The sequence below is a fragment of the Rosa chinensis genome, chromosome 4 (genome assembly GCF_002994745.2).
Source record: "Rosa chinensis cultivar Old Blush chromosome 4, RchiOBHm-V2, whole genome shotgun sequence".
NCBI lineage: Eukaryota > Viridiplantae > Streptophyta > Magnoliopsida > Rosales > Rosaceae > Rosa > Rosa chinensis.
Window position 1 is genome coordinate 12368860 of NC_037091.1, and position 72089 is coordinate 12440948.

Genomic DNA, 72089 nt, shown 5'->3' on the forward strand with positions numbered 1-72089 from the left:
GACATAGATGTTGAAAGCGACTCTGCCATCCTGATTTCTGCTCTCAATATTCGAGAGAAGAATTTCTCTGAGGTAAGTCGAGTTTTAGATGATTGTAGGGAGTATATTACTGCCTTTCAATCTGTTAGAATTCAACATATTTACCGTGAAGCAAATGGTGTAGCAGATAGGCTTGCTCACCTTGCTAGTAATGGTTTCATTGATGATGTATGGTTAGATGAGACACCTGCAATCATTCAGGATGTTCTCTATGAGGATTATTGCAACTGTTCTACTGTAGCTCGGGGTTCAGGTTTTATGTCCCCCCCCGATGCAAAATTCTACTATTAATTTAATAAATGGAACCGGGCGTGGGGCTGAGCCTCCCAGCTAGGCTGGGTTCCAAACCCCTTTAAAAAAAAAAAAATCTGTTGGTGGATGGTTCATTGCGAAGATTACATTTTCAAAATTCATTTGCACTTTATTAATAGTCATAAATTGGTAATTATATGTGATGAAACTTGTAGAGATAAGTCATTTCTCTTCACCACTTTATTGGTTTATATTTTGGATTAATTTCAGTTTACCTACCTAAACTTTTACCCATTCTTCATGTTAGTCCCTGAACTTCCAATTTGATCAAGACTACCCCCGAACTCTCAATTTCCATCACCCGTGTCCAACTCTCCTAACGCCATCCAAATATTCCATTTACTACTGACGTGGGACGAGTCAACAAGCAAATTTTAAAGCCGTTGGGCACACAGAGAGATCTAAAATAGACAATTTGCATTAAAAAAAAAAAAAACAAATCAGCTGGGTCTCTATTGATCACATTAACCCCAGATCCCTGAACCTAGATCATATTGGGGAACAACTTCAAACCTCTCACAGATAGGGAAATCGGGAAATCTTTTAACTCGAACATACAACATAGCACAATCAATTCATGAGCTTATGACTCGAAAGAGCAACTCATTCAACTCGGCCATGAGTCCAACCCAGACTCCTGACTCACTTGCAATGCACAAGAACCTACACATTGACGCCCTTCTCTTTCCCATGCCTGTTCATCCAATTTAAATTTGCCGATCGCAAAATATCTCTCTTACTTATCACTCGATCGGGGTGTCTGTGACGGCGATAGCGACACCAATCCTCCTCATCTCTGCTGTGACTATACCGAATCCATACCTCCCGGAATCCTAACCTTTAGTCAATTAAAATGGCTTTGATTGAAACAGTCAATGCAACACTGAGACAAGGCAAAGCAAACATCACAAAAAACTCTACCAAAACGGAGAAACAGATCCACATAGAGCACAGATCGAAACAGAAATGTAAAGAATCGAACTTATTTTAATCAGAGGAGAAGGAGCTCAGAGCACCAGACCTCAAAAGCTTCCGAAATCCTGTTCTTCCTGTTCATCTTTGTCGATGTCTTGTTTCTCCTCTTTGGACTCGAACACTAGACCTCGAGAGCTCAAAGAGGGCCAAGCTAAGTTTCTGGTTTGAACTTCAATCTTAGGTTAGAGGCTCCCCAAGTGGGTTGTTCTTTCTTGGGATGAGGAAAAAGTAGATCGAGGAGGTTGAAGGGTGCAAAACAGTGAAAGTAGATCGAGTCACTCGCAAAGGCATATGTGGGGCAGAAGCTGGTGAAATTCTCCTCCGGATGGCGGTCGTAGAAGGTAGAAGGATGGTAGCACTGCGGCGGGTTTGGTGGTGGTGGGGTTCATGTTGGGATTCATAACCAGCAGTGGCTCTTGTCCTCCTCAGCCAGCCACCTGAAGGCTCAAACTCTATGTCGTCGTCGCCATCGTGAAATCATAAGAATGAGCAGAGCCTAGATGAGATAGATATGAGGTAGAATTTGATAACCAAATCAAATTTGAGGCTTTTGTGAAGAAATTAGAAGAACCTAGATGAGGAATTAGGTAGATTTCACTACCTAAAAATTGGAGTTTGAGGTTCTTCTAAGGAAACCCAAATGAAATTTTGTGCTTGGAGCTTTTGTATTTTATTCTTATTGAAATTGCATTGTCTGAGAGAGAGAGAGAGAGAGAGAGAGAGAGAGAGAGAGAGAGAGAGAGAGAGAGAGAGAGAGAGAGAGAGACAGAGAGACAGAGAGACAGAGAGACAGAGAGAGGGAGAGAGGGCGATGCAAACAGAGGCCTTTTTCTTTTTTTTTTTCTTTGCGAGGATGTTGAAAATTTTGACGAGGGTATTATAGGAATTTAACCATTTGTTTCTTGCCACGTCATCAATTGACGGATAATTTGGATGGAGTGTGAAGGATTGGGCGCGGTTGATTAAAATTGAGAGTTCAGGGGTAGTCTTGATCAAATTGGAAGTTCAGGGACTAATATGAAGAATGGGTGAAAGTTCAGGTAGGTAAACTGAAATTAATCCTTATATTTTCAACATGCATATTATGGTTTTGAAGAGTTTCAAAAGTATTATTGAGTTTTGAAAGTCTTTTCACCGAAACCTAAAACAATTACTCTTTGTTTATTGTTGCATTATATTGAAAAATTATGTTCTTGTTCAAGTAAATCCAGAATATGTGTCTGGCCCAAACTCTAGGTTACTTGCTCTAATTGTAATAGAGTTTATATTAGAGATATTCTCAGAAAATCTCAGTAGATATCCAATCAATGTACGATTATGTTTCTATGTACAACTCTATCTCTATGCTTGTAATCCTCTATATAAAGAAGCCCATATTATCAATGAAAGCACAACTCAATTCTCTCCCAATTTCAATTTTCTTAAAACGCGTTACCAGCACGAAGCCCTAATCCTGAAACCCTAAAATCGCAACCTTTGAACACTAGCAACCACCGACGGCATCACCTTGAAACTCTTGATCCTAAGAGCCCAAAACTGCCAGTAGCATCACTGGAACTGGCAGAAAAGTAATGAATTGGCCCTCCAAAAAAAAAAGAGAAAAATACCCTTGCCTGGTTCAGAAGATTCCACATCGCCTTTCCCAGTCAAACTTGGCCACCATCTCCACCCTGACCCCAGCCTCCAAGAATCGGAGTCACCTCTTCAGAAACCTACCACAAAGTGACTAGACAAGCAGCAAATTCACCACCGAAAGAAAAAAAAAGCTAGGAAGAGAAAGGGAAAAAAAAAAAAAGGAACTCAGCCCTAGACGTGTCAGCCTAAGTCCAAAAAAAAAAAAAAAAAAGAGGGATTCGTAGGCCAGAAGAAGAAGTCAAGGCCCTGCCATCTAATCCTCAGCCGGCCTGGGCCAAAAAAAAAAAGGGAATCAGGCCTGGACCACAGAAAAAAAAAAAAAAGGAAGGGGAGAAAGCCAGCCGCCACCGGCCACTTCCCGGCTAGATTTTTCCTGCAAATTTTCGACGACTTTTCGATCACTATTTCGAGGTATTTTTTACTAAAAGTTCCCTTTTTTGAGTTTTTTCAATTTCTCTTCTTTTTATTTGGGACTTGCAAACTCCCTTTCTTCTTCATAGAAGATACCAAAAGCCGAACTGTGGGGTTTCGTGCTCACTCCAAGCTTGGAGCTTGTTGAGATCTCTAAACTTAGAGTTTATGGAGAATTTATGATCGACCACTTACATCATTGTTTCAATCTAATCCAATATCTCTTAGAATCTGATTTCTTGGAAGCAACTACGCTCAGAAATCCCTAATTTATTGGAAGTAATTACGCTCAGAAATTCATAATTTCTTGGGAGCGACTACGCTCAGAAATATTATATGTTTTCGTGGTAGCCTTTTTCACTTTGAAACCAACCCTTTTTCTTGTTCTCTTTTAGGATGAGTAACCTGAACAAACTGAACTTCGCTCCATTGGGAACAACTGGCTCTGGATATCACAAGTAGATTTGTGATGTCTGCTAGCATCTCAAGGCCGATGGAATCCTTGATACGATTCTCTAGCCTAGCCAGGACATGCTAACTGTTAAGTAAACTCAAACTTTGGAAGTAAATAGAGCAGCCTTGGTGGCAAATAAGGTGAAAGCCATCATCCTAATGACTCGTCATATGGATGATTTACTCCAGTACGAGTATATGAACGAAGAAGACCCCAGAAGGCTATGGGTCTCACTCGAAGAAAGATTTGGCAACGTTCGTGACTCCCTACTTCCTGAACTAGAAGTGAGATGGCATAGCATCCGCTTCTGTGATTTCAAGTTAGTTATTGACTACAACTTGGAAGCACTTCACATTAAATCCTTAATGGAATTCTGTGGAAAAGATATCACAGATGCGATGTTGATTGAGATGACTCTCTCTAAATTCTCTGTCTCTGCTTTGATGGTTGCATAGAACTATTGAATCGATGTTACTGCAGGACAGATCACAAGGTCTCATGAGCTCATTGGAGCTATGAATGTCGCTGAAAAGCATGACAACATCCGTGTGAAGAACTATAATTCAAGATCCGTGGGAACATAGCATATTCCGGAGTCCAATTATAGTCGCGGCTCTAAGGGAGGGCACCAAGAGTGAAACCCTAAATCTAACGACAATTCTGGACATTTTGGTCCATATTCGCGCTCTAATGAGGACGGTAACCGCCAAAATAGGCAGACACAGAATCGAAGAGGTCAATGTGGAAAGAAGAGAGAGGCAACACCTCTGGCCATGTTGGTGGCGACACTAACACTAAGAGCTATCCAATGATGCTTTCAAAGCGCCTTAATCAATGGAGACTGAGCACAGAGATGTATGTTCTTGATGTGGAGTGTCCGATCATTGGGCACACATTTGTAGAGCTCGCTGAAATATTGTCACCGTCTACAAAGCATATTGTGAAGCAAGAGAAGCTCACTATGGGGAACAAGAATATCAAGAAGATGATCTAGAGTGAAGGGTTGAAGACTTCAAATATGGCTGAGATCAATAGATCGCAAATTCTGTTTAAGTCTTTATTTTTCCAAGAGATGTAATAAGCAATTGCCATATATTTTGTACTAAATGCCATTGGTTTAGTTTCTCTTCAAAGTAGGCTCATCCAAATTGAGTATGATGTCCAGGAAGGTTTTGAGATAAGTGGTACTTAAGCGAGTTTTGCTCCACCGACATCTCTCTACTCACGTAATCATATTTATTTTGGAGTTACTGAAAGAAATGAAACGAATACCTTTCTTTTGCATTAGCTACATTTGGATTGGATTCTCTTATGGTTAAGAAACAATGGTGTACTTCATTGGCTTATGAATAAAATTTTGAGTTCTTATCATTATAATTCCATTTTGATTCTGAGCATATTACTTTGTGACTACTATGGCTGGGCCATCAGTATTAGTTTAAGGACATGGAATAGCCCAAGTTCCCTTTGCCAAATGGCACCTTGACTATTGTCACAGAAATTCTCCACGCTCTTAAGGAGAATCAAATCCTATTGAGCCATTCGAGCCAACATATTCCATGCGAAAATGCATGTAGAGAACGGAAATGAGTTTCTTTGCAATACCTCTTATGATTACGAACAAAGACGCATCTTAGAGAATTTTACATGTCTCTCTAGTGGACTCTATGCCACTATTCAAGCTATTAAATCCAATAAAGTCGTGAGATAAGTTCTCTTGGATTTAGACACATATTGGCTTTGTCACGACAGGATAGGTCATCCTAGTCATGATGATCGGTTTACTAAAGACTTCACACGGATATCCATTCTTTCGAGCAAAACGAAGCATTAATCAAAAGTTGATTCTTGGACTAAGTGTGACTGTCGCCGTCCACCACCAGCCTAGGGTTGACACAGTCCCTATCCATGACACCATGGATGGCTTCCATAATGGTGATGGCACCCCAGGTGATGCTGCGATCACCAACTTTGCTTCAAAATAGAGTTTTAGACGCTCAGGTTCAACCAAAATTCTCATTGGTTGCTTCTAAGGCCTCTTGCTCGTTTTACAAAGCCCGTTCCTTAGGTAAATTAGGACTGAGACTGTCACATGCAAAGGATATGAAAATACTCATTTTGTTCTTACATAGAATCCATGTGGAGAAAAACTCGCTTAAACTCCAACAATCGTCTGCCACTTAATGCCCTTACTAGGCAATCTCCTTACCGCTAGATTTGCGATTTGATGAGATAGTCTTCCTGTCGTTAGGGAGAGATAAGAGCACATATGTTCAACAGGAACGACGGTAATTGTCGTGGTCTATGCCCACTGTGTCTTATCTCGATCCACACCAAAGTGACAAGATCACACATATTTGCTGCAAATATGCTTGCAAGGATGGAATTCTCTACGAGAGGATGTAGCGCCACCCTACACGGAGGTAGGCATGGTGCCAACGCCACAGAGAGTGGCACTCTAGCGTTATAGGCCATGGCCCCAGCTAGGATGCGTGGGAGTCCCGTGGGTTCGAATGATACTTTGGCACAATTCAATCCTTTGATCATCGACACTCAAAATCCGTCTCATGAAAATCCTCTGTATTATGGTTATGGTTGGGGGACGCCTCAACTTCAGAACCTATTCCTAAGAATATAGAGCTCTATGAAAATTACATTAGTGTACATGAGACATGGGATAGAAACTCCATGATGATTGTTGATGTATTGGCGCATTTCATAGCGCATGAGTTTGTTGTGTCAGATGATATTGGCACAAATAGAGAAATGTAGAGAAATTTGGCCTAAATAGAAAGATGCGATTCAGGTTAAGTTGGAGTCTCTAACGAAGAGGAAGGTTTTCGAGCCAATGATGCCAAAACCTCCTAACATAAAACCTATTGGGTAATGGGTCTTCGTTAGAAAGGATGATGAGAAAAAGATATAGCAATCTCACCTTATGGCGCAAGGCTTCTCACAAAATACCCTGAATCGACTGCGATGACACATATTCTCTCGTAATGGATATCATTGCACTCCACTATCTTATCAGTTTGGTAGTTTCCGAATAACTGAACTTGTAACTTACAAATGTGGTCACTACATATCTCAATCGGGATCTAGATACAGAATATACATGAAAGTTCACTGTGAACTTCATTTACCCAAGTCAAGTGGCTCTAGACCACGGAGCGCGTTTACAATGAGGTTAAATGCTCACTGAAGTGACTACTTGATTGGGAAAGGATATATCTGCGCTTTTCTAAGACCAGTTTCTGATTCTATCGCTGTTCATGTTGGACATGATCTTCATTGGAAGCCCTTAGAGAGTTAAGGGAACCGTTGAACACTTGAAATCCGAGTTTGAGATTAAGGATCTTTGGGAGAACACGATTATGTCTCGGTTTGGAACTTAAGCATCATGTTGATAGATGCTCAGGTGTTTTGACAAGGTCAATCTTTCAAGCACGACTATGATCGTTCGTAGTCTTGATCCTAAAAATGATCCTCTTCGTTCGAAGGATGATGATGAAGATGTGCAAAAGGCAAATGTGCCCTACTTGAGTACAATAGGCGCATTATTGTACTTAGCTCAATGCACAAGACCAGACATCTCATTTTCTGTGAACTTGTTCGCTAGGTATAGCTCTCCGCCAATGCAACATCATTGGATTGGTTAAAAGATATCTTTCGATACTTGAGATGTACGTTTGATATGAGCTTGTTCTATCTCTACAGAGAGATGATGGATTCAGATCCATCATACACCAGGAACGTCGCCAACACTGGCTTGCATCCTTTATCCCATCCCAAAACAACAATAGTGTTTTGGAAGGTTTTGCTGAATTTGGGTACCTTTCTGACCCATAGAAAGGTCATTCCCAAACTGGTTATGTGTTTACCGTGGGTAAAACCACGATATCTTAGAGGTTTACAAGACAGACCCTAGCGACCTTGGAGGTTTACAAGACAGACCCTAGTCGCTACTTCTTTGAATCATGCAGAGATTATTGCTCTTCACGAAACAATTTGTGAATGTATATGGATTGGATCCATAATTATGCGCTTTATATTACCTCTAATGAATGTGGAAGGAAACACATTTTAGAGAAACTAATGAGTCAATCTAGTGGACTGTACCTCACTACTATTCGGATCATTGAATCCTATGCTGTCACCAATAATGAAATGTGGGACACTGACTCATACAGGCTTTGGCATGACCATCTAGGGCACCCTGGTCGTGATATGATGATCCGTATTTTAAAGAACTGATACGGACATCCCTTCTTTCGAGTGAAAAATAAAATGGGACAAAAATCTGCCACACTGCAAGCTGTCGGTCCTAGTACTGCTCAAATGCAGCCATTGCCTTCTGAAGTACCAGAAACACTACCTCCCTCCTATTATGCCTCATTGACTATTTCAAAGGCACATTACTCGTTTTGCAAAGTCTGCACTTTAGCAAAAACAGGATCGGGACCTTCCTATGCTAAAGATACAAAACAAAACATTCCATTCTTACAAAGGATACAAGGAGATATCTGTGGACCTATCCATCTAGAATGCGAACCATTCAAGTACTTTATGGTTCTGGTGGATGCTTCGACACGCTAATCACATGTCGCATTATTATCCACAAGAAATGCTGCATTTACAAAACTCCTAGCACAAATTATACATTAAAGGGCTCACCACCTTGATCACCCTATCAAGTCTATAAGGCTTGATAATGCTGGAGAGTTTACATCAAAAGTATTTGATGATTATTGCATGTCTATTGGTATTGATGTAGAGCATCCTATACCCCATGCGCATACACAAAATGGTCTCGCATAAGCCACCTTAAAAAGGCTACAGATGGTGGCTAGGGCACTGGTTATGCGCACCAACCTGCCTATATCTGCCTCGGGTTAGCAATATTGCACGCAGCTTCACTTATTCATTTCAGACCCACTGCTAGCCGACCATTTTCTGTGTACTAGTTGGTAACTGGATATGAGCCTGACATTTCACACTTACACATATTTGGTTGCGCAGTATATGTGCCTATTGCGCCCCCACAATGCACCAAAATGGGTTCTCAGAGACGATTATTTATTTATGTTGGATACGAATCTCCAACCATTATCCGCTATTTGGAACCCTTGACAGGCGATCTCTTTACCGCTAGATTTGCTGATTGTCACTTTGATGAGACAGTCTTCCCGTCGTTAGGGGGAGATAGGAAAAAAGATTTTCAAAGGGAACCACAGGAAGTGTCGTGGTTTGCATGTCCCCACTCTGTCTCATTTTGATCCCCACACTTCACAATGTGAAAGTGAAGTGAAAAGAATAATCGATATTCAGAACGTAGGAGATTCGATGCCTGATGTGTTTACTGATATCGTAAAAGTGATGAGATCACATATACCAGCTACAAATGTGCCTGCAAGGTTAGAAGTCCCCAACAAGGGGCATGGCGCCACAAATAGAGGCACTGCAACCACACTTAGTGAAGGTGTGGTTGAGGTCGTGGCTCCCCAAAGGAAGAGGGGGAGGCCACTTGATTCGACTGAGACTCACCCAAGGAAGAAGAGGGTGAGTAAGGCACAAACTGATCAATTAATCATCAATGTAGAGAATCCATCTCATGAGATTGTCTCTGATTGTAGTTATGTTCATGAATCAATACTGGAGGACGCTCTGATGTTTGAAATGATTCTAGAGAACAAAGAAAGCTCAATGGATTATGAGAGTGTGTATGAGTTGATGGAAAAACCTTTCATACACATTGATGATATATTTGCATACACTGTTGCTCAAGAAATCATAGAGCACGATGATATCGAACCACGCTCTGTTGCAATCCAGGCAGAACTAGATTCTCTGGCAAAGAGACAGGTATTTGGTCCGGTAGTGCTAACCTTACCAAGTGTAAAGCCTGTAGGACATAAATGGGTCTTTGTCAGAAAGCATAATGAGAAGAATGAAGTGTTGAGGTACAAGGCTCACCTTGTGGCGCAAGGTTTTCTCACAACGTCCTGGAATTGACTACAAGTAGACATACTGTCACGCCCTGATTTTCAAGCACAAATTATAAACAAATAACAATCACAATTACTCCGGCCGTGATGGTTCAAACATCAATACAAAACACTAGGAAAATTTTTCTTTAAAGAACAACAAGTAAAGAAGTCCAGAACCTACAATGTTAGTACTGACTCATTCTTTAGAGTTTTATATTACATTACACCAAGTTTACAAACTTAACTGAATAGCAATTCAAAAAGTAAACAGCCCCACCCCACTCAGTACATAGCGAAAGACTAACAAGTGCGCACAACAATTAAGTTCCTAAACTCATGACTGCAACTGCAAGGGACCACATCTCCATCACGTTCACCATAACCTGCAGGATAGACCCCTACACCATTGATTAGTGCACCGGGTTGAAATAACAAACCCGGTAAACTTATGAAAGTTTGTGTGAGTAAACTCAAAACAATAAAGAAGAACACATGCTTAAACCATCTCAACCTAACAAAATCATTATACAATAATCACAACAAAACATCAAGTTCATATCATATCATAACATGCTCACGTACGTTAACTCAAAATCTAAAACCCACATGCTCTGACTCTAAATTGACGCATTTAATTTTACAAAGGTTCAACTAAACAATCAAACTTGAGTAACGTTTTAAAACATTAAAAACTCCAATAATCCAAAATCATCCTCCATTTATCTCAACCAAATCATTGTCACCTCAGTGACCTTTCAAAAACATTAAAATCTCAATAACCACTTCTCGAAATAACAAAGCACTCAAAATTCAAAATAAAGTAAAAAGTAATCCCTACATATATGTGAATTTGTTTAGGAGATCACATCAAAAGCACATCAAGTAAATCATAGTAATCCTTGCATGTCATTTAGTTCAGGAGATTACATTAAAAACAATCAATAGAAGTCATGGTAATCCTTGCATATTGTTTAGATTACATAAAACCAATCAATTCAGAAAACATTAATCCCTACATATAGTGTTGTTCAGGAGATTACGAAAGAAAAACAAGCAATTCATTAATAAGAATAAACAAGAAAATCAATACACATTCAATCTACTAATAACGCCAAACACCACATCAACAATATCAAATATCAATCACTCAACAATAATCCATATCCTTTTCATAATAATCGTCACACAGATCGCCATACTGGTTCCGTCACACAGGTCTTATTACACCACACTATATATTTAATCACACTTTCAAACACAACTTTCACCATTCTCAACACAATATCGCAAACCTTTTTTTAAAATATTGTTTGCATACCACAACATTATCACTAATTGTACATAATCCTTTCAAAACATAAATCTAACAACACCAACATTTCCCTTTTCAAATTCATTTATTTTCTTCCAAATCACCTCTCAACCCAATAGTGATAAAATCACACAATACAATGTTTTTCACTTCTCCGAACAATTCCAACTATATTTCAAAATCTACTCAAACCGAAAATCATTTGTAACAAATCCTTGTTTTTATTTACCCATGAACTGTTGACTATCAAGTTCATATATTTCAAAACAAATATTTATTTTGCGACAGATATGATTTTACAACTAACAATTAATTCTACTAACTATCACTTAACTAATTTATCACTCAAAACAATGTGAGATTTACCCACCTCAAAATCCTGCTGCGTCTAATACGCTAAAATCAAGTGTTCAACTTAACCCTGCAAGATGTAGTCGTTACCAATAAAGAGTAAGCAAGAATCGTTTGATGCCAGAGATTGAGAGTAACTAATTATTCACATAAACGAAAACTAAGCTAATTAACACATATAAAAAAAAAACAAAATCTGAAACTACACAAAACAAAAACGTCAAACACTAGAAAAGAGAGAAAAAAAAAGGCAGGAAACAGAAGGGGATAGAACAGTGTGCTGCAATCCTAAACAAGAACAATATTTTGGGGTTTTTGGTTTTTAACAAAAATGAAAGAGAAAACAAAAGGAAAACAATTTTGATTTTTGGTTTTGAGAAAATAAGATGGAGAAAACATTAGAGACTCAGAAATCCACCACCAATTACTTACGAACAATGTTAAGTTAACCTAATCTCAATTACTAAGGTGTGAACAGAAACCAACCAAGAAACAAGTCGGAGCAGATCATGTCCCTTATTAGACATATGGCTAAGGTATGTAATTAGACATATTTGAGGAACTTGTGGTTTGAAGTCTACCACGGATGAACCTACATGCATTTATGAGGATAATGCAGCTTGTATTGAACAAATGAAGTTAGGTTTCATCAAGGCCCAACACCAAACATATATTGCCTAAGTTCTTTTATAATCAACAACAACAATCACTTCTAAAGATTGAAGTGATCAAATCCGAACAAAGGATAATGTAGCAGACTTATTCACTAAGTCGTTACCTAAATCCACATTCAAGAAATATGTGAAGAGCATCGGATTAAGAAAGTTATCAAAACCCCATGATTGTAGTAATCAGGGGGAGATGTTGACATCAGGGGGAGGTATGATGTCTACATGTTCGATCTCGAAGAGTGAAGGACGTGTTGTACTCTTTTTCTCCTCCTCGAGTTTGTTTTTTCCCACTGGGTTTTTATTACTCAAGCAAGGTTTTTAACGAGGCAATGATCAAAGCGTCATCACCAAGTTTGAGTGGCACAAGGGGGAGTGTTGAAAAATGTTGACATTTAGTGTGCCTTGTCAAATAAACTAGGATTAGTTCTATAGCTATAATAGGAAAGATTTCCTACTTCGAGTTAGAATAAGAATCCTTGTACTCTAAGATTATGTAATTTGTAGTCCCTATATATAGGGCTCCTATTATCATTATTCAAAAACAACTATTCTCCAAATTCTCTCTACAATTCTCTTTTCCTAAAACATAAATGTCTTTTTCTATTTTTTCTTCTTCTTTATATTAAGAGCACCTCCACCGAATTACCATTAGTTTTGACATACCTGCAACTCTAGTGAATGTGGAGAAAACGTTTAAACTTCATCTGCTATATATATATTTAACAATTCTCTCCAAGCTTTTTAACAAGGGTCTCATTGCTCATCCAATTATATTGCACTTCTAAGAGAAAGGGATAAAAAAATATTAATAATATCTTCTAATAATGAATTTGATAGTTTCGTTGGCATGAATGTAGACCCCCGTATTTTTTTTTTAATATATTTTATTTATTGTTTATTTTAATTTGTCAAAAAACGTATGAAGCTACGTATTCGTGAGGTACAAAAGTATTTGAGCTTAGGTTAAGACTTTGAGGCCATTTAAAGGATTAAGAAATTTAGAGAAAAATCCAATTTGGGACTAGGAGATTATTTTTAAAGTTTCGAGGCTTAGGACAAGCCCGGAAAATTTTCCCGAAAGGATTCGGTGAAGTATCGGAGAAATAAGGATGATTGAAGATGTAATTTTCGGATTGGACTTGAAGAAATTAAAAGGAAAATGAAATAGGAGCAGCCCAAACCCATTGGCCCAAAAGGAGGGGCAAATTCGACTTTTCACAATTAAATTAGGGAGAGGTATTTAAGCATCTCATTCTCCCCAAAACCCTAGCCTCTTCCTCATTTTCTCCTTTTCCTCTCTCTCTCTACCCGAGACTCTCTCTCTCTAGCCCTTCGCCAGAAATCGTCGCCGCCATACCGCTGCCGTCGCCGGAATCCGGATTTCAACCAAAATTTCCAGATTTTCTTCTCTTCATTCCCTCTTTCCATTTCTCCAACCAAAATCAAGAAATTTAGCCATCCAACCCTCCAAAAACCCTAGAACCCGAAGCTAAATTGGGGCGTTTTGTGATTTCTTCTTTCCAAGGTAATATCCCTCCTAATCTAGCCTCTATTCATCCGATCTACATCTATTTCTTCCTAAATCCGAGTTTTTGATTTGGGTTTGTGATTTTGTTTGCATGAACCCGATTTCTCCTTGAACCATGAAGCTAGGCTATGGGTTTGGCAAGGATTTTTGGTAAGGATCTATCCATGCAACCTTGTTTTCGAGTTTTTTGGTTGAGATGTTGATGTTGGACGGATTTGTAGGTGAAGAAGGCCAAGGAGAAGGAATAGGACGTGATTTTTGAAGAAGAAAGGGTAAGGAATGGGTTTTGGACAAACCCTAGAATTTTTGGAATTTATTTGGTTGATTTTGTTTATGTTGAGCTATTGTTGTTGTTGGAAAAAAAATTTTCACATTTGAGGATGGTTTAATTAGTAGGATTTTATTAGCATGATTTTCTTAGTGTTGGAATTTTGTTGTGGAAGATTTGGTGATTATTGTGGTGTAGTTTTGGCCAAAAGAAAAAGAAAAGGAAGAAGAAAAGAAATGGATTTGTTTTTGGAAGAAAAGGAAAATAAAGAAAATGGTAAAAAATTGGATTAAAGGAGGTTTTACAGTGGTAAAGTGGTAAAAAAGTGAAGAAGGTGAAAGTAAAGGTAAATTCGGTAAAAAGGAAATGGTAAATAAAGGATTACTTGGTCAAAAGTCAAAAGTCAAAGTCAAATAGTCAAAAGTCAACTCCGAGAGTTGACCATGGTTGACCGACCTCGTAAAACGTGAGGATCGACTCAACTTTGGTCGCTCGGATTGGCGAAAGTTTAGCGGAGCGATAAGGACGTTTTCCTTTTTAAAAAAGAAGTTAGTTTCCCAAATTGGTAAAGGTTGAAAAAAATAATTAATGGCCTCATTGAAATAAAAAGGGTTTAGTGTACACGGTTACTTAAGGTTGATCATGATGTTTACCTGGATAATTACTTACAAATTAAGTAATGGTTCAGGAAACACGATCGTTAAGGAAGCTTAAGCGGAAAGCATCAGAGTGTGGAGTACGCCAGCATTTTCCAGGTAGGGTGAGCTGTCCCTTCCTTGTTAGAGGCTTTTTGATATATGTGGAATGCTCTAGTATAATATTATGTTGCCTGCAAGTATGTTTTTGGTTGTTCATTAGTCGATGCCTCGTGATACATGTGTTTTCAGAACCGATAATTGTTGATTGCGAAAACCGAGGCTAGACTTGCATGTTGAGATACTGTACCCTTTTGTATGTTTGTGTTTGTGACCTGAAAGTGAATGGGACCTAGACGCGTAGATTCCTAGGGCTCCCATAGTGGCGATAACCGTGAACCTCCGGAGGGGGCTGTGCTCCTATGTTTGTCAAGGAAAGGTAAATACAGACAGTGAACCAGTCATAGGAGACTCAGAGCCAGGAAATGGATACTTTCGCTACTTGTAGTCACAAGGACTACAGAGTAGTTGGCTGGTTCTCGAATTCAGGACGAACCAGGTCGGTCACCGATTTATTTTGGTTTAGTCGGCAGGTAAGTATCTCGGAGCTCCAAATTGTGTGAAGCATGCTGCATATGATTTCCTGAAACGAAACAACTGTGATTGTTTTTGTTTGCATTTGTTTTACTTGATTTTACAAATGCGCGCAACCTATATTCTAGTAGCTATGTTTTACCTATTAGATTTAAACCTAACTAAGGTTGGGTCGGCCCCTATTGGGTTAGCGAGGACGAAATGCTCACCCCTACATTTCAGGTTACAACGAGGTCGTTCCGGATGATTTGGATTAGAAGTGGGTCGTTGGCCGAGTCCGTGTGTTGCTGTTCCTGTTGCTTGAAGTTCTTCCCTTGTGGTATTCCATCGTTTTACTCGTTTTTCATTCCATATTGAACTCTGTGAGGTCCGCCTACCTGGGAGCGCGCCTCATCCCTTTGTTTTATTATTGTTGTTGAATTTTCCTTTCATTTCGGTTATGATGTAAGACCTAAGGCGCCACAATGCACTTGCCCACTTTATTTTTAAGCATTTCCAGACTTGTTCTTTTGAGTGTTGGGTTGTTTATTTAAAATCCTTTCTAAATTTAGTTTTTCTTGGTCTCCTATTTTCTAAAATTTGTATTTTCAAACGGCCTTGTAGTATTAAGTTGGTAGGTCTATGGTATGTCTACGACGTATTGAGCTCCTATTGGCTTAATATTACGGTGTTGTGGTATACTCATTCGGGTCACCACAATGAAGGTCCAAATCTGTCGAACACATGCAATTGGCTAGATCAGCCTTCAAATTTGAGTAATTGTCGAACGCATTATCGAAACCATAACCAGACTTCAATATTATAACCAAACTACTATTTGTTTCCAAACTACATGAAACCCAACCCTTCTTTGTTACCTTCTCCTTCCCTATCATATTTGAGAACAGTTTGGGTTCCACTTCTTTACTAATTACAAGCTACTGGGGTTAATTTGGAAGTGACTGAAGAATTTCCGGCCTTCATAGCCAGTTTCCATGCGAGACCCATCCTTATTGACAGAGTACGAGAGGCACAGTGTCATGATGAACCCTTAGAACAATTGAAAAGGGCAGTCGAGAATGGTTCTAGGACAGACTTTACTATCAGAAGGGATGGAACTCTAATGTTTGGAAACAAAATTTGCGTCCCGGATCAAGATGATATTAAACAGGAAATATTAGAAGAGGCTCATAGTTTTGCTTAGCCCATAAAATCCTATAAATGTTGAAGTTTGGTGAAGTTTGGATGGTTATCGGAGAAGATTTAAGGAGTTGAAATTAAGGAAACAATTAGAAATTCGATTTCAATTATCAGAAAAATGAATTTTTTTTTTCCGTCCTGTGGTTATTCACGAACAACAAACTTCTTTGTTACCCTACCCTTCTTCAACATTTATAGGATTTTATGGGCTAAAAATCAGAGTCGGAAGGCAGCCCTACACGCCGTCGCCACCATAGCTACTAGCTCCAATGGCCACCAAATTTTGGCAGTAGCACCTGCTCATCAAGCCCACCATTTGTCTCAACTACAACAAATTCTAATTTTACCTTGAAGTACTTGAAATAGGCCAGTGAAAATTTTTCAGAAATTTCAAAACCCTAGAATCGGATTTTTGCTTGATTCTCCCTCTACACTGCAAATTGATGCATGAAACTTGAGGGGAATGATAAATGGATCGAGGCGCCTCCCATGGACTTGATTTGGTGGCCGGAGATGGCCGGAATTGGAAGAATCACCAAAAAACCTCCAACTGCTACAGTGAGGGTTTTTGCTTCGATTTGGGGTTTTCCGGCCAAATCGCCATAACCCACGATCACTAGTGTATAGAGGAGGAAGAGGCGCTCCAAGAAAGGCCGGTTGCACACCTGTTGGTGGCAGGACGGTGGCGAATAGAACGAAAGAAGAAGAAGTCGACGGAAACGAGGGAGAGAGAGATCGGGGAAGAGGAGAGAGAAAAGTTACTGTGGGTTTCCGAAAATGGAAACCTACAGTGGTAACTTTCCATATATATACCTAATTTACCATAAACAGTAACTTCCGTATTTCACTCATAACTTCAGCATACGAACTCCGCTTTTTACGTACCACATATGCACGCGCTCGGTTTAACATTCTCTACGATTTTCATGAAGAACATTTTCTCAAATATTGACCAGAACAAAAAGTCAACTACATTGAACAAGCACTTCAAGGTAAAATTAGAACAAGCCAATTGCATGCGTTCGACAATTTTGGAAACAAATAGTAGTTTGGGAATTAAATAAATCATAATCAGCTTCGGAAACAAATCATTATTGAAAGCAATTATATGAGATTAAGCGAAATCAATATCCGAAATTAAATCATATGCTCGAAATGTAATATAATAATTAAATAGAGCATACTTTAAGAAATAAATGTATGCATCATTATTTGAAAACAAAAGTCCACTCACAATAAATGGCTAATCTTGCCGTCGGTCGGAATCCTCCTCATATGGGGCCTCCTCTCGTTTGTACAGAATAATCGTTCGTGAATAATCACAGGACGGAAAAAAAAAAAATTCCTGATAATTGAAATTGAATTTCTAATTGTTTCCTTAATTTCAACTCCTTAAATCTTCTCCGATAACCTCCAAACTTCACCAAACTTCAAATATAAACTCTACAACATTTATAGGATTTTATGGGCTAAAAATCAGAGTCGGAAGGCAGGCCTATGCGTCGCCGCAGCCGCCCACAGTGGTGCCGCTACCGCCATACCCACCAGCTCCAATGGCCACCAAATTTTGGCAGCAGCACCTACTCATCAAACCCAACATTTATCTCAATTACAACAACTGCTAATTTTACCTTGAAATGCTTGAAATCGGCCGGTGAAAAAATTTGCACTTCAAATTTCGTGGAAAGAACAAGCTCTTTGTTTTTGGTAATTCGTATAATCGTTTTGTTACCACTTTACATGTTGAAATGGTAACTGAAACTATATATTATGATAATTGGTTGTCTTTTAGTGCTTTACTCAAAAGACAACCCTTGTGAGCTCCCATGCTGTTTGTTCCGAAATCAGAAGCCCCTATTTATTCAAAAGTTCCAGATAGAAAATTGGCAGAGGACAAAAACAAGAAAGTGAGTTGCAGAAACAAAAGCTTTAACTCGCATTACTACATCACGACAAACACAAATCATATATTATAACGAAAGAAAACGATTCACTCCTCCGTGATCATATATAGGTATATTGCTACTATTTGTGGCTCTTTTCTCAGCAAAATGAATTCGTCAATTTGATTTCCAAGATTCTCATCATCAGCAATTATCGACAGCAACCTCTTACTACAGAAGTCCCTGCCATCGAAACTGAAAACACATGGGGAGGCCACCACCCCAATCTATCCCTAGTTCATTCCACCTCAAAAGCCCATTCCTCCTTGTTTAATTCATCACTGTACATCTCATTCATTTTGGACCATAACCTCCTATTTGGTCACAACATAACCCCACACTTTATGTTTTCGAGTCAATTCATAAGCCAGACTTCTACGAAATTAAGTTTTGTGAATTTGTATAACTGATTAAATCATAGTTCCCTCGTACTGATCTTATTTTATTTAAAAAGAAAACAAATCTGTTATACACAACTTAAAAAGAAATCGAGTTCTGAATTGAAACCCTAGCCTCCTTCTTATTTCCCCTTCTTCTCGTCCGACAGCACCTATTTGTGTCATCGGACGGGCCACCATTTTGAGTTTGTTCTCCATGGGTTTCTTTCTTCTATCATCAAATATTTCTCTTACATAATTATTAATACATACGTCAAGGTGCTCTCTATTCTTTCTATGGCGTTGACGGTTATCTTTAACGAAATCGTTTAGAATTAGCTTTGGTACATATGATCCTGGGAACTAACTAACTTTTCTTTTTTCTATATACTGTACATAATTTTAGCCCTATATTTGGCCTCTTTTTGTCCAGTTGTCTCTTTTCATAAACAACTGTGTGATGAATTTTTATTTTTTATTTTCTTATTAACTCCTACGTACAATTGACTACAGTATGAACAACTACCACTTCAATTTACCTAAGACTCTTATTTATTAAGTCTTAAACCTTTTTGTTTCCAATCTATGTGGCTCCTCCACTCTTCTTTTAAGGATTTGGGACCAAATTGTTGGGCGACCACCAAGCCTGCTGGTTGTCCCATGTATATGACTACAAAAATTGAAGGCTTTGAAATTATGCCTTAAGCAATGGAACAACACTGTATTTGGGAATGTTCATAGAAATCTGGAGTTGGCCTATGCTATGTTGACTGCTATTCTATGGGTAAAGCTATGGTATGTTAACATTTCTCATACATCAACTATTTTTACCACTTCAGGGACTCATGTTACCATTTTGAAGACTAATATTACTATTTTGAGGACTCATACGGTAAACTAAGAAAATTTATCACTTTAAGGACTCATGTTACCACTTTGAGGACTAATATTACTATTTTGAGAACTCATATGGTAACTAAGAAAATTTACCACTTTAAGGACTCATGTTACCACTTTGAGGACTCATTTTACCACTTTTAAGGCAATTGTATGCATGTCATACGTTAACACATTGTAGAATTTTCCGCTATCCAACAAGATATTGCTTCTAATGGTTCTACTAATATTAATTTTGAGGCTGAAGTTATTGCAAAGGCTGATGTTCTTGAGGCTGTTAAGCGTCAATAGGCTATTTGGAGGGAAAGAGCTCGTGTTAAATGGTTCACTGAGGGAGACAAGAGCTCTAATTTTTTCCATGCTTATGCCCACAATAAGGCAGTGCGATCTTCGATAAATTGCTTATAGGATGGGGAAAATCTTCTTACTGATCCGCAAGATTGCTAGTCATGCTATTAATAAAGTTCTATAAATCTTTATATGCTTCAGATGTTACTGTTGTTATTCCCACCTTGGTTTCTGAGGATAATAATTCAGTGTTGGTGTCTATTCCCACTTCATAAGAGATCCAGCATACTGTCATTTCTATGGACCCTTCTAGTGCTCCTGGTCTAGATGGTTTTCTTGGCTCTTTTTACCGAAGCTGTTGGGATATTGTTCGTAGTGATGTCATTGGATTTGTGCAATACTTTTTCCAACAAAATTGGTTATGCCCAAATGCGAATTCAAACTTCATTGTGCTCATTCCAAAGATGGAAGGGGCAAATGTGATATCTCATTTTAGGCCAATTAATTGCTTTGGCCAATTTTTCATTTAAGATGATTCCGAAGATTATGGCAGATCGGTTGGGTCCTATAGCTTCATGTATTATTTCAGCTCATCAGAGTGCTTTTCTTGAAGGTCGGAAAATTTCAGATTGCGTTGGTTTTGTTTCTAAGGGCTTCAATCTATTGGATAGGAAAATATTTGGAGGTAATGTGGGTATTAAAGTTGATATTGAATTGCCAAAGCATTTGATACTCTAAACTGGCAGTTTCTTTTTCAAGTATTAGAGAATTGGATTAATTTCAGTTTACCCCTTTGAGGTTTGGGGATGTCATCATGTCACCCCCTCTACTCTCAACTTTGAATTTTTACCCCCCAAGCTTTCCAATTTCAATCAGCAGTGTCCAATCTCTCAGATTCCGTCTAAGTTGGACGTTAACTCTGTCGATCTAACCCACTTTGAGGCTAAAATGGACATTTCAAGACAAAAAAAAAAACCTCTCTCTTTCACTTTCGAGAGTTCTCTCTCTCTCTCTCTCTCTCTCTCAGATCTGCAGCTCCAAAAATGGAAATCGAAACCCAAACGAAGCCAAAGGCACCACCCATGGCAGCACTAGCATACAGCTACAAATCATCTCTTATTCTATTCATTCACACATTTAGTGTTTTCTCAATAACCACAATCGAATTGAAACACTAACATTGTTGTGAAAGATAGGCCATTGTTGTGTTTCTCGAGGACTACCGGCACGTCCTCGCTAAGGAGGTCTTTGGGGCCGAATCGGTGGGGGATGAGGTGGCGGAAGGGGTTGAATTGGCCACACGATGTGTTGTTTTTGTCGCCGTCATCTTCTCCGACCTCGGTAGAGATGATGAGGATCTTGATCTCTTGGGTGCGGCGGATTTCTTGGAAGAATTGGCGGCAATGGCCGCAGGGGGCGGCGGAGAAAGCGACATATTTGAGGCGGGGCTCCGACTAGATCGAGAGATTAGTGATGAGGAACTACTCGGCGTGGACGAAGTAGTGGAGATGGAGGCTCGGGAACTCCAGGTTGACTTCGAAGAAGACCCAACCTGAGGACAAATACCCGAGGGCTCCACTGGGGAATTTGGAGATGGGGACCCGGGCGAGGGCCATGGAGGGCTCGACGAAGGACGGGAGGAGCTGGACGACAGTGAGGCCCTTCTGCTTGGCCATTGACTTGGCCTCTGAGGCTTCAATTACGAATCTGGGTCAATCCATTTTAGGGGAGAGGTGGTGTTTCCAGTCAACCTGGGTTTCGGGAGTGGGGGATTGGTTTTTGGGATCAGAGTGAGGATCCGAGAGATGAGGAGGAAGAGCAAAGTGAGGGAATGTGTGCAAGTTCGATTTTTGGAGTTGCAGATAGAGAGAGAGAGAGAGAGAGGGATTTGGAGAAGAGAGAGAAACCCTCGAAAGTGAAAGAGAGTTTTTGGTCTTAAAATGACCATTTTAGCCTTCAGAGTGGGTCAGATCGTCAGAGTTAACATCCAATTTGGACGGAATTTGAGAAATTAGACACTACTAACTGAAATTGGAAAGTATGGGGGGGTAAAAATTCAAAATTGAGAGTAGAGGGGGTGACATGATGGCACCCCCACACCTCAAGGGGATAAACTAAAATTAATCCTAGAGAATTTTGGGTTCTCCTCAAGGTTCAGAAGTTTAATTCAAACTATCTTAAATTCTGCTAAGCTGTCAGTCTTGATTAATGGGACGCCACAAGGCTTTTTGTCTTGTGATTTGGGGTATGATAAGGTGATCCTATCTCTTCTTTATGGTTTTGCATTGCAGAAGAAGCTCTAAGTTGAGGTATGTCTTTCCTTTTTGATGCTCGAAAGATTAAACCTATTTCTATGCCGAGGGGATGTTTGATTACTCATGTGCTCTACGCTGATTACCTTTTTATTTTCTGTCGAGGGGATATATCTTCTCTCAATCACTTGCAACTCTTTTTAGATGAGTATGGTGCTGCTTCAGGTCAACTAGTAAACAAAGATAAGAGTACTTTTTATACTAGCGATAACTATTCTCATCGGCGTAGTGTTATTGGGTTTCAAGTTAGGTACTACCCCACTTACTTATCTGGGTGTTCCTATATTCAAGGGCAAACTTCGACATACCCACCTTCAAGCAATAGTTGATAAGGCTAAAGCTCGTCTTGTCCGGTGGCAAGGCAAGTTGTTGTCCATGGCAAGTCGTGTTCAGTTGGTTCATGATGTATTTCAGAGTTTGCTTCTTCATAGTTTTTCAGTATACTTGTGGCCTTCATCTCTTTTGAAAAACTTGTCTAAATGTGCTCGAAACTTTATTTGGTATGGGAATTTTTTTTTTTTTTTAAAAAGAGAACGTCACAAATAGTACCCAACTTTAGACCATTAGACACATTGGTACCTCAAGTTCTAAATAAATCATTTTGGTACCCGAACTTATCACTTATGTTTAATATTCATACACACCCTGTCATAACGGTGTTAAACTCAAGACTTCTTGTGTGGGTAATTTTCATCCTTTCACCTTTTCCCCCCAAAAATCTCATAGCCTTCACCCCACTCCCTCCTAAAAGCACAACCATACATATATAATTCCCTCCAAAATATTGCCAAGTAGAGGAAAATAAACAAGCTTGTTTACAATCATATGTGTTTCATTGCGTTAAATGACAACCAAGTTCAAATAGATTAATAACCTAAATGGCTCTATAAGACATTTTCATTGTTTCAAAAGTACAACCATTTGTTACACAAAATATCCAACTAAGCAATATAACTTGCACATTCATTGTTTTCAAAGATAATAAAATGCCACAAAAAAAATGGTCATGAATCTCTGCTTGATCATCCCCAGATTTGTTTGTTTTGCTTCCAAGAGATATATGTTGCTTCTTTCCCAAATTCTAATTCGATATCAGATCATCACAATAACAAAGAGCTGCAACAAGAGACAATTTAATGAACATTATTGTCAAAGAACATATGGCAGTTAAAAGGAAATGTCCGGGTTCATGTCACTAACAAAGCTTTACCTAAAACTTCACAAAAAGTATAATTTTGCTTCAAGCATCATTACTTCCATGTCTTTTGGGTTCCTGGTTTTGCTCCATCTTCATTCTTTTTGCTTGTGCCAATGTTAGTTGCTCCTAGTTTGTTAAAGGGTTTAATGATTTTAATCCTATTTGCAAGTGTCTTCAACCTTCTTGCTTCACCAATTTTAGTGGTAGACTTGGCTGTAGATATTGAGACTAGCTTTACATGTACCTTCAACAACTTCGTAAAATAGCACCATGAACAATTAATAAACCAGCTAAAACAAAATTAATCAATTCACACTTTAAAAACTAAACAACCAAGTATAACAATTGTACCTAATTTGATTCAACCCAATTCCCATTTTGCATTTGCAGATTCTGCAAATTATCATCTCCAGCATTAAGCCACATGGAGGGAACTTAGACAATCAAAGATGGCAAAGGATCATTTGTAACATTTATCAAATTCCCATTTTGCATTTGCAGATTCTACAAATTATCATCTGCAGCATTAATAGTGGGGACTTGGACAGTCAAAGATGGCAAAGGATCAATTGGAACATTTATCACATTATCACTTCCCCTATTCACATTCAAATTTAAGTTCACATTGACATTCATCCCCAAGTTCTCAAGTGGGGCTCCAGTACGCTGACTAGGGATTTCAGATCTCACATTTGAGGTTTCCATATTGTCAGATGGAATTTCATCTCTCACATTTGGGTTTTGGGGCTGCATATAATTAAGTAGTGCTCAAAGTAATTAGCAATAACCTGCTGATGAGAAAGAAAAAAAAAGGTAATCTAATATAATTAAATAATTAGCAATAGCAAGCTGATATAATTAAGTAGTGCTCAAAGTAATCACATGATTACGTCTAGCACATGTCCTTTTGATTGACCTTTCAAACCACACCTTTCACATTTAATCTGTGAATAATAAGATTTAGGCAGCTTTGTGGTTTCAGGTTGCCGTGGCTCCTCACCTATACACAAGGTTTATACACATATAACTAAACATATTTAATTCATATAGACATAGAGTTTATACAACATATAAGTTAGTATGCTTTACCTAGTTGTTTGTTTCTCAACATTTTCGGCCTTCCGGTTAGTCTTCTAAACCTTGGAGGTGCAATTGGCCTGTTAATCAGCTCCCACTCATCGACCCCAGCTATAGGGTTGATCATTGGTTCATAAACCATCAAATACTTCTTTTATGTATAATGGTCAACAACAAAGTCATTAGCGGACCATCCCTTGGAGTAAATTGCTGTAATAGCATGTCCACAGGGAAGTCCACTCAAATCCCATCTTTTACATGTACATGCCATGTTGTCCAATTGCACAACATGTTGAGAAATAACACCTGAACTACAAGTAACACCTCTACCATGTATCTCAAACCTCATGTTATTAGACTCCAATGCTCTATATTCTTGGCTCCAATCTGCATTTTTTTTCAACAACTTCTCAACCCTTGGACCTACCTTCCAGCTCTATTTTGCCCCAAAATTACTTCTATTTGATAACCTCACTATTAAGGCAACTCTAATCTCCTCCAACAATCCCAAAATATCTTTCTTCCTTGCTGGAAGAATGCTTGTATTGAAGGACTTGCACAAATTATTAAGCAAAATTTCACATTTGAATTTTGTATTGAAATGAGAACGTGACCAATGTATTGCTGGCCTCTCACACAACCACTTCCAAGCTTGTTGTGAAGCTTTACTCAATTCTTCCATGCTTTTAACAAATTGTCTCATGGTAGTTGCTCTTGCTGCTGCCCAGAGAAGTTGTTTTAACTCTAAACCACCATGTCCATCTCCTTTGAAATTGTTATGCAAGTGTCATACGCAGTGCCTATGTTCCGCTTCTGGAAATTGTTCTTTGATAGCAAGCTCCAATCCTTTTTGCTTATCAAATATAAACACATATGAGTGACTATGATAAATTTCCAGATCAGCTTGAAGAAATTCCAAAAACCACTGCTAGCTATCCTTGCATTCCTTCTTGACAACTGCATAGGCAATAAGGTACCATCCGTTATTACCTTCAATGCCTACAATGACCAATAATTGACCCTTGTGAACCCCTTTTAGATGACAACCATCCAACCCTATCACCTTTCTACACCATACTTTCCATCCCACCTTAAGTGCTTCTATGCAAATGTAAATTCACTTGAATCTCTTAAAATCACCTTCCATCTCAATTTGTATCCAAATTGATGTTCCAAGGTTCTTCTTCTTTAGCTCATGAGCGTAGCTTTCTAATAGATTGTATTGATCTTTAAAACTACCTTGAGCTTGCGTGATTGCTCTTTTCTTGGCTCTATAACACATTTGGTAACCAACATTCATGCCAAAGTCTCTGCCAACAGTAGTTTGAATACCCTCTCTTGACCATTTCTCATCATTTGTGAAGCACTGTACTCAGAAGCAATGAAAGGGGCATGACAGTGATATACCTTACCTTTGAGTTCACTACACTTGTGCTCCATCCTCAAAGTCCTAATGTACATAGTTGGAGTGTTTTTATCAGGACTTGCTGCATATATCCAAAATGGACACCCAGGAGAAGTCTTGCAAATAACGTTGACCTTTTTCCTTGTGTTTTTACCAAAACGAAGCTCTTTTTTAGTCAATACAGCATGCTTCCGTATTGCATCCTTGAACACTACAGAATTGGGAAATGCCATTCCGAGTTCAAAACTTGGCCTCTTCATGTCAAACATCTTGTTGAACTCCTTCCATTTAGACCACCTCCTCTTTTCCTTAACTTTAAACCTCCCAACATCTTCACCATTCTCATCTAAATCACCATTTAAACTATGAAGGCCATCTGAGTTGTCTCCATCACCATCAAAAATATGACCAGAAAACTCCATCTCTTCCCATTCTTCAGGCTTGCTTAGATCACCATCCACGTTTGTTTGAAAAAGTACCTCATCATCTTCATCAAAAATTTCATAATCATTGTTGACTATAGCGTCATAGTCCAGATCTTTTGAGCTTGATGTACTATCATATTCATCATCATCATCATATAAGTTTTCTTGAGTTTAGGAGCACTCCCATTTGAATCATGTGTCATACCTCCTTTTCAGCTCTTTCTCAGGTCTGCCTTTCTTCTTCTTTGGAACTTCATTGTCTTCAACAACCATATTTTGCTTCCCTTTATCTTTAGGCCTTTGTTTGGCTGTTGGCCCATTTAGCTCCACTTGTTGCATACCAACAATTACATAATCCACATTTTCAGGCCCCAACCTTCTTTGTTGCAGCTCATCAACTTGAATTGGTCCATCCTGAACTACTGATTGCTGTATCATTACTTCTGGCCCATCTTCTAATTCATCAATGACATGGCCTATGTATAGTTGGTGGTCTATTTCGTCATCATAGCTATCTAACTCCCAAGGTGCAAACATCCTTCTTTCACCCAGACAGACAATAAATACTTCCAAAATCATGTTGCTCTTGGGAATGAATTGAAGCATGTCAATAGCATCCGCATTATTAGTAATTGGTAAATACCCAGTCCTTGGTTCACTATCGGGTATTTGATACCAATTTGTAATTGGACCCTGCATATAACTTAAATCATTGGCGCAGAAGTTAAAGCCATTGAATCCCAATTTGGATGGGTCAACCCTATCCACAAAAACAACATCACCACCTCTATACTGTCTATTTACACCACCTTGACTATAAAACCTCCCTTCATGATTTACTGCAAGACTAAATAGATCACCTGCAATTGTCAGCAAAATGAATGTTAAAATCCAAAAAATCACAATGTTCACCTAAGTTGCAATTTCATTCAAGGAAAAAACAAAGTTCAAAATATGTGTTAGATCCATCTTTTTGCAATGAATGTTTATATCCCCATTTTAATTCAATGCAAGCACTTCAACTACTTTTTCTTGCACATAAGAACCCAATTTTTAACTACTTTTTCTTGCACATAAGAACCTACTTTTTCTACCCCACCCGACACTTTAACTACTGTGATAATCTTGTTGGGTGAATTTAGCGCATAGCTCTAATTTGAACAGATTGAATTGTGAATGCCGTACCCAATATATATCTAAGCATTATTTATCAATTTCATAATGCCCACAAGGAATTAAAGTATGTATATCCGGACAAAAATTCTAGACAAAAACCTTGAAATAATTCAAACATTCTAGACCACCAACATTGAGAATAAACAATAAAATAGATAAAATCCTGAAATGAGACAAAACCCTAAAAGAGATGCTTTTGCATACCTCCATCCAATAATTCTCCATAGTTGGTCAATTTTACCTCTTATATTCACTTTCAACTCACTACAAAAAAAAAACATTTTGCAAGAAATTGTTTTCCTTGTAAAAGACTGAAAACTCGTTACAGAAACCCAAATACAAGGAATATTCCTTGCATTTGCAAAGAGGCCCTTGCAAAAGAGCAAATACAACAACCTAAAAATTCCTTGCATTTGAGTTCACAAATGCAAGGAATTGTTTATCTCAAATGTTGTTTATCTCAAATGCAAGGAATTTAACACATGAGGTTAAACTATGGTTAACTGAAATACAAGGACAATTCCTTGCATTTGCTCCTTTTTACCAATTAAAATGCTTTTCTGGAATACATTTAATATATTATTAATTTCTTATTCAATCTGACAAAAATCTTTTGAGGCTATGAGTAAATGAATCACTTTTATTATAAATCAGAGTAATAATTACATATGGAAAATTCCATAAAGATTTTAACTCAAAGTTTACATAATCTCACTCAAGATATCTTATTTACGTCAAAAACTTGGGAGATTATCACAAAACTTCTCATTAATTTACAACCATCATACAATTATTGCTGGAGTAGCTGCCCTCTTATTGATTACCTGCAAGGATGAGAAATTTGATCAATTTGAATGAACTAGTGAAACGATCTAACTACATGAGACTATCTGGTATTGACTAATATTAATCCAACAAGCACATACATAGCATCACCTGAGGTCAATTAACTTGTCCATCATGCAAATGATGAGCCCTAAAACTAACAAGCACAAAAAGAAGATTTTCAAAAGCTGATGATGAAGTCAACAACGTCAAAGCAAACTTAATATGTGATCCTTAAAGTGTTTAGTACAACTCATCGATGAAAGTACTCTTAATATGTCACTGACAGTAAAGAAAATCACAATCCAGCAAAGAAGCAAATATACCTCTGAGCCCTGAAACCAAATGGGAAAACAAGAAAACCTGCAAAAGAAAATCACAAACCAGTCAACCAAAGGTACTAATTAGATTCCATATCCTCCGCCTCAACCACAAATAAATAAAACAGGAATACAAAATAATGGACGTTAAGCAAGACACCAAACACCTAAGAAAGAAACAGCAAACATTAACTAAAAGCCCTAACTAAAAAGATTTAATTGTAGAAACCAGTTAAGCATAGAAAGATATATTCACTCACTAAGTTGATTGTTGCTGACTTGTCTGAGACAATAGTAATCGCTGTAATGCAAACATTTGAGCTGCAAGAGAAAACAAATGAATAGGAGGTTTGTGAGTGTGAGGCACAAGGCATTGGCAAACTCTATAACAACACCAAGAATGGCTATGGTCTACTTTGGGGCACCATCCCTACATGCATACAAGAAAGCTGCATACACCACATGTTTGGGGAAGTCTCGTCTTGATAATTTCTAGATTACAAATAATCCATCTACATGCTTGGACAATCTTGTAGATCGATCAATAGGATCAGTACGTTGATGACCATGTTCATATGAACATTAAGATTTTGATTGATTAATAGTTAGTCAATACTTAACAATCTTGTATACAGTTAAGTCTAGTAAGTGTAAAAGTTAACTGTATACAAGATTTTAAAGTATTGACTATCTATTAAGTGTAAAAGTTGTGTAAGCTTGACAATTACTACAAATGTCAATCACATACCAAATGCTAAAAGAAACTCTCCAGTTTAGCCAAATTTGCGGGAAACCAAAACCCCTACAACTAGCAATTATTTGCTAAACCTGCAACCATTGAATTCCATAACATAATCAAAATGAAGTATTGAACTTCAACCAAAATTAACCTCAAATTTATTCAAAATCCAAATTGCAGAAAACAACAAACTATCAATAAAAGAATTCGGATCCTAAGAAAAATAGTTATAATAAATACCTTTCCAAAATGAGGCAAAGCAGAGTAGCGAGGACGAACCAAAAATAAGAGTCATGCTCAGATTGCCTATTTGGAAACCAATATTTATTCCTGGGCATTTGGTAATCTATCATGGATCCAAAATTAACTCAAAACTCATAAAAATTGGTAATCTATAAGCCTTGACCCGAGTTCCTGCAATAACTAAAACAAAAAAAACCCAGCTCTCTAGCTAAAATCAACGTTACCAAACATTAAAAACATAGCGACACAACAAAGTAAAATCAACTCCTCAAAAGCATAGTAAAACCAAGCCACTATCAAAAGCTAACTAGTAAGCCCTAATAATCGCCGAATTAAGCTTCGCCCGTAGCTTGGCCTGCTCCATATCCTCCCCGTCGCCGCCTTCGTCGTCCTTAGGCTTGGTCTTCGGCCGGGACGGGCCTGCCGTCATCCAAAACGATGCGAATCTCCACAGCGCAACGCAAGTACTCGGTGAATTTCTGGGTAATAGCCTCCTTGATCTTAGGGTTCCCGTACTTGAGGTGTGTCTTGAAGTACTCAAGAGCATTCATGTACAAAGGAAAAGGCCTCTGCTAGTTTCCAGCATTGGAATTAGGAATCGCTGCGATCGAATTTGAAATTGAAATTAGAAAGGGGAAGATGAGGGTTCTAGAGTTTGAATAAGGGGAAATCGGGGATCGGAGGCTGATTGCTGGAGTGGAGAAACCCTAGATACTTGTTTGGTTGGGTATGAGAGCAATTGGAATCGAGACTGGAGAGAAGAGAGAGAATGGAGAGATGGAGAAAGACGGGGAGAGAAAGAGTGAGTGAGTGAAAAAAAAAAATTAGGATTAAAGAGCAAACCTTAGAGCGCCAAAAATCCCGCTCAACCAATGCAAGGAAATGAAAAACAAATACAAAGACTTAATGTTTTTATATTTTCACAAATAAAATGCAAGGAATTTATGAGTTCTTGGCATTATCTCCAAAATAAATGCAAGGACTTGTATAATTCTTGGTATTATCAAACCAAATGTGAGGAATTTTGACTCCTTGCGTATAAACCCGTTGCATATACCCAAATGTGTTGTAGTGACTCCAGACCTGGTATAGATTCTTCACTGCTACCTTTTTGTTTTGAGTCGTAGAGAAAGGACAAGAGCGACTGAGAGAGTGAGAGGTTTTCAACCTTTCAATCGCTAACATAACAGATAAGAAACTTGAGGAAAAGGTAAAAGGACAAAAATACCCACGCAAGAAGTCTTGAGTTTAACACCATTATGACAGGGTTTATGAATATTAGACATAAGTGATAAGTTCAGGTACCAAAATGATTTATTTAGAACTTGAGGTACCAATGTGTTGAATGATCTATAATTGGAGTACTCTTTGTGACTTAAAAAAAAAAAAAAAAAAAAACTTGTCACTGTTTCCTGGCGGTAGGTTTGTGTGCCGAAGAAGGAAGGTGGTTTGGCGCTACGTGATCTCAAGTCTCTTAACTGGACAGCTCTTATATCTCTTGGTTGGTCTACTCTCACATTGGTTCAATATGGAGCAAGTATGCATCTCAACGTTTTTCTATTTGCTGCAACATGAAATATCGATATTTTGGGTCCTCAGTATGGCATGGTTTAAAGGCAACTTTTCCTTTCATTTTTCACAACTCCAAGTGGCTTATTGGTGATGGAAATTCAGTGAATTTATGGATGGATAAGTGGTTGAATGCCCCTTTAATTGATAAGTTGCAGGCTACAAATTTTTCCAAACTTTTGAAAGTATGGTGGATGCTTTTACCACTAATCAGCAATGGACCTTGCCCAATGAGTTCTCAGTTTCTTTTCCTGTTTTGGTTGCGGAAATCCTTCACATTCCTCTTCCTATTGAACCTGAAAATGACTTATTAATTTGGGTGCCTTCAAGTTTAGTTTCTTTCTCTTTCTCTGATGGATACCATCTAGTTCGACAATTTTTTCCAGAGGATGGGTGAGTTTCTAAGGTTTAGAAATCTTTCATTTCACCATGATTATCTTTACTTACGTGGCGGCTTTTTAATGATAAATTACCTATTGATATGCAACTTCAAAAAACGGGGTGTACTAACATTTTCTGTTTGCCAGCTTTATACTTTTGGCTATGTTGAGGATTGTACTCACCTATTTGTCACTTGCTTGTTTGTACATGTTTGGCAATACTTGGCATGCTGTTTTGGGACTATCTTACCGACTAGTGGTACTATTGGTGAGTTATTTACCTCCATTGTCAGTAAGTATTTCTCTTCCAACTAAAAAACATATGGTTTGCTTGTAGTCTTTATGCTCTTATGTCTGTATGGTAAGCATGCAATAAGCTTCAATTTGAGGACAAGCACCCTTCACTCATGCAAATAGTTTGTTCTCTCAAGGCTTGGCTTCGTTTTGTTACTCCTAGGTCATTCAAATGGTTTGGTAGACTCTTAATTGTTGGTTGGGTTAGGAATTCAGTGACAGGACCATAAAATGTGACAAATATAATGTGCAATTCTTTACATTTTTCTTAGTTATTTCCTTTAAAAAGTCTGTTTTAACTTTGTTATCTTTTCTGGGTACTTCGTAAGCAATTCAAGAGAAATAAGAGCTTAAATGGAGCAATGAAGGCACCATAAAGTATAGAGGCTAAGGATGTAGTTTGATCAGTCCTTTGGCCGGAAACTACAAATGAAGTCCATGGAAATAGTTGTGCAAAACAGTTGCTGCAAAGCAGAAAAACTGCAGTTCAAAATCAACTTCTCGGGAATAGTTTTAGAGAGCTTTTCTTGCAACTTTCCAAGTGGACTCTTGTAGGGCAGAAAGGGCTGCCATTCCTTAGAGATATGATGTTTTACTATAATATGAGCCCAAAAGCTGCTCAGAAACGTCATCAAGGCTAAGATAGTATTATGTAACACAATGTGTCAATACATTAGATGCGCCATCTAATTAAATATTTTTATTGTTGATGAAATTACTCATATTTTTAGTACAGCTATTCTCTTAAATTATTGAGGACAATTCTTACGTTCACCCCTAGGATGAACTAGCATATTCACCCCATTGTCAGTTAACATACTTTTACTTAATAAATTTATAATCCAACCATTCATGTTGTATAACGTAATATAAAGATTAGCTCTATAAAAAATCAATCAAATTGAAGACCTTTTAGTTATTCATTTATATGAAATACATGGACGGTTCATCATAATAGTAGTAAGTATTGTTAGAACCATCCATTTGTTTGGTTCAATTAGATAATTAAACGATTTCTGATTTGATTGATTTTTTATAGAGATGATTTTTAAATGCTAATTTAAGATATAGACAGTTGGATTATAAATTTATTAAGTAAAAATATGTTAATCAACAATGGGGGTGAATATGTTCACCCCTAAGAATTGTTCAATTATTGATATATGAAAGCATGTGCCATCTCTACTTTATGAACTCCATAACACGAAGATAACTGGAAAGGCATTCATATTTAATGGCACTAAATCCAGCAGCATTTGCTAAGTCCATAAATTCGTGTTGGGTCCTTTCCTTCCCTCCTGGGGATAGTGTCATCATAAGCACATCAAAATCTGAGGTGATCTTCTCAGCTGGGCTAGTGTCTGGTTCAACCGAAACTAGTGCTTCCACAACTATTACTTTTCCATTATCTGGAATCGCTGTGTAACAATTTTTCAATAGCTTTATGCACTGCTCATCCATCCAGTCATGAAGTATGTTCTGCAAAATATCCAAAATATTAAGTGAGTAAGCCTACTAAGTAATAACCATTTGGGTATGCAGTTCTGCATGTTCTTGTTTGGCCAGGAGATAATAAAAAATAAATATATATATATATATATAGAAAAATGTTCTAAAGAGTATGTCCGCACTGTGGTTAAAGTGCGGACGTCGACGCTGCAGCTCTGCTTAGGCCTTTACGACGCGGCGCCGCTTGCCAGACGAACCAGTCTGCAGTCGGGTGGAGTCGCCGGCAACGAGGTTGCAGCGCTGCCGAGAACCTTGCAGTTGCAAGTGAGGTCGCTGCCCAGAATCCTTCAACTTCGATCTCCGACTTCGATCGCTGCCCAGAAGCGGTCTGGGATGCCTCCAGCCTCCGTCCGGCAAGCCCCGCGCTGCCGCCTGAAACGCTGCAGAAGCATTGACGTCCGCACTCCGCTCCAGAACCGGCCTGATATATATATATATATATATAACAGACAGAAATGTTCACTTGAGATTCAAAAATGCTAGCATACCTTCATAAAAATGGCATCCCCACTTGGAACATTTGAAAACATGTCTCCTCCTACATGTTGCACACCTGCATATAAGTTGCATTATGTCATTTATGTATGCATTCTGATCAACAAATTGTGTTTCTTAAATAAAATTAGGAAGGGTGGCAATTTATTTATATAATCCTAAAACTAAGTACCGATATCATACCAGGATAATGGGGAGCATGTTTTATAACATGGGGCAAGTCATAGTTGATTCCCTTAATATGAGGATATCTGGAAGTGATGAGGCCAAGAGCCACCCCTAGCCCTCCCCCAACATCAACAACCTGGGTAAGGTGCTCAAAACCCTGGTAGCTATCAAGAATCCTCCTCATAACCAAAGTGGTGAGGTTGACCATTCCCGAATTAAAAACTTGATTAAACCTAGGGTCCGAATCTGCATACTCAAAGAAGTGTTTGCCATGGACCCTATTAAACGGAATTCCTCCTTCAACAATTGCATCTTTCACTTGCGACCTATATATATTTGAACGTGTACAACAGATTTAGATCAGTTATGCATATATAAATAGGTATGCGTCTACTAGCTACTACTAAAAGCTTAAATTATGAATGGAGTAAACTGGGAAATGGAAACAAACCAACTGTTCATGACGACATTGGCTTGAATTGATGCCATGACGGGGCTTAAAGAAGCACCATCTTCACTAGTCACAAAATGCTTGGACACCGCGGTGAGGCTATAAAGCCTTTGGCCAGTGACCACAGAGCAACTGAGCACGGAGTGTGCGGTGAGTAGCCTGAGGATGCGGTCCAATGTAACCGGCGCGTGGGGGTTCTTGGTGCCAATCTTGGCTGCTATGTCTAATGCAGAGAGCTTGGCATCTGTACCCGCTTTGGCGATGACATCAAAAAGGCCCAAGTCAATTGCCAACTGCATTGACATGGGCAGCACAGAAGAGAGCATTAGCTGAACAGCATGATAAAAGCTGCTTTCTTCTTCTTTTCTTTTAGCATCAACATGAATGCTAGGGCACCCGAATATTTCTATTTCCAGTGGAGAGGCCATTACGGTTTTGTTTGTATTTTTAGTATGTGAGCCTATATTTGTATATATATTGACCAAGTGATCGATTAATATCATTGCAAGGACATTATTACGCATCAAATAATATAATTAACATGATTTCTGGTAATTATGTCGACAACCCCGTCACATATCCAGCGGAACTCTTGCACTGGTGCACCACTACAATTATGAGTATTGACCACCCCGGATTTGCCACGATCTAATTTTTGTTTGTTTTTTTTTTTTTTTTGGCAAAAGGGATATATTGTGCAAAACAGAAGCAACACAAAAAAGAAAAGCAACGAAGCAGAGCAACTCTCTGCGCCGCCAAACAAGAAATTGAGGAGGATGAGCAACGTAATCAGATAAGACACTTCCTCCGTAAGCCACGATCTAAAATTTGGTGGGGATGTTTACAGATTTCTTCAGATTGGGGTTGCATCGCATTTTGTTTTTAACGTAAGGTTCCACATTTTGTCTGTGACGTAAGGTCCCACTAGCACTTGCCACACGACATTTTCATCCACTTGGTATACCACCGTACCCAACTTCCCCAACGTGTCTGGTGAGAAAACGGTGATTTGTGGTGTTGGTGCTTCCAATTAGTTGTATTTTAGGCAAAGTTTTAAGTTTACCTGAAGCTACCAAAATTTTTGTCGAAGTTTCCGTAAATTTAAAGTACCGAAACTAAATTTATATGCTATATCATTTCCGCTAAGAGTTTTCCGAAATTTTCTGAAATTTTCCGTACATTTCCACGAAATTCTTAATTTCTAAAATATCTATATACAAAAAATATATTAAAAAATTCACACCGAAATTTTGTCCGAAATTTCTCTAAAATTTGTATGAAATTCGTTTGTCACTGACAAAATATGAAATTTTGATTTTGATTTTTTTTTTTTCCAATCAAGTTGAAATTGGATACAACAAATGAAGAAAACCCTCTTTGTTTTATCTGCTACCAAAGTACTCATGCTCCAAGTCTCCAACCACATCATGATTCTATTTGCAATCGTAAGGTAAATTATGAAAATAACAAGGAGAGTGGCAAATCAGGGCACTACAACCAATATAGTAGTGATGATCATACTACTTATCCTGGTGCAAATCATGAATACAATTCTAGAGCTAGGGATGCACAAGGAAGATGCGATAGCCATTTGTCTCTAAATGAGTTTGAATCACTTTCTTCAAGTCTTGACTCAATGGACATAGGAACTCAATATAGTGATAACTCTAACCTATTCCATTCTCATTATCCTCATCATGAAATGAGTTTTACCTCAGAAAGTATTTACGGAATTGGATCAAGCTCACAAGGTGGAAGCACATAAGGCCTTTTTTATCATTCTTCGTCTCAAATGTCGTATGCTTCATACAATGAAACACCATATTAGGTAATTCCACAATATCCAATATATGGATCGCATGTGGGAAGAGATCAACACACAAACATTACCCATGTGATGAAGTACCAAAATCATTTCCAAAATTCATGTACTTCGGAGCAGTATGCCAGTATTGTATGATACTAAATGGGAGCAGTTCAACCACATGAATCAAACCACATCGTAGTTGCTCTTATTACTAATAATTTATATTTCTTTTGTTGTACTTGTTCATTTTCATTCACAGGGTTTTGGTATTACGTTCCCCCCCCCCCCTTTCCCCTCGGTTGTATTTTTATAATTATTAGTGAAAAAGGCGTGATGGCCAAGCCTCCCACTAGGTTCCAGCCATAAAAAAAAATTAAAAAATAATAATAAAAAAAAAAGTAAATCACATTCACATTGTCAATATACAGAACATTTACCTTTTCAAAAAAAATATACATAACATTTATAATTACATATAGATAAAAACACTAGTTTAGCAACTTACTACAATTTTAGTTAATTACTCGACTATATTAAATATCACAATTCTATTATTTATGTATAATTTTAGAGAGGTTATATTGTAAATAGATTTATTATAGGTTAGTTTAGTCTATATAAAAGTTTCATTCAAAAATATCATTTTATAAAGGGTGGTGCTATTAACACACCATTTTTCTCTATTCACACACCCCCTCTATTTTTCTATTACTTTAATTCAATTTTCTTTTAAAAATTACCCTAACTACCCTTCCTCATAATTATGTTTCGTTTTCTTTTTTCTATTTGACAAGTCAATCATCCTCAAATCCTAAACCCTTATTTTCCCGCAGACACGGAGGACTTCAAAACTCTTTTCGATTCCCTCTTTTCTTTTTCATTAAAAATTTATCTACCATAGTCATTCTATCTCTTTAATATGATGCTTTGAAGTTTAATCATGATAGAACAAGAAACTTTACACCCATTTTTTGAGAAAAAATTTACATTTGATTTGCAATGGAGACATGGGGGAAAAAAATGAGTTCAATGATCATTCGAGCCCCCTTGAATCCATTATTCTTGGTAAGATTCTATCTGAAATTATTTAGAGTATTTGCATTCATTGAGCAACTATAGAACTTTACAATGGCCTAATAATGATGGCCTTATGATTATAAACAGCCTAAACTTATTATTTTTCCTTCATTTATAGGTAAAATTGATGGCCTTATGATTTATTGTAATGATGTTTGATTCATGATTAAATTGCCAAATAGAAAAAAAATAAAAAATAAAAAAAAACCGATTTACAAGGGATGGTAGTTAGAGTAATTTATAAAAAAAATATTGAATTAAAGTAATAGAAAATTAAAAGGGGTGTGTGAATAGAGAAAAAAGATATGTGAATAGCACCACCCTTTATAAATGCAATTAGAGTATTTATATTAGGACCTCCAAATCTGCTCACCTCAACTCCATTATGAATTATTAAATGACATATATAACCTACAAGGCCTGCTCATCTAAGGGACAGTTTTTAAGGGACCGTGAGTGACAAATGAATCTGATGGCTGAAAATAAATACACAGTTTTAAGTTGTTATAATTTCTGCTTTTATATTTATTAATACATGTGGTTGAGATGCATTTATCTCTTACATTTCCTTAAAACTGTCTCTTAGGTGAGCAAAGCCTTTATAACCTACTATAAAATGACTACTAAGTACAATAATTATACCAAAAAAAATTTACTTTGATTTTTTCTAGACTTTCCAATTCAATAATATTATATTACATTCTTTATTATTTTCATACTCATTTAATCATTTATATATATTTAATAAGAATTAACACTATGATTAAGATCATGTGACTTAAAAATGTATGATACACATGATGAACGCATGTTGGTGAGGGAAAATAAAATAACCTAAATCTAAGTCTATCCATTATATAATATATATATATATATATATATATATATATATATTTGAAACGAATGTTCATTGCATTAGATGACTAGCCAAAAAGTAAGAGTCTAACATACACTTAAAGACAAAAAAAATGGTGGGGTAACTACCATGCTCCTATCTAAGTAATGTAAACTCATTACAAGTTGATTTTGAGCCCACTTTGGAAGCGAACCCATAAACAAAGAACAACTCCATGTTTTCTAGGGTAACATCATTGACTAGCATCCCCGTTAGCCAGGCGCGCAATTGCTGTACCAACAGAGAGCCACTTCCAATTCAAATAAATAGGAGTCAGTTCCTCATCCATAAGCCGCTTCCTCCAGTCCAAATCAAGATAATTACTAATTCCAAAGAAACATGATCTGAATTAGTACTGGCACTTTAAATGTGATACCCCGGAAATTCGTAATTATTTTCCGAGGATTTTTCGGAATTAATTTTATGTTTATTGAACGGTTTCGTGGCTCGTGGACGGAGCGGAAGTGTTTCGGATTAATTTTCATTCGGAAAATATGACTTTAGGGGTGGCGCAAAGGTTGACTTTTGATACGTTGAGATTCTCTGAAAACTTCCTCACGAAAGTTGTAGAGCGCGTCGATACGAGTTCGTGGACATGTGGAACGCGTCAATCGGAGTTCGTATGGGGAAGTTATGGCCATTGGAAGAAGTTTCTATTTTGGTATAAATAAGGAATTTCCGAAAATATTTTCATAATTCCTCATTTCCTTTTTCGGAAAGTCACTTTCTCTCCGTTCTCTTTCCTCCGCGCAACCCAGACCCGACAGAAACCCGCTGACCCAACCCGAATTTTCCAGCCGTTCCTGATGTCAACCAGCGACGAAACCAACGCAGACGTGATCGCCACCTTCTCGCCGTCCTCCCTCTGGTGCTTGACAGCAACGGAGACCATCAGAAAGTGAGATCAGAGGAGCTACAGTTGACGTAGTCGGATCCTGTCGGGTTTTCTCAGTTTGCGGTGACTCCTTGGCCGATCGTTCTCAGTTTCGGAATCTCCTCCTCCTTCTGATCATCCTCATACCCACCTTGAAGGACGATTTTGCGTGTGGAGTGGAAGATCAAGGGTTGAAGATCAGCGGTGCACAGTGAATCTGAAGCTTGATCAGACGGCAGCGATTGGTCGATCTTGTAAGCTTGATCTAGGGCGATCTAGGGCTAACCATACTTAGCTCCAGGTATGAAAGTTGCTCTACTCTTCATGATGAACACTTTTGGTTAGCTTGATTGTTGTGGTTTTGAGTTTTGGCCGGTGGTGGTTATGGTGGTTGCACCGCCGATTGTGGCGGCGTTTTGGCGACCTTCCGGCCATGTAAGGGATAGTTTCTGGTATTATATATCTTTTATTCGTCGATACGAGCGTTTTGATATATAATAAATAATTTTTGGAGATCGAATGAATATGTTATGATTTTTACAGTTTCGGACTGTTTGATGATTCGATCCGTGTGGATTTGAGCATCCGATCGACTTGTGATTTTGACATATCGATCGTATAAGTATTCCGGAGACATTGGGTGGTCTCGGATGTGGTTTCACCTCATTTTGTGTCACCTTGGCAATTTTGGTTCAATTTAGGGTTTCAAATGTTATTCCTTGTGATTCGTTGACTGAATCAGAGCTGTAATTCCTTAGGTACGTGACGTAGTACTCCTTGGACTGCTATTTTGTGGATTGGCTGCCTTGTTCTGTATTGAAGACGCAGCGGGAGTTTCGAGGTGAGTAATCTCACGAAGTTCATTCACGAACGGGCTTACCTTTATCGTTTTGAGAGTAATTGATTTAACTGCAAACTATAGTTGGTATTAGTACGCATTCCTGAGCGGATGGCTATGTATATATATATTTACGTGAAATTTATATGTTTTGGTGGTTTGTGGATTTATGAAAACAATATGCATGAAATGATGCTTTTTATTATTTTGGGTTGTGGCTTTTGGAAGACAAATGATTGTGGAAATGTTGATTTCGATTTATTTTGAAAAGCGTTGAGATTTGAGAAAAGCCTTGAGATTTGGGTATGAAAACAATACGCATGAATTGATGCTTTTTATTGTTTTGTGTTATGGCTTTTCAGAAAATAATGATTATGGAAATGTTGATTTCGATTATTTTCAAAAGCGTTGAGATTTGTGTAACATTTTGAGTCCAGTGCGACTCCTTTAATGTTTTGCTCCAAGGGATTTTGCGGCCAGAGGACTGAAGGTCTATGACCTTGGGCAGAATATCAGGTAATCACGTCTTTGGCCGGATGAGTGGTTACATTTTCAGTTAGAGCTCTAATCTGTCTGCCATATAGATAATTCATGGGGTAACGGGAATTGGTTATTGATAACTCATGACATTACGTATTTTTAGGGAACAAGGTGTGAGTTGCTTCCTTATTAATGGTTTTTAAGGGGACAAGATGCAAGGTGTTTTCCTTATTAACGTTTTGATAGAAATCAAGGTGTGAGTTGCTTTTTATAGTACGATTATGGTACATTTGATAGAATTCAAGGTGTGAGTTGTTTTCTATGTTTTACTGATAGAAATCAAGGAGTGAGTTGTTTTCTATGTTATATTGATAGAATTCAAGTGTGCGTTGTTTTCTATGGTACGATTTTGGTACAATTGAAAGGAAACAAGGTGTGAGTTGCTTTCTTTTATTTCAATTTGAAAGGAAATTAAAATGTGAGTTATCCTCCTTTATTTCGTGTTTTAAGAAATCAAAGCGTGAGTTGTTTTCCTTATTTCTGGTGTGAGTTGTGTTAATTGTTTTGAGTTACTCATACGGGCTTGTAAAAGCTTACCGGATTTGTTGTGTGACAACCCGGTACACTATTCAAACGGTGTAGGGGTTAATCCTGTAGGTTAGGATAATCGGGGCTGAAGCTGAGGTAGCGCCTTTGCAGCTCTACAGTAGGAAGCCTTTTTTGTAACTTTACTGTTGATAAGGACTTCCGTTGTGTAGTTAACTCTTAGGAACATTTACGTTTTATTTTGTTGTGGACAATTTAATTCGTAAGCATTGTAATATATGACTCTGTGGAGCGGGTCAATATTGACATAGTGGGTTCAGGGCATCAATATGTACTTGGGTTAAAAGGAAAAAAAAAAGTTTCTAGGTGTTTTGTATTGATGGCTGAACGTTCACGCATATATAATTATGGGATTGTATATCGATTTTTATTCGTGTTAAAAATCAGGGGCGTGACATTAAAAAACCTTAAGCCCATAATGTGGGCCTAGGTTTATAGCCCAGCAACCCAAGTTTGAGCCTAAACCCAAAAGCCCAATCCTAAACCTGAGCAGCCAAGACAGCAGCCCTAGCCGTCCAACCCTCCGGTGGCCGACCGTGATGGAGCGTAGCCATGGTGACCTCAAGCCGCAAATCAAGCAAAGTCTCTGAGCACCTACACATCCGGATTCACCGACGAGGAACAATATCAACCAACGCCCTACACCTCTAAGTTAGAATCAGGAGAATAGACGGACCCCTGCACTCAATACCGGAATCTGACCTCGCACAAACCCGAAGGCACACTGTGATCGCGTCGACCTTTCCAATCCACTGGTCTTCCTCCACCACCGAAAGACCCGCGTCCAAGCACTGTGATCCAGAATCCGACCTACCGTCCAACACAGCCCGCCCCGAAGTCGTCTCCACCCGAGACAAGAAGCCCTGTCGCCGCTACACTAGCATGCAACCTTACGATCCTCGGCCGCCACTCTCTGCTAAACCCTAGGGTTTCTCTTATTGTAGAGGAAAAAAAAAATAGTCAATCCATTATATTTGCAAAAACTAAAAATAAAATTAAAAAAACAAAAAAATGAGTTAGCAATTAAAAAAACTAAACAAATATTTAAATAATTAATCATGAGATATGGAAAATAGAGAAAATAAAATAAACATTAAGAAAAACTTATTAATCTTAATTTTTTTTTTTTTTGCACAGTTAAAACAGAAGAAAAAAACCACAGAATAATTCATGTTATTTTTTTGTTGATTAGAAATTAATTTTTGAAACTCAATACCTTGTATTTAGGACTTTTTCTTATGCAAACAAGTCCAAATTTCTTCGAGTAACCTAGGTTTTGTGTTGCTGGCGGCGGTGAAGCTTCGCTCCCCAGACCAGGCATGGCTGCGGCGGGCTCTTGGGCTCTACAACGGTGTGGCGGCGGTGCAGAGATTGGTCTGGATTGTGTCTGGTTCGGCAGGGGCCGATTGGTTCCGGGTTTATTCCAATCGGGTTCTCTGGGTTCGTGTAGATCGGGATCTGAGCAATCGATTGTGGTGGTTTCCGATGTAGGGCTCTATGGTTTCTGGGCATAGCACAGTGGTGGTCCTGAGCGTGTGTTGCTTGGACTGGTCGGGTCCGGCAAGAACAGGGGGCGACGAGCAGTAGTCCTTCTTGCAAAGAAGAAAGGGAGCAGAGTCGATCTGCTTCCAGTGGGTCTGATTACCGGCTTGGAGCAGAGAGGCAGCGGACCCAAGACGGGGATGCAGTGTTGGAGAGGTTGGCCACCAGAAAACTTGACTATAGCAGTGACGGGGCAGAAGCAGAGACGAGCTACTGCTCACCTTACTCAGATTTGGGCTTGGGCCTTTGGGCCTGGGCTCAAATTTGAGTTGTTGGGCTCTATGTTTTGGGCCAGTAGGGAGGGTGCCTTGCCACCATCATTTGTCACTTAGTGATGAAGGTGGGCCTGGCCTGAGATGTGGATCTTTTTGGGCTTTCAGGTCGACGTATGGTCCAGGACAAATAGTTTCGGATCAAGACTACTACGGGAGTTGGTAATTATCTGAAATAAGATTGGTATTCATTTTCAAGCGCCTTATGGATAAGGAATTGCTCCTATTGTTTGCTAGGAAGTGGCTCTCTGTTGGTACAGTAATTGCGCGCCTGGCTAACGGGGATGCTAGTCAATGATGTTAACCTAGAAGACATGGAGTTGTTCTTTGTTTATGGGTTCGCTTACAAAGCGGGCTCAAAATTGACTTGTAATGAGTTTACATTGCTTAGATAGGAGCGTGGTTGTTATCCCACCATTTTTCTGTCTTTAAGTGTATGTTAGACTCTGGCTTTTTGGCTGGTCATCTAATAATATGAAACTTTGCTTCAAAAAACAAAAACTTGTATTTAATTTTTTTTTTTATTGAAAAAGAGATTTATGTTGTCAAATTAAGGAATGGATATGCATTTAAGATTTATAGAGTAACTAAATCATTGAAATTACTAAGTTTTTTATTTTAAAGATAATAGTTTGTTTGCAAATTATATGAGTGAGGTTTAGTGAATAAATTTAGTATTCAAAAATTTGATATGAGGTGTAAAATGCATAGGAGGTCAAGTGAGTATATTTGGAGGTCTCAATAGAAAAACTCATGCAATTAATGTGATTTCTTTATTTTTAACCGAAATTTCCACCGAAATCGAAACTTTCTCCGAAATTTCCTTAAATTTGAAGTAACGAAATCGAAACCGAAACCGAAATCGAAATTTAAAACCTTGATTTTAGGCTTAGGGAAAATTTTAACAACAGTCCCAGATAAGTGGCATACTCCAAAATTTTGTACATTTGCTTTTAAAAATTTCAAAATGGTACATGACGTTCTAAACTTGACGCACTTTAGCACATGGCGTCAATAACATCATTAACCTTATGCAATTATTCATTTTCAAAGAGTAATTTAGTTAGCAGCTTAACTATTTTAATCTCTTACTGATGGTATTTCTTTTTTGGACAATTACCGATGGGTTCCTTAACTTTAATCCTGGCCATCTAATCTGATCTTGTCTTCCGCTTGAGACGCTGATGTCATCCTTCTCTCCTCCCCTTCCTCTCCAACTTCTCCCAAACACCATTCCTTCCTCTTCCAGTCTCTTCATGCTCATAAACCAAGGCAATTCTTGAATCAGATTCGCTGGTAGAAGAGGGGTTTGGGGTATCAAGAACTTGGGTTGGTTGAATAGTTTTGATTTAGGTGGCTAGGGTAATCTCATGGAGAAGCCCTAATTCTCAAATTGATTAACTAAAAGCAAAAGGGAACAACTTGCAAAGCAACCAAGGGAGGAGAAGAGGAAATAGAGAGGGCTATTTGGAAAGAGAGAGAGAAGAAAAATAAAATAAAAAAGAGGGGTGAAAATCAAAATGATGGACAAGAATCCAAGATTGAAGCGCGAAACTCCTCATGCAGAGGCGAAACAGCACCGATCATTTTCATTGGTGCTGTTTCGCCTTTTCTTTTCTATTGGTAGGATCTTGAGCTGCCAATATAATGAAACCATTAATATTCCTCTAGTCAATTAATCTTAGACTAATAATGCTGATAAAATAAGATGACAGAGCTAATAGTCCCCAGCTCGAAGTAAGTATCAGTACCGCATTTCAATTGTCTTTGTAAAAAAAATGTAGTCTCAAACCGCAAACTGTGGCATTACAGAAACTGTACCTACAGATTACATATCTAATAGTTCCCAACTTGGAGCAGAAATGTGTGAAAACTAAAAAGTAAAAACAATGACTGGAGGTAAAGACTGGTTTGCATGATCAAATTGATCTCAACATTAGATTTCTTCACTGGGGAAATCAATGACCAAAATCCTATACAACAACCTTAGTGGAAAGAAAGAATTGTTCAAGCTAAAGCATATTATCATCACTACATGATTGTTATATACAAATATCAGATAAAATAAAAACTTTAATGTACACTGAAGTTCCCATTCTGCATTGCACCAGCAAATTCAATCACTTGGCGGAAAGCATCTTATCAATTTCACCATTCTTGTTGTAACTATCCACAATTTTCTTTGCATACGAAGGCATATGTCGATCAGCTCTGCATGTTTCATGTTTCAGATATAAAAAGAACCAACATAATAACTCTTACATGTAACAAAATAACTGAAAGTTGCACCTTTCTTTTCCCCATGTTCGGTTAATATGCAGATAGTTCCGGATGGTATGGTAATCAAGTGAATATCGAGCAAATTCCAGCCCCTTGGGACCAACCTGTGAAAAAAGACTAGTAAAACAAACAGTTTCCATGTTTTCTTATGATACCGATATGCATCATGTAGTCATTAGTCTTTACCAAGTTTAGGAAGAAAGCAATCAAATTGCCAATGAACTTTGGTGCAGGATCAGGACCCCTCCCTGCAAATAATAAGATTGTACAACTTTGTAAGAATCATACATTTCATGAGTTCTTGAGAATTTCAAATGGGCAACACAATTTGGACCAACCAAATGATTTTCAAGAAAAATGCAACATAATTTTTACAAAACATACAGTCCCTTGTAACCAATAATAATTTTTTTCATTCCCCAGCTGCGACACAAACCCATAAAAAGCATCATGGTGAAGGTGCAACACATACCCATCTTAGCAGTATCATCTGCCTTAACTGTCTCCAATACAAATGGTCGGCGATCACCCTGAAATTGGTTATTGCTTAAATTAATTCAAGCAAAGAATAAACCTGTGCTTTACCTACTAAATTTCAGTTTCTCAAAAGCAGAGAAAAAAAATGTAGGATAGGATCAAGGGTTTTACACTACTAGTCGTAGGAGTAATCTCCAAATGTTTTTCAACCAGACTGAGCATCTCTCTTCCACGTTCATTTCTAATCATTCAAAGGGTGACAAGAAAAAAGAAAAACGTGTGAGTTCTTTCCTCTACCACCAGAATGAAATTGCAATAGCATAAATGAATAATCAATAAGCATACGAGAAAAAAATCAAACTATTATAAACAGTTAAGAATCCACCCAACTCTCAGCAATGATATTATATTACCTTACCGTAACATACTGAGGATGTTGTGTCATGCTGATTCCAGAATATTTTGGCACACCCATGTATCCAACCACTAAATCCTGAAATAGGTGAGACATCTGAGGACCTCCGCATATATAAAGGTATAACTGTAGATAATATGCTTGTTTGAGAAGGTAATAAAAGCATTGTTGCAGTATATAGTAACATCACTAATATGTCAGAACCTAAATAAGCAACAGAGAAAATGCATGTAACCATGATTCATACTCTATACTTGAAACTTCAATATTCACAATTATAAAATTGAAACTATACCAACTCAAAAATCAGAAAAGTTGCATTTCTATTAAGTAAAGAGATTAAAACTCACCGCCAAAGCATTTGTGTAGTCAAAGCAGCTGTAATGCACCATAAAAATGGGACTGGTCAGGCTTAAAACTAAATGGAATGGCAAACAATACATAAAATAGAATAATAGTAGCAATTGACAACCTCTCTTTATTGATATCAGCAGTAGTCAAATGGCATATCCTATTATTTAACATTATCTTTCACTTCAACAAAGCAATCATAACTTCAATAGTTGATGAATCTAGTTACAAGAAATTTCACAAACTACCAGGTAGGGTTAAACAAGGGGCAAAAAGTTACCTATAACAAGAAGGAGCAATTACATCAACTAAGTCATTTGCCGGCAGAGAGAAATAAGGAACCTGCTTCATTAAAATTTAAAACTGGTGAATCAGCATAACCAAGGACCAAAGCGAATGTACAGAAATTTTAAAAATTTACCTCTTCAATATGACCATCCAAATGCTTCAAGTGAACCTACCAAGAGTACAGAAAAAAAAAATTAAGGAAATAATAAGCTAAAAGTAGCAGCCTGTTATGAAATGCTCAAACTAGAAAACATTAGCAGATAAGAAATGCTAGAAAATCAGATTACAGTTGATTACGTATATACATATTCACAGGATGTATGAGCCGTGTTACAAATAATCCTAATAGGAAACAAACATTAATTGAAATCTTTCAGAAAATTGTTGAAAAATCAGTCACGTCCCTGGTGGATCCCCCATCTTAAAACAAGATTGCTAATATTTTTGAAGAAAGAGTTTGCAATGGCACAAGTGACTGAAGTTCACACCTTTGAATTACAATCCTCAGACCTTACTGAAAGTGAAATGCGCTTTTTTATGACAGTTCATTTGAATTATTAATATTCATCATATAGCACGCAAAACACTCAACAACCACTAAAAGAACATCTTAATACAAGCCTTATCATTTAGGATTATAAAGCACGTAAAAAAAATAATATCTTAACACAAACCTTGTAATCTTGCATAAACTCATAATGAAGAACCGTCTCTGGTTCACTACTAGCAGCCTTTAGAAACTTATCAAGCCCTTCACGAGTCCCATTATCCACTGTCAAATCATAGCAAATGAAAGCATTAGTAGTGATACTAACTATCTACCTCATTATTTAAGTCGCCTGCACAAAAACTCAGGCATCACATATATGTTGACTACAAATTTCACTATTACAAATGATGGTGCGGTAGTCAATGATAAGATGATAATGATTTCAGAAGTATTAAGATAGAATTTATGACAGTATTGGATTGAATATCAAAGTAGCTCTCCAGTGTTTAACATAATATAATGGCCATAATATTATTTATTTATTTTTTGTGGGGCTAGAGTAATAGACACGAGTAAACTTGAGGGCTAGACAACTCAAAAACTTGAGAAAAAATTAAAATGAATATAAGGCTTTAACTTACCGCAATTTGTGCCCAACACATACAGCTTCTCCAAATTCAGATGGTGCTCCACAGACCTTAATGCTGCAGTTTAAGAAATTACTCTGCATTACAATAGTGCAAGTCACAACAGAGAACAACTGAAAGTATAAATTGCAAGATTATATCATAATTGATACCTTGCACCTGGCAACCGACACCACAGAATAGAAGTTTCCTTACACCTGCAGCCTGATTTATGGGGAGAAAGAAACATTTGTCTTATTAAAATTTACTAAACATTCTGATAATAAAGGTGTAGCATTAACTAGCAAATGTGTGACTGCACATATTTTCACAGAAAAAAAATTGAACATAACTGAAATATTTTATGAGTTGAAATTTATAGTTAAAAAATATCATTCGGTTTTATGTACAGTCCAAAGTCTATAGCAAGAACAGGTGTATATCAGGAGTCATGTGAATAAAATCCAACAAACTCTAAACGATAAAGGATAAACAACACTGATGCAAAAGATGGGCCACCCTATTTGTTTACAATACCCCTTATCCACCCATGCCATTTCAAGCTTAACTGGTTCATATTTTAGATTATTTTTTACACAATGGATAATTTGCAGTGTACTCTTAGCAAAGTTGCATTAACAGAGAGTCCGTAAAGCATGTTGGTTCAATGGCACATAGGAATGGTAAGCTTTGTATCGGTAATGAAAGAGAATGTCAGCCACCTCAACTAGGGCAAGGGTATTAAGATTAGGTGATAATGTCGGCTTGACACCTTTAGCAGCTAGAACTTCTTCCGGTGTCCTATTGAGAAGAGGGAAAAATGAACAACAAATTACAGATGGCATGACAATAACCAAAATAAAATTTTATTGAGAAATAAACAATAAAAGAATTTCGTATCCAAGCAAATGAAGTATATATGAACCTTGCTAGTACAGGCCTTGGAGAAAATCTGTCCTCTGGGTCACTGAAAATTGAAATAACATTATGATTAACATTCTAAAAGGAAAAGAATATAGAATTGAATGGGATAGATAGGTTATGTGTTATCTACTCCAATAAATTCAAGCCACAACCTCTGTACACAAATGACAGCTTCCACCATGCCTGATTTTAGCATTTCTATTGCAATAGTTGTTACTATCCCTGTCCACTGAGCACCTGCCATCAAAGAAGTTTTCATTTACAGTGACAAGCAAAATCAAATCACCTACAAAAGATGTACAAAAGAGCATTTGACCCAAGCTTTTAAAACGAGATAGGTAAGAAATTATTTACATAAAAATGTACTTTTTTATATCAATCGAAAAAGGTTGACATTTAAATAATAGATGAGAAATACTGAAGCTCATTTTGAAGTCATCCCCTAGTAATGATATATGGGATGACTTCCATTTCCAAAAATATGAGTCTCTAGAAACTAACACTTTTAATGTTCCATGACATAGACATTGTTCAAGGACTTGTCCAGTTCGACACACCTCACCAATTTTTCAAGCCATAGAAGCATATTGCCAGCTTTATTAATTCATAATAATTAATATTACTTTCAATATTAAAAACAAAAACATAGAAAAATAAATTGTGTCATTCCAGGATCATAAGAAGAATAAAAGTACAGGTATATCACAACGATCCCTATGTTTTGGAACAAAGCAATGTTATTATTGTCATCATAGTGTCTGAGAAAACCACCAAAAACGAAATTTTAGTTTCGAAAAATCGTACCTTCAACAGGCTTGACCTTACGGGCATACAACAACTCCTCATAGACACCCAAGTGCATTTCATCTAAAGAATCTGGCTTTCTCCCTCTACCATGAACTACAGGTTCCAAACCCTGAATGCGAAAACAGACGAATCTATAAGTACCCAAAAAAAAAAAAAAAAGGACAGAATATGATACATTAGTCTGAGATAAAATTCTGGAATACCAAAGAAACAACTTGAATCATTCTACATCAAAACACGACCTGATTATACTTGTAAAACTAGCACCCAAGTATTTCCACAAGTCGACATAATACCTCAAAATAACAGCAACTTTCATAAACTAGTTCAAGCAAGTAAGAAACAGAGAGAGAGGAACAAGAGCTCTCACTTCAATCTTGGACATCCCGTCTCCCAAAAAAGCACAGGCTTCCTTGACATGGGCAATGTAATAGGTGTCACACAACCCGCAACGACTGCCCAAACACAACAACAACAACAAAAAGGTTCAAACTTGAAGTGAAGTTTGACAAAAATAGAGAGAGACCCTTTTTGGAAACAGACCTGCAATGGTCTTTAGCTGGGTAAGTGCCACCAGGGGGAATGGGTTTGGAGCGTTGTCTCCAGTCCTCTCTAAGCTTCAGTGACTTTGAGTTGGGTTTACCTTGTGTTCCTTTAGATGAAGATGAAGATGAAGATGAAGATGAGGAAACGATGGAGAGTGGGAGAGGAATTGAAGAAAGAGAATACATTGTGAGAGTGAATAACGACTCTCTGAATTATGCTCAGCCTCTCTATGCACCACATGTTACTTCTTCTGTTTTCTTGTTCCTCTATTCGTACAAAACGAGTTGATCCATTTGAGGTCCGGCCCAACTTTGCGGTCCGGCCCGTTTGTATTTTATTCTTTTTATGATATGCTTTTCCTGCAGAAGGTTTTCGTCGGTAAGGCCTCAGTTGCTCTTTTTACTAGGCTTCACTATTGGTGAATTGAGGAGGAATTTGGAAGTTCCATATCAACCACTTTTTCAATTTTTTCATAGTTTTGTTTTTTAACCATACTAACTATTTTCGATGGTTTTATTATGATTTTGTATGTCTTAATTTTAATGGTGTTGTAGGTACTTCATATTTTAGTGATGTCTTTGACAAAAATTTTGGACTTCTGTTTATATATAGGCTAGCCTTTGACCCGTGTTTTTACCCAGAAAAATAAAAAGTTATTTTGTTTGGATATTCTACTCTCACCCTCATAAACAGGGAAGGCAACTGATTTTTGGTTGTCATAAATAGTTTCTAAGATCTTTTTCTTCTGGATGGGAATGCGAGAGTTTCTTGGAATCACCACATTCATGTAATCCTTGAAGTTGTGAGGGTCAGTAGTATCAGTACAGTCCACTCCAAGTGAGAGAGGGGTGACATCCAAGAGAGTGAAGTCTTGTAGTTTCCCATGCAAGTTCCCACCTGTCAAGACTGCAGCTTGAACAGCTTGCCTCATCAGGATTTATGCTCTTGCACAGCTCCTTCCCCTTGAACACATTCTGTAGCAGTTGTTGCACCTTGGGAATTCTAGAAGAGCCACCAGCAAGAACGACATCATGGACACTACCAACGTCCATTTTGGCATCCTCCAAACACTTCTCCACAGGCTCCATACACTTATTAAAGAAATCAAGGTTGAGCTGTTCAAATTTGGCACGAGTAAAAGTCACACAGAAATCAATACCTTGATGCAAACATTCAATTTCGATGTCAGTTGTAGTTGTAAATGAAAGTCTCCTCTTTGCCTTTTCACATGCATTTCTTAACCTCCTAAGAGTTCTGCTGTTTCCACTGACATCAAAATTGTGCTTCCTCTTAAATTCCACAACACAGTAATTCACCATTTTGGTATCGAAGTCCTCACCTCCAAGATGAGTATCTCCAGCAGTGGCTTTCACTTCAAAGACACCATCACCTATTGTAAGTAGTGACACATCTAAAGTACCCCCACCCAAATCAAATATGAGTACATTTCTCTTGCTATACCAACCAGCCTTCTTGTCCAGGCCATAAGCAATGGCTGCTGCAGTTGGTTCATTGATGATACGCATCACATTTAGACCTGCAGTAATACCAGCTTTTTTTGTTGCCTCACGCTGTGAATTATTGAAGTAAGCAGGGACCGTGATCACTGCATTCTTCACAGTTGATCCAAGATAGGCTTCAGCAATCTCCCGCATTTTTGCAAGAACCATACTTGATATCTCTTCAGCAGAGAGTGAAGCTTTCTTATTTTGGACTTCTGTTTATATATAGGCTAGCCTTTGACCCGTGGTGTCAGAATTTCATCCCCACCAACATTCTGGAACCAAAATCACAAAACCCCCTACAGAAAATCCAAAATTCCCAACAATCACAGGCCAAAGATTCAATCTTTCTGACAAAAACAGAATGAAAAACATAGAGAGAAAAAAAATGTCAGAGAAAGAGACAAGTTACATGGTGTTGTTCATGGAAAGCAAGAGCTTTTGCAAAGACTCCATCTGCTTGAGCAGCACGGCCTCTTGAATGTGGGCAACTCCATTCAAGCCACCACCGTAGTTGGTTGAATCTTGAAGCACCTGATCAAACCCCAACAATAAACTCCCAAATTTAAGAGATTAAAAAACAAAAAGAAGAGAAGAGAGTTGGGGTTGTTATAGGAGACCTGCAACCTGAGGATGATGGAGGAGGCGATTCTGAACTGGGAAATCAAGAGAGATTGAAGGCAGGTCTCCATCTCGTCCCAAGGCTTTTTTTCTTATTCATATTTGCTGTCGGTTTGACAGCCATTGGATTGAGGTGGGCTGACGTGGCGGGCTCACATAATTATCCAAGCAGATCCTAGCAATCCTCTTTCTAGCAGAGAAGCCGGATCCAATTTGCACACCCACTTTTACAATCTGCACTCCCTGGGTATTGATTTTACAAAACTGCCCTTATATTTTACCACTCTCTTTCACGCCCAAAACTCCTTTGATCTTTTGATTCTTCTCTGTCTTCCTCCTCCTCTCTCTCTCTCTCTCATCTTCCTATCAATTGAATTTTTGCTTCTTCCTTATCTCATCTAAATCGATATGCCCAATCATATTTGGGGCTTATTATGCAATTATCAATACTTCCATCTTCTTTCCCGGAAAAACCTTCCGGCAGGCACTTCACACCCGGTGGAATGTTCACCACCACCCAATTGGTCCACGGCACAACCGGGTCTTTCGGATCTGGTGCATCTATGTCCTGCACCACAAGGGCCAGGCTCTTGGTCCCTGGGGGTAAGTTGTACCATTCTACTAGTGGAGAGATGTTCTTCTTGGCTCCTTGGCCTTCTGTGGTGTACTTTCTGGGTAGTTTTCCTTCGTGGTCTATTCCTGGTAAGACCAGTCTGAACTCGTCTGAAAATACAAGGACAGAATATGATTTTCTGGAAAACGGGGATTGCAGTGCACTGATCAATCCTTACTGGGCAGATATCAGAAATAACGAACCAAACACCAGATTTTGGTTACGCAGTGAAAACCTCAAGTATGAGATTAAAAACACTGCGGGGCTCTTACTCTTGAGAACCCAAAATAAAGATCATCATATTGAAAAGGATATGTTCTTTTACAAACTTTGAATAGCACTAGCTCGGCTATAAGATTCACACAAAATCTAATACAAAGTTTGTCTTCCTTCTAGAACTCCTTCACTTGAACGATCTTCAAATCTTGTTCTTCTTTCTTCACAGTCTCCCTACTGATCTCGAGAGAGTATTATGCATATGAAACTATGATCACAAACACTTATACATGGACCAAGTGTTTTGACTCTTTGTGAAGACACAAACTCAAACAAACATGCAAGACTCTATCAAAATTCTTGCCTCTATCGATGTGTCTATAGACCGTGTATATTTTTCTGCTCATATAATAGACCTGCGGCAACTACTCAAAGATGATGCAAAGATTCTATCCTAATTCCCAATTAATTTGGAAAGAAACTTCCCATATATGAACTCCAACAAATCTTAAGGGAAATCAATTAGGAAGACAAGTCCTAAAAACCCTAGGGCATCAATACCACGATTTTAATACTCAGAAAAATCTTTTATAGACATAAATACATAAAACCTAAAACCTACTTTCCAAAATCGGACTCCACATAAAACTGACAGCTGACTCGGGGATTGCAACACACGTTGCAATCCCATGCATATGCAGATGCAATTACATGTGGCTCTCCGAGATCAGTAAAGGGCTTTGTCATAGTTTTGTATGGGAATGCCAATACGATATGTACAAGAATTGTACCTACAATCTCCCCCTTTGGCATTCCTATACAAAACACATTTAATCCATGCAAACTCCCCCTCAACAAGTACAGGAGAGACATCACAATTCATCATATTTTCCTGAAACACTTATCACACAATTGGTAGAATTCACAAGATAGAATAATGATACCACTGATTAAACATAGCATGTAAATCCAACAGATCACACAACACATTTAACATCATATATTTCTCCCCCTTTTTGAATAGGAATGACAAAGGCAACGTACGTAGCGGAAGCGATAGACACTAGCCCAAGGCGAATCAATCAGAGGAAGATAGTTCAAGTATTAATACTCCCCCTAAATGTGATCATGTTATGAAAGATGCAATAATGAAATGCAAACACACAATGAGTGGGTTGTATCCAAATGCTAAGAATAGATTTAATTCGCATAGCTTTTCCAACAAGAGCAATACCACTTAACCATAAACAAGAGTGCAACAAAACAAGTTCACACGAGTGAATGGATTCCGACAATCACAAGGTAAGATAGAGAGTGATCGAGTATTCTATACCTCTTGTTGTGAATAGTAAACATATCTCAAGATGGGGTGTGTAATATTTGTGGAAACCTGAAAAGCAAGGCTCACAGACGAAACACATTTAAGCACATAAACTTTATTCCCCCCTTATAACACCGTGTGGGCATGATTTTGAATTTTTCTTTTGGCCTTTCACACAAAGTAACATTTTTGCTCAAGAAGACTACGACCCATGTAACAAGTATTATGCTAGCAACTCCCAAGTCAGATGACTTTAGGGTACTAGATGTAACAAGGACATCCCAAAGAGCACATCTACTTGAGTCAATAGTTTCACAATCCACCGGGGTGACCAAACCATTCCCATTTCTTCCCAATCCTCATATCGTTCGTCACGACCGAAGCCTGTTTACTTTGGGAATAGCCTGGCCATGCTCCATTAACCAACTACATTTTTTTTTAAATTTTTTTTTTTTTTTTTTGTTATATAACAAGGAGCAATCAACAAGAGTAATTTCGTACATGAGCAATGAGAACAAGCCAACCATCAATTAAGACTTACCACCACTTAGAGTATGTGTGCATGTGAGGATTCAAGGTGTAGAGAATATGTTGTTCAAGCTCACAATTACAAAGTGACGTAAGTACAAGTTCAAAACGTGCTAGGCACCTTATTGCACACACATTTAAGGAAAAGAGTATGGCCCTTGTCAATCTAAGTTCAAAATAATCTGTCAGACACTCGGGAATACAACCCACTATTTTTCAATCCTACATTTCCAGAAACTGAACCTAACAATGCAGAAACTTAAGGAAAATGCACCTATACTATCATGAAGACATACACCATGAATACATGCAAAATGGATCAAATGAAGTGAGAGTATCAATACTTAGAGCATCCACCAACGGTGCTTCTAAGTGATTCAAATTGAGATATGTCTAAAGGCCTAGTAAACGAATTAGCCAATTTGTGATCAGTAGGAACACAAGCACGCTCAAGCATATTATCAAGATTATCCATATGAGTAGAAAAACGATTGTTTGAACCTTTTTTAATCCAGATTTGCTTCTGCTTCGTTTTTGTTTCCAGATCCACGGGGATTGAAGCCAGCTTTGCAATCCTGGTGATCAGATTCAGACCCTCTTTCAACTCAGCTTGCAGCGAGGCATGTGAGTTAATACCCATCGTTTTCCTCTTATTTTGAGTAACCCTGCGAAGCATATTGCACCTAGGACGTATGTGTCCTAATTTTCCACAATAATGACAAGTAGGAACAAAGTTTTTGGAGTTGTGAGTATACCTGGGCTGACAAAGTTTGTCAGGACTTACCTGAGCAACCTTTTTATAGGTTTGAAGGTCCAATTTACGTTCTAGTCTTTTGGGCAATTTGGGACCAGAATCAATGTCTTCTGAAGCATGTGATAGACCCAGCGAATTTTCACCTTCCACACCTTTTACAAAGGTCAAAGGCTTGCATGACTCACCTTCAAACCCTAACCCTTCTTTGTTGCCGTGAGTTTTACCAAATCCTATCATCTTGGAGACCTTTTCAGACCCTATGGAGAACTTGTTGAAGCTTTCCTTGACTTTAAGCAACTCATCCTGCAATTTCTCATTTTCAAGGGTTAGTGAAACATTTAAAGTGGATTGAGCCTTGACTTCAACCTGCAAAACTTTAATTTTATTAATGAGATCACCATGTTCCTTGTCCCCAACTTCAGACTTAACCTCATCCTGCAAAACTTTTATCTTATCAACAAGGTTAGTACGCTCAACGTTCCATTCTTTTAGAGAAGTTTCAAATTGTAGCTCAATTTTCTCTTTTTCTTCTCTTAAAGAATCAACTTCTTTTTCAAGTGTATAATTTTTTCGAAGAACAATTTTCGAAGCTTGATATAATTGCTTACACTTGAAATTTGTTTCCTCATCAAGGGTATCATCTTCTAAGTCAGAATTATCAGAAGCATCAATATTAAGAGAGGAAGTAAGAGCAAGATTTACCTCTTCACCATCTGACTGAGAGCTTTCATCACTATCACTCCAAGTAGATTTTAGAGCCTTGTTTCCACGCAAATTATACCTTTTATTGCCACAATCGGCAGCAAGGTGACCAATTCCACCACACTCAAAGCATTTAGGTTTGTTAGGCAAAATTTTCGAAGAGTTTCCAAAAGATTTTTTATTTTTCAGAAAATTTTTGAACTCTTTTGTCAACAACGATAAATCCACATAATCATCAACAACATCTTTCTTTTTAACAGAAGAGAAAGCAATATTTTTTACCTTTTTCTCGGGCTTGATCCTCATCTCAAAGGTTTTGAGATTACCTATAAGTTCGTCAAGAGAATAGGTGTCCAGGTCTTGAGTCTCCTCTATTGCAATTTGCTTGGCTTGAAATTTTGAAGGAAGAGCTCTGAGAAATTTCTTGACTATTCGATGCTCCTCAAATGGATCATCAAGGCTACAGCATTGGTTTGTCACATTGAGAAGTCGAGCATGAAAATCATCAATTGATTCATCTTCCCCCATGGTCATATTCTCAAATTCCAATACGAGTCTTTGAAGCTTCTGACCTCTAACCTTCTTGTTTCCCTCATAAGTAACCTGAAGTAGATCCCAAGCTTGTTTGGCTGTGTCACAGTGGCTAATTCTCATCCTCTCTTTCTTGGACAAAGCTGTGAATAGTGAATTCCTTGCCTTAAAGTCACAAGTTCTATCACGAACTTCTTCTTCTGTCCATTCCTTCCTAGGTTTGAGAACCCTTGCAGAGGACCCTTCTACTTTCTTTGATTCTTCGGCCTTGGTTGGGTGTTCCCATCCATTCTCAACTATATTCCACATGTTTTCATCTTGAGAGTAGAGAAAAGCCCTCATCATAATCTTCCATTGTGAATAGTCTTCACCATCAAACAAAGGCGGGCAATTTATAGAACTAGAGGCTCTGTTATATTCACGTTCCATCCTTGACCACGGATCAACTAAAAAAGCTTTAGAACCTGCTCTGATACCAAATGAAAATACAAGGACAGAATATGATTTTCTGGAAAACGGGGATTGCAGTGCACTGATCAATCCTTACTGGGCAGATATCAGAAATAACGAACCAAACACCAGATTTTGGTTACGCAGTGAAAACCTCAAGTATGAGATTAAAAACACTGCGGGGCTCTTACTCTTGAGAACCCAAAATAAAGATCATCATATTGAAAAGGATATGTTCTTTTACAAACTTTGAATAGCACTAGCTCGGCTATAAGATTCACACAAAATCTAATACAAAGTTTGTCTTCCTTCTAGAACTCCTTCACTTGAACGATCTTCAAATCTTGTTCTTCTTTCTTCACAGTCTCCCTACTGATCTCGAGAGAGTATTATGCATATGAAACTATGATCACAAACACTTATACATGGACCAAGTGTTTTGACTCTTTGTGAAGACACAAACTCAAACAAACATGCAAGACTCTATCAAAATTCTTGCCTCTATCGATGTGTCTATAGACCGTGTATATTTTTCTGCTCATATAATAGACCTGCGGCAACTACTCAAAGATGATGCAAAGATTCTACCCTAATTCCCAATTAATTTGGAAAGAAACTTCCCATATATGAACTCCAACAAATCTTAAGGGAAATCAATTAGGAAGACAAGTCCTAAAAACCCTAGGGCATCAATACCACGATTTTAATACTCAGAAAAATCTTTTATAGACATAAATACATAAAACCTAAAACCTACTTTCCAAAATCGGACTCCACATAAAACTGACAGCTGACTCGGGGATTGCAACACACGTTGCAATCCCATGCATATGCAGATGCAATTACATGTGGCTCTCCGAGATCAGTAAAGGGCTTTGTCATAGTTTTGTATGGGAATGCCAATACGATATGTACAAGAATTGTACCTACATCGTCGCTTGCCCCCATGGTTTTTGGTAATCTGAAAACCCAGAAAGTGAACCCCCAAGACCATCTTTTTCTCTCAATTATCAATCGAATTTGATGCACGAAACAATTTTCCTTTTGCGTGTAGCCAGAATAGTTTTGGGTAATTTGGATCAAGTCTTTTATTCTATTTTCATTTCAATAGAAGCCTAATGGCAAGGGAGCTAAAAGGAAACAAAGATGAGAGCAAATATAGAAAACAGAAAGGCAACAAGACGCAATTATGGGAACCAAATTCCAGAACTCTTTTTTTTTTTGGTGTGTTGGGAAGAGAGGTAAAGAACTGAGGGTAGTTATGGAAGAGAATTAACAGCACTAAACAAAATAATATTAAACAATTTAAAGAGAGTGCAGATTGTAAAAGTGGGTGTGCAAATTTCACTCCCCTTAGTTTATACTAGTTGGTAATGGTATCAAATTAATATTAAACTAGACTCCAAACACGGATAATTATGTGGGAAGTTATTTCACAGAATGTGGAGAAAACTGTTGTACATATTTTATTTTTGATTTTTGATTTTTTTTGTTTTTCTTTTATTTGTGAATTGACCATTTTGTCTTTTTCAAATATTTCAGTTCAAATATTTTTTAATATTTGAGGGATATTTTGGTAAAATTTTTCTGTTTTGGCTGACAAATTCTCTTCTCCTAATAATAGTATAGATATAGACTAGCCTTTGACCCATGTTTTTATCAGACAAATAACACAAAAATTTGAGTTTTTTTTTTTTTTCAAATTTCAGCGACTAAAGACAATATAAGTGGAAAATTGAACCGTAAGCAACAATTTTTTGTTTGGAATTGTTTCTCAACCACTCTTTTTTTTCTTTCTAATTTCATTTCATTTGATTTTGGTAGTTTAGGCAAGCAACATGACTTCATCTATGTGATTCCACAAACGACATCAGATGTTTCTTTCATAACCCCAGAGGCTAAGCAAGAAGCAAGATAAATATAGATAGTGAAACAAAAAGTATAGTGGTTCACCTCGCGCCTAAGAGGAAACTACGTCCACTTAGGAAGGGGTGGCTAAGTAGCCATTGTAGTACAAGTGGGGGGAGATTATGGATCAAACCTTTTTTCTAAGAGAGAGAGGGGTGATTTTATAGATAAGGGAGGTCCCCTCTCTCATACATGTTTTCAATGTGGAATTCTAATATACATATTGCTTAGTTAGAAGCCGTTGGAGAGCATGGAGAGTATGGGAGGGTGGCCTCCCAACGAGATATCAGTCGACCTCCACCTTGACGAGGTAGCTCAAGTGTGTATTTAGGTAATGCATGTCATGGACGAGGCCCACTATGTCGTGCAGGTCATGTAAGAGGTTGTTGCTTATGCCTAGCGATGTGCATTTGGGTAATGCGGGCCAGCAAGATATCGGTCGCCCTCCACCTTAACGAGGTAACTTAGGTGTGCATTTAGGTAATGCATGTTGTGGCCATGACCCATCATGTCGTGCGAGATATCAAAAAGGCCGTTGCTTATGCTTGGCGGTATGTGATAGAGGTAATATGTATATTACCGTCTTCTTCTTCTTCTTTTTCTTCTTATTAAAATCTTATTTGGTTATATTGATGAGAAATCAAACTCTTGATTTAGTCTAGTTTTAACTCAAATCTCAACTCTCGTTCCTCCTTAAGCCGACGCTAGTGACATACCAATTGTATTATTGAAATTGATAAACTATTGTGTTTGTCAATATCTCAAATATTGAATATAGTTGAAATTAAGCAAGATAACAATACAGTTTCGTCAAACATCGGGATCTAATTTATGTGGTTAGAGAGAAAGTGCCCTCTTGACTCATTGATAGGAGCATTTTTATGCAACATTTTAATAATTATTTCCCCGTATTTTACTTAGTTATTTCCTTTACTTAATCATTTTTAATTTAGTTTTTATTTTCTAGGTACATTGGAATAAATGGAGAAGAAATGAGCTGAAATGAAAACACATGGCAAAAAGAGAGCAGTCCTGATGGCACTAGGAAACCACATGGCTTGAAGATGACGTTGAAGATATTATGGGAGATTAAATCTGATTTTTGCATAGGAAATCAAGGAGATTACATTGAGAAAATTTTGGGAGAGTTTCATGGGATTGTGCAACAAGAAAAGGCTCAAAACAAGTCCAGATTCGTTCCTTAATTCCCTCAAGATATGTTGGCTGAAATTAGAGAAAAAAATCTGCAATTTTAGTGTGAAAATCAAGAGAAAATCAAGGGGAGGACATTAAGGATAAAGCCATGGAGAGATTTAAGGGAGAAAAGGTCCAAAACAAGTCCAGATTCATTCCTTTTTTCACTCAAGAGCATTTTGGCCGAAATTAAGGATAAATCAGAAAATAATCATGTAATTAATTCAAAAATATTCTCCCTAGAATCAAGGTGCTAATTTGAAGACTTCTGATTGGTTAGATGACAAAACAGAGCTGACGTGGCATTATTTGATTGGCTGAAGCTGTGTGGCATGAGCAGATAATTCCTACGAAATTAATAGAAGATTTATGAAGATTTGGAGACCAAGTTGCCATCCTCCTATAAATAGGAGCATCATCCCACACCACCATCACACCAACCACACCATCAGACCACAACACACCTCTCTCCATTAGAAAATAAACATTAGAAAAATTCTCTCCATTCTCTAGTCTTCAGAAGCTCTGTGTCTCAACCAAGGAGGAGAAGAAGTCATGCAATACATCAAGATCATATCCGCCATCCACCCTTGTGTCGTCCCTAGAAGATTGCTTGCTTTCAAGGATCTTTGAGTTCTTCATCTCAAGGCCATGTCATCCATCTTTCACGGTGTATTTCATACTTTCTTTTGTTTTCCTTTGTTTGATTTGTAGAGTTATGAATTCTAGTTAACATGACGTTAAGGGCAAAGTTTAATGCCCGTTTATATGTTTTGAAATAAACTCGTAATTTTTATATGTTGATTTATATATTGCTTATGTGAGATTGCTTGATTGATTTTGGATTATAGAAAACTTTTTCATGTTTATGTTCTTTGGTGGTCAACTTAGGATATATGCATGTAATTGGAGCTAGATTTAAGTAGTAAAGGTTTTGGACAAAAGTCGAAATCAATTAAGGAGGATTGCAAATAGGTGAACTTATTCATAACTAGGTTGTGCACTTTGGTTGACATCCTTTCTATATGCTTCATGCATTGAATGTGTTCTTGATTAGCTAGCTTTCTAGACTATGATTGCATGTTCAATAGGATTGATTTAGGTGGTTTCACTTAGATTAATTATTCAAGGAAAGTAAAAAATGGGAAATCGTTTGCTTTCTAACATTTCACATGGTCAACTTCTTTCTCATGACATAGAAAATCAACTATAGGAATTGTGATTGGATTTCATTCATATGATTGTGGATTTGATCTTTGTTCCTTGCGTTCCACCCTTGTATATATGTTTTTACCTTTCATTTATTTTATTTATTTTAATTTTCAATTTATTAATCCTAAACCCCTTTACGTTCACTTGTATATATTTCTATTCTTTGTTTTATTTTTGTAAATATTATACTTTGTATTTATTTTAATTCTTTAGTTGTTTTTGCAATTACAGGTGTACCCTCAATCCCCGGTTAGAACGATCCCTACTTATTTTATACTAACGATGACATTTTCAGGGTTAAATTATGCGCTTGCTTTGAGCGTATCACTCATGAATTACATAGAAACAGATCTCTATATCCTTTACTTAAAGAAGGTATGGACTCATTTCTAGAGACATACTTATTTCATGCATGTTTTTTGTATTGATGTTTTCCTCGTAAGGTTAGCTAAGTATGAGCACCAAAAACATAATTAGAAAAGGTAATGGGCATTTTGGCAATTCAACCACCCAACACATTAACCTTTGGACAGGTTAAGATGATTTGTCACACAAACAAAATAATTGAGTTAAAAACTCTCCAACGTAACCCATTGCCTTACCCACCCAATGCACATAAACCATCACAGTGACGTCAAAAATAAGAGCAGTAGTAGTAGCATGAAAGAAAGAAAGCACATACAAGAAACAAGAGTCTCGCTGTTGAAGTTGGGGATTTCAAAACTCTTTGACATCAAATGAAATGCTTGGGTGATGAAGAATATCACCCGTCATTTGTATCTCCAGGCTCCAGCAATGGAAAAATATTTGGACTGAACTTGTCAACAAAATTCTTGTGCTGTTGTATAGTTGAATTACTTTTGTGTACTCTTGCTTTACCCTGCTTATCTAGGTTGCTTGTCAATCTCTCCGTCCAATTGTTCTGCTTCACCATATCATACAATTTTCTAATGGCTCGAATCGTAGTTAATGCATTTTTTGATAAAAACTACTGAGAAGTTCAAAAAAAAAAATTTCATTATTTGTGTATTGAATAAATAATCTTTAATCAAATTTCATTTATAGATCTCACTTTTTCCTCTAGTACACTTGATTGCAGATCGAGAATTATGGAAAGAAATGCAATCATCTGGCTGCACAATTATTATTGGTGGAGATATCAACCCAAAGTTTTACGAGAATCAAATCCCTCTCAGTGGCCAAAGCATGTGAACACTGGCTTTTAAATTTATTAAGTTTGTCATTATAATGAGTAATTATATTAACATATCCTGTATTTCTTTATGGGTGGGTCCGGTTCCTGTGACACTTTATTTTACATATATTTATACACTTTCTTTTAGTCATTAGATTTAAATACTTTCAATGGTCTTGATTAATTTCATGTACACTACTAGCAAAAGAGACAGGTTACACAGATATTATTCACACAGATTTTTAAAAGTCACTGATATCTGTGTGAATTGGTATTACATACAGATAACCATGTGAAATGTCTATGAATGGGACCACTCGAGTTTATGAAATAGCAATAGCTACAGCAATCTGTGTGAACTAACATTATTCACAGATTTCTGTGTGAACGCTAAAAGAATTTTTCATTCACTCACACTGTTATCCGTGTGAACAACAATTTACACCGATTTCAATATACATCAAATATTAGTTTACTTAGAAATCATTATTTTTTAATGTTAAATGAATTATAGAGAGACAGTCTTCTGTGGCTAAAACTATCTCATACAGATATCTGTGTGAAGCCCACTTTACACATATATCTGTGTAAAATATAGAAACGGACATCCGTGTGAACCAAGAACATACATACTGAATTCCGTGTAAACAATAATCCTTGAGGTACCCACACACGGCAACTAGTGAGAGTTTTAAATCAATCTCACACGGATATCAGTGAGAGTTTTGCAAAAAAAATCCCAAGAAAAATCCTTCATCTAGCTGCTGCTCTCCATCCCACCAAATCCTTTATCTAGATTGACCAAGGAAAAATTAATACCAAGAAGACATTTTCTCCTTCTCAAATCTCTGTCCTCCCTTATTGATCAAAGGAATGAATCTCCCTCTCTCCTCAGCCTCATACTTCAGAAAACCCATTTCTTATCTCTTCTTCTCCTCTCTCTCTCTGTTACCAGGCTGGGTTCTTTTCTTTGCTCTCTTTTCTCTACTGCGATTCCTCGATAAATTTGGTGGATTTAGCTGCAATGGTGAAGAAAGAGTTGCAGAGGTACTATTTTTCACCATTTTGATTTTGTTTTGGCATCTGATTTTATATATATATATACAGTCCGGCTACGGTACGGACGTCCGTACCGTGCAGATGGTACGGATTTCCCGTTTTCCCCCACTTTCCGATCACATTTTCACATCTTAACCGTTCAATTTTTAGGTCCTGATGTATAGATCACCTCTGCAAAATTTCAGCCAATTTGGTGATCGTTAAGGCATTCAAAACTGCAAATTACAACAATGTACACGAACGGCTCCGGTTCGATAGATTCGGTTCGTTCGTGTACATTTTTGTAATTTGCAGTTTTATATGCCTTAATGATCATCAAATTGGCTGAAATTTTGTAGAGATGATCTATACATTAGGACCTAAAAACTGAACGGTTAAGATAAAAAAATATGATCAGAAAGTGGGTGAAAACAGGAAATCCGTACCAAAATTTAGGTACGGACGTCTGCACCTGAGAAATATCCTATATACACACACACACACACACACACACACACACACACACACACACACACTTACTTTTCCATTTACATTTTATGGCTTTGCTTGTTTGACATCATTTTCAACATGGAAGGCTCCGATCTACCAAAGGCCCCAACTTCCCAGTGTCGCAATCTCTCAATTTGTGATCTTCTGGTTTCTGGGTTTTGTGTGGTGGGTTTTTGTTAATTTTCAATTTGGGTTGTTTCAATGAGTTTCTTTGAGATTTCTCTCTAATCTTGACTAATATATTTCTCTTTTAATAAATTCTGCATGTGAGTTTTGTTGCACAAAGCTGAGGTTGAAGAAGGTTTCCAAGTTGTGGGTTTTGATTACTTTGAAGAAATTTTGGCCGGAGTCTACGTCGATCAGAATTACAACGTCCCCAACATTGATAAGCTTGCCAAGACCTTCCTCCTAATCGGCAACCTTGAAGACTTATTGGAAGCCCAAGAAAAGGGAGAGAGACGAGATCGAGATCTAGATCGGCACTGTGTCGTCGTTGATTTAGTTTCTACAACTTCTTTGAAAGAAAAATTGAAATTGCAGATGTATTTGTATTTTTTTTTTATGAGAGGCAGATGTATTTGTTAATTAAGATTTAGAAGTATTATTTTTTTGAATGCCATCACCATTTCATACAGAAATCTGTGTGAGTTGAGCAACTATTTCACACTGAATGAGATATTAAAATATCAGTTTCATTTCACACATATTGAACTTAATTTAATCATGCATGTGGATAGGCAAGTGGGACCTATGAAAAATTTCACACGGACTCCCAAAACAGTGTGAGAAGAGCATTAGCGCCCCCTCCGAATGCAATCGAAAAAAATTCCGTGCTTGCACTGTACAGCCTTTTATTGACTGACATCAGCGTGAAATAATGCTATTTCACACAGATTTAAATCTGTAGTTAATTGGTGTTTTGCTAGTAGTGGTAAGATGTGGAAACAATATATATTTCTGAAAGAAGATAAAATAAAAAGGGTCGTGACCACTTACCCAATTTCAACTTAAAAATTGTCCATTTACTCCACTAAGAGTTTTTTAACCTCATTTACCCAATCTAACATCTATTGATAGTTTTGCCCCTATTAATTAAATTAAAACTCATCGATATCTCTCCTCTCAGACTCTCTCTCTCAAATCTGCCTCCTCACCCAAACCACCGTCGTCGATCTGGCAACAGCTTCCTTAGCGGCTTCTCAGCCATCACCACCGGCTACTCCATCATAGGAGACGAAGAGCTGCTCAAATTCAAGTTCTCCCTCAAACCCTCTCACTTCAGACACCTCTCGATCAAATCGACGTCGACTCGAACTCATGGATTACACTCGTAACCAATGTCTCTCTCTCTCCTCCATGTCCCAATTCAAACCCTAATTCTCCGCAACCCCTGTTTAATTTCATATCAAAACCAAAGAAACTTTCCCAACGGCCGAAATCTGATCAATTCCGGATTCGTTTGCAAGCGGAAAAAGAATCGCAGGCGAACAAGTCTCAGGAGCTGGCATTGAAGCTCGCGAGCGTAGGGGTGATGGAGCAGCGGTGCTTGGTGCTGGAGCAGAAAATCGCGGCCCAAAGCTTCAAGATCTGGGCTCTCCTATCCGATATCGAGCATCTCGACGCGAAATACCATAGTGATTTAGAGAAATTGACGACCACTAGAATTGCATTTATTCAATTTGGATAAATCAGATGATGAAATTGGATTAATCAATCTCACAACGGTCGTAAAAACAAGTCGATCTCACACTCCAGTGGGTGCCCAAAGTATTTTCTGGGTGGCCCAATTTTTTTTTTTCTTGGAAACTATGAGCTCCAAGAACGGGGAAGGAAAAAAAAAGTGAACACGTAGAATTGAACATATAAATTGATCAATTGAGCCTGTATATATTCATTTTGGTTTTGGGAGTTTATGCAATTCAATGGAGGGAAATAATATGATTATTGGAGGGTAATAATATGATTATAGGGGGCAATAATATGATTATTGGGAGGCAATAATATGAGTATTTGGGGGCAATAATATGAGTATTGAGGGATAGTGGAGGAAATTACAATAATCAACCATGAGTCTAGTGCATTCTCTATAGATTTAGGAAAATACTTCAGTACATTAATGTACCGATACATCAAGTAGACTAGGTTCAATACAGATGTAGACTAGCTCGGTACAAGGGTAGACTATCTCCATGCATGTTTACCCATGTACTGAGCTAGTCTACCTCTGTATTGAACCTAATCTACTTGATATATCAGTACATTAATGTATTATAGACGATCCCATAGATTTATAACATAAGATTGAATTTTTCATCATATCTATAGAATAGTTCCACATAAAATTTCTCTGACTGATGATGTGCGGGAAGATCGATCTGTGGACAACTACCCATTGCTGCATTTATCAGATAAATGTGCTGGAGTACTGCTTTTTGTCGCCACTCGTTCACATGTTTGTTTGCATTTAGAATGAGTAGGGCTTCATCAACTGAGGTGTCATTGTATTTCCCATTTTCTCTCATTTTATTTTTTATTTTTTTTATAGCGCATTGATAGATCTTGTAAATTGTCAGCTGTGTGAGCAAGAAAGTCTATCACTTTACGAGGACAAAGTCAAATTCTGAAAATTTTGACTACAACGTTAAATAACGTTTGGCGATTTACATTGGAGGAGAAAGTTTTTTCCAAGTTGAAGAGTATTACTGTTCGTAGAGATAAGAAGAGATTTTTTTTTTCCTTATTTATGTCTTTATTGGTAATTTGACATGAGTTGACAAAGTCAACTATTATTTGAAAAAAGGGAGAAGTCCAAATACTAATATTAGAGGTATGAATAGAAGCTCCTTAAGATAAATACATGTTGCATATTTTTACCAAAGAAAACAATATTTTTGCCTAGAAGAAACAAGAGGAGTAATAATAAAAATGATTGAAAAATATTGGGTATTAGGGAAAAAAATAGGACTAAATACTGTTTAGTCCTTAAGTTTTTAACCATAAAACACTTCAGTCCCTGACCTTCTAATTTCACACGTTTAGTCACTGTACTTCAAAATTTTAGACCAATAGGTCCTTACCGTCTAAAAGTCGCGGCGAAATGTCTATTATGCCCTTATTTCTTTTTTCTTTAATTAATTAATTATTTTATTTTTTTTGGAAAATGAATTTTTTTCCCTTTCTTTCTTTCTGTTTTTTTTTTCTGTTTTTTTTTCCTTTCTTTCTTTCTATTTGAAAAAAAAAAGAATAAATAAAATATTAAAAAAATAACATAAAAAAGAGAAAGGAATAAATTTATTTAAGAAAAAAGAACTGAGGGCATAATAGACATTTCGCCGCTACTTTTAGACGGCAATGACCTATTGGTCTGAAATTTTGAAGTACAGGGACTAAACGTGTGAAATTAGAAGGCCAAGGACTGAAGTGTTTTATGGTCAAAAGCTCAAGGACCAAACAATATTTAGTTTAAAAAAATATATTAAATATTGGGTAAGTGGGCATTCTCTTAGAGTGTTTGGGTAAGTGGGGTTAATTAACCCCAAAATTGGGTAAACAATCATTTTCCCAAAATAAGGACTTAAATTAAAATAACTTTATAAAGAAAATCAAATCAAAATTAGAAGATGAATGTCTTTTTCTTCTTCTTTACGCAAAAAGAAAAAAGAGGCATAGCCTTACTCTTCTGCCAACCGTATGTTCTCCATGTTGATTGCAATTACAATAATTATTTTAATTGTTAAACATATTGTGATCGCAGAATCCAGTAAGATTGCACAGATTGAGGGAAAAAAAAACTCTAATTCTTCATCTAGACCTAGATTGAATGATAGACTGTGATTTTGGCCTAGAAGAAACAAGAGGAGTAATAATAAAAATGATTGAACACTTGAGGAAAAGAGAGATATAAAAACTTGTAGTACAATTACTAATACTAACCTGATAGAAGAAAAGAAGGGGACTAGGGGAGGATGGATTTTTACAACACAAACTGCAGTAAGGCAGAATAATTTGGGTGAGAAGATTTTTGTAGCAAATCGTGTGAAACCTAAATGAATTGAAATCAATAAGGGAGAATTAAAAAGAAAAATCAATTTTTCAAGTCAAGGAAAATGAGAAGATGGTGCTGAAAGGAGAGTGGTAAAACCTCTCATATTTTCCAGAAGAAGAAGGCGATCATCTTCTATTTTTTATTTTTTATTTTCCTTATAAAATTGATTTAATTAAGATTTATCTAATTTTTCTGTGGAATATATAAATTTTTTTCCATGTCATTTGTCATATCATTCTTATAATGAACCAAGACCATTGAAAGCACTTAAATCTAATGGCTAAAAAGAAGTGTAAAATAAAGTGTCCTATGATCCGGACCCTTTCTTAAAGGCCTTATAAAAAAGCCCGAGGATCAAGTGGGCCGATGGAGGCCCGCACGGCCAAAAGACCGGCCGGCCAGTCAAAAAGCCCGCAAAAGCCCTCCTCGGTGGGCCGATGGAGGCTAGCCAAAAAGCCCTCAAAAACCTGGCCCGGCCCATAAAAGCCCGTAAACTATTATATATAAATATATATATATATGTTGATGTGCTCATATTTTCCTATATTTCTATGCCTCTTTGGCTCTTTCTCTTGGTATATATGTTTAGTTCTCCTTATTTATGGTTCATTTACGTTAGTTTAATGTCTTTGTAGGTGTGTTTCAAAGAAAGAAGAAAAGAAGCTAAGTTGAGCTAACTAACACAGCAACTGTTGTGCAGAACACCTAACTTCGCTGAATTACTGAGAACTGCTCGGATGGAATTAGGAGTTGTACCCTATATGAACGAAAATCCCTATGTGTCTAGTTTCTGAGGAAGTTTACGGTTTGCGATTCCGAATTTTCTAAAAGGAGTTATGGAAATTTAAGTGAAGGCAGTTCAGCTTGGACAGGAATCTGCAACATCTCTTACAAGTTCATGTCTAGAACCTAACTTCGCTGAATTACTGGGAACTGTTCGGATGGAATTAGGAGCTGTACCTATATGCATGGAAAGCCCCATGTGTCTAGTTTCTGAGTAATTTTATGGTTTGCGATTCCGACTTTTCTAGGAGTTATGGCAATTTAAGTGAAGGCAGTTCAGCTTGGACGGGAATCTGCAACATCTTTTATAAGTTCATGTCTAGAAGGCCCAGCACATATATTTGGAAATCTTCAATGAGCCACATCATCATTTGTCACGCCCCTGATTTTACACACATGAAAATCGATATATATAACCCCATAATTATATATGCGTGAACGTCCAGTCATCAATACAAAATACCTGGAATCTTTTTCCCTTTAACTTACACAGATATTGATGCCCTGAACCCTCTAAGTTAATATAAACTCGCTCCATAGAGTTATATATTACAATGCTTACGAATTAAATTGTCAACAACAAAATAAAACGTAAATGCAGCTCAGAGTAACTATACAACGGAAGTCCTTATCAACGGTAAAGTCACAAAGATAGCTTCCTACCATAAAGCTGCACAGGCGTCACCTCAGCTTCAGCCACGATCTCCTCGACCTGCAGGATTAACCCCTACACCATTCCATTGAATAGTGCACCGGGTTCCACACAACAAACCCGGTAAGCTTATGAAGCTCGTATGAGTAACTCAAAACCAATTACACAAATTTCACAAAAGCCTCCTGCTCATAACCTCAATCCTAGCATCCAATTACACAAATTCCGGTCAAACAAGACTTCCTCAAGCAATGTTTGACGCCATCCTAACGCACTACGGCGAATTTCATAATCACACTCGTTTCCCATTCCCCCCTAGGAGCTTTTGTCATCAACATGACATCCAAGGTGAAAATCAAAGAGTCACCTTCCTATCCTCAACACAGAGTACAATTAGTCACCACTATGCTCTTAAGATAAATCAAACCATCAATCAATACAATCAAGAAGAAGCAAGGCAATCACATATCAAAACAAGCCAAACAAATCATAGTAACCCCTGCATATAATTTAGTTCAGGAGGTCACATTAAGTCAAGCAATTCAAATCAAAGTAGTCATCGAAGTCCCACACTCTGACGTCTGTAGGTAGCCCCAACCATCACAGTAGTCCTCTCGATCTTTGTTAACTTAATAACAATTCAGCTCCGCTACCGAGCAATCATCACAGTGATCATCACCTAGATTTCCACCGATCATCACCCAGATATTCATCGTCCAACTGATCATCACCTAGATTTCAAGGATCATCACATAGATTCACGCAGATATTGCCACTCATCGCACAGATAGCGATCACCACATAGATTTCGCTGGTCATCACATAGATAGCGATCATCACATAGATTTCGCTGGTCATCACATAGATAGCGATCATCACATAGATTTCGCTGGTCATCACATAGATAGCGATCATCACATAGATTTCCACCATCCTACTCATATTCCTACACAAGCTACACAGATATTTCTATACAAGCTTTACATGACAATCATCACAAAGATTCACCATACTGATGTCATCGATTCATTACACAAATATTCCTACATAAGCTTTTCATGACAATCATCACAAAGATTCACCACGAAGTCACTAATACATGAATATATATGTATATATATGTACCCCCATAATATATATATAGACACACATAGTCATCCACTCAGAAATGCCACTAATACCAACTATAGTCGTAGTTAACCTAATAACTCCAAGACGATAGGGTAGTCATGCTCATAACAAATATCGATCATATTCATAACAAATATTGATCCTGCTCATAACAAATATCAATCCTGTTCATAACAAATATCGATTCTACTCATAACAAACATCGATCCTGCTCATAACACATATCGATCATACTCATAACAATTATCGTGAGATTTCCCAAACAAACGATAAAGGTAATTCGTTCACTAATGAACCTTGTGAGATTACTCACCTCGAAACTCCCGCTGCGTCTTCAATTCAGGACAAGGCAGCCAATCCACAAAATAGCCGTCCAAGGAGTACTACGTCACGTACCTCACAAGCCGTGAACAGTGATCCCAACCGAGTTGATCGAAGTTTCACGTGAATCGATCCAAACAAACACCATGGATCGATCAGCGAGCTTGCTCTGAACTCAACTAAGGAAGCCTGAAGCCATGAAGTCGCCGGAGTTGAGTTTTCCGGCCGGGTCCGAAAACACTAGGCTGCACCACCTTGCAGCGCCGCCGTGGAAGAGAATCGGCGATAGAGGGCACCACAGGGACGACCAGACGGAGGAGGCGAACCTGCTGACCAAGTTTCACGGCCAGAGACCACCGCAGTTGGCCGGAAAATCCGGGTCGGATCGACCGGGTCCGGGTCGAGTCAGTCGAAGATTTTCATTTCTGAAGGCGCGGACGAGAGAGAAGAGAGAGAGAGAGAGTATGGTTTCCGGAAAAGGAAAGTGGAAAATGAATATATTTTTCTGATTTTTCCTATATATACCAAAATGGAAACTTCTTTCCATAGCCATAACTTCCTCATACGAACTCCGATTCTCGCGTTCTACATGTCCACGAACTCGTATCGACGCGCTCTACAACTTTCGTGAAGGAAGTTTTCGGAGAATCCCAACGAATAAAAAGTCAACCTTTGGCAACCCCCTAAAACCATATTCTTCAATTAATTATTCGCCCGAAACACTTCCGCTCCATCCACGAGCCACGAAACCGTCCAATAGTTATAAAATTAATTTCGGAAAATTCTCGGAAAATAATTACGAATTTCCGGGGCATCACATCATTA

The 72089-nt window shown here is 37.7% G+C and overlaps 3 protein-coding genes and 1 long non-coding RNA gene across 6 annotated transcripts; 1 reads left to right on the forward strand and 3 right to left on the reverse strand.

Moving 5' to 3' along the window:
• The first annotated feature begins 13435 nt into the window (after positions 1-13435).
• LOC112196083 lies at positions 13436-15557 on the forward strand. The gene is made up of 4 exons (XR_002934922.2): positions 13436-13825; positions 13897-13947; positions 14632-14698; positions 15395-15557. It is a non-coding gene; the product is annotated as an uncharacterized LOC112196083 (long non-coding RNA).
• Positions 15558-32892: 17335 nt separating this feature from the next.
• On the reverse strand, positions 32893-35019 carry LOC112199890 (anthranilate N-methyltransferase). 3 transcript variants are annotated; one of them, XM_024340867.2, is made up of 4 exons: positions 34443-35015; positions 34007-34317; positions 33817-33881; positions 32893-33298 (listed from the first exon to the last, which is right to left on the reverse strand). In XM_024340867.2, the coding sequence occupies exons 1-4, from the start codon at positions 34964-34966 to the stop codon at positions 33002-33004; spliced, it is 1197 nt and encodes a 398-aa protein (XP_024196635.2). In that variant the 5' UTR covers positions 34967-35015; the 3' UTR covers positions 32893-33001. The 3 variants fall into 3 exon arrangements, with proteins under 3 accessions (XP_024196635.2, XP_024196636.1, XP_024196637.2); XM_024340868.2 differs by lacking the exon at positions 32893-33298 and adding an exon at positions 33444-33700 and having other exon boundaries at positions 34443-35019; XM_024340869.2 differs by lacking the exon at positions 32893-33298 and adding an exon at positions 33518-33708 and having other exon boundaries at positions 34443-35014.
• A 9586-nt stretch (positions 35020-44605) lies between these two features.
• Positions 44606-50262, reverse strand: LOC112195755 (7-hydroxymethyl chlorophyll a reductase, chloroplastic). The gene is made up of 18 exons (XM_024335946.2): positions 50035-50262; positions 49862-49946; positions 49489-49600; positions 48837-48921; positions 48686-48727; positions 48483-48561; positions 47934-47985; positions 47776-47838; positions 47319-47416; positions 46778-46813; positions 46637-46698; positions 46356-46383; positions 46004-46083; positions 45762-45831; positions 45586-45643; positions 45300-45361; positions 45123-45217; positions 44606-45044 (listed from the first exon to the last, which is right to left on the reverse strand). Exons 1-18 carry the CDS (start codon positions 50220-50222, stop codon positions 44954-44956), a joined length of 1386 nt encoding a protein of 461 aa, XP_024191714.1. The 5' UTR covers positions 50223-50262; the 3' UTR covers positions 44606-44953.
• Positions 50263-50855: 593 nt separating this feature from the next.
• LOC112198817 (heat shock cognate 70 kDa protein) lies at positions 50856-51740 on the reverse strand (the record flags this gene model as incomplete). The annotated part of the gene is made up of 1 exon (XM_024339922.1): positions 50856-51740. A coding segment is annotated over one exon (885 nt), but the record flags the coding sequence as incomplete, so codon positions are not given.
• Positions 51741-72089: the final 20349 nt, after the last annotated feature.

What these genes read in the sequence shown, in the direction of transcription:
- LOC112199890 (XM_024340867.2), bottom strand. Translation starts at nt 34,966, where the DNA reads ATGCGTAATAATGTCCTTGCAATGATATTAATCGATCACTTGGTCAAT. An exon ending in ACATGCTCCCCATTATCCTG is followed by an intron (nt 33,882 to 34,006) that starts GTATGATATCGG and finishes ACTTATATGCAG; the next exon opens with GTGTGCAACATGTAGGAGGA. An exon ending in GGGATGCCATTTTTATGAAG is followed by an intron (nt 33,299 to 33,816) that starts GTATGCTAGCAT and finishes GATATTTTGCAG; the next exon opens with AACATACTTCATGACTGGAT.
- LOC112195755 (XM_024335946.2), bottom strand. Translation starts at nt 50,222, where the DNA reads ATGTATTCTCTTTCTTCAATTCCTCTCCCACTCTCCATCGTTTCCTCA. An exon ending in TAAGGTCAAGCCTGTTGAAG is followed by an intron (nt 48,922 to 49,488) that starts GTACGATTTTTC and finishes CTTTGATGGCAG; the next exon opens with GTGCTCAGTGGACAGGGATA. An exon ending in CGAACATGGGGAAAAGAAAG is followed by an intron (nt 45,045 to 45,122) that starts GTGCAACTTTCA and finishes TGAAACATGCAG; the next exon opens with AGCTGATCGACATATGCCTT.